A 54,750-nucleotide genomic window follows, 5' to 3' on the forward strand; every position below is an offset into this window, starting at 1 on the left:
ACAAAGTATTATAAACCCTGTTACAAACCCTGCCACACTGCTCCTGTGGCATGTGTGTGATTTTTCTAAAACAAGGTTACACGCAAACACACACACACACACACACACACACACACACACACACACACACACGATTTTGAACGTAATGCAAAAGTTCCAAAGAGATGATAGGAAGAAGTATCTATTCCCTGTACCTTGCTAAATTGGGGCTGACAGTTACAAATATTTTTGCCTTGTGAAAGAGATAACCCCATTGATTGGGACTGGACAAAACCCCGGAATATCTCAACTTGTTACCAGCAACGTAGATCAGCCCAGTGACTCAGCCAGAGGAACCTACATTAGAGAGAAAGGTTTGGATTTAAATTAATGATAAATGAAAGAAAGGTGAAATTATTGCTGAGGGAAGGGTAGCTAATAAATAGGTGATACAAAATGGAAAATCTAATATAATTTTAGTGCCTTAAGATAAGCATAGAGCAAGAAAACATTATTCTCTCTTAGCTTTGATTTGGAATCCCACTGGGTGAAGAACTCTGGTTGCCGAAATCATCTCTTCTGAATAACCAAGGAGCAAGCAGGACAACAGCCAACCCAATGAATATAATATACTTCTGAGAGTGGTCTGTTTCCTCAAAATGGATGAACAGATGGAAACTCTGAGTACAACTATATGGAACAATACTAATGTGGCTGTGTCTTTTAATTCCCATGTCACAGGATAGAGCTATTATTGAAGACTCAAGTTAAGAAGAAAACTCTGGGAATATATATCCAGTTTTCAGAGAACACTGATCAATCATAATCTAAATAAACAATTGCATGGTCATTAATTTTAATGATGAAGGTTTAAGGTACTGGGATACAACAGTAGAAGTTCATCTTCTGCATATACCATCTATCAAAATATTATGTGTAAAAACAACTCTTTGCCCTGTTATTATAGTTGGAAAGCTATAAAGAGGTGGAGAGACAATTGGGACACTTGGATCATTGACAAAAGAAAATAATTTAGTCTTAACTTTCCGTGCCCACATTCCTGAGAATGAAAAGCCAGAACTTCTACATGGATAGCTATGGGAAGCACCAGGCATAGCCAAAACAAAGCCTATTTAGCAGTGAGGACTACTCGCAAGAACTTAGCCTCAGAGAGTCATCATGGTTGGGTCTCAAGTTTATTTCCTAATTGTAAGAATGAAGTTATTATTCAATATACAACAGATCTGGTATATCAAACAGCTTTTGCCTGCTTTAAAAAAAGAGAGCCTTGGGATAATGAGGAGCTGGGCTAGGAGTAATTAATGAGGAAGAATTCACTTTTAATGAGGAAAGATATTTTGGAAGGAAAAAAAGAGATTCCTGGAGCAAATGGGGAACCTCCAAGGCATCCTCCTCCAGGAGGAAAGACACAGATGACAACTGGAATAGCAACACAGCACTGGGAAAGTGGCCTTGCAGTTTGAGTAGACACTAAGGCAACATGCCCAGAATCAGAGATGGGACTGAGCTTGCATATCAACACAGCTGGGTTCCTGGATATCTTAATTCAAATGGAATCTGAGCCATCCCAGGTCCAACAGCCAGGGATTCTCACAGCATGGGAGCCGTACAGGCTACACAGTCTATGGAAATTTGTAACTGGAGAATTCAAACCACTGATGTGCTCTTTAACAACTTTAGTGCCACAACTGAGTGCTAACTGTTCCTTTCTTATAATTCATGGATATTGGATAAACTTTAAACAGGACTAGAGGACTGCTCCCCATGGAGACTGGATGGACCCAATTGTGAGACAGGTCTCACTGGGAAACACTACGTATCAAATCATGTAACCAGAGAAAAGGAATTTGGCTGTGTTTTTAAGAGGTTTGGAATCCTGAAATAATAGAGACAGGGTCTCTAACCTATATTCCTATGAGAAAGGTAGATTTTGTTTGGAAGGACATAATAATAATATCTAATTATACTTGACTTATACTGTACCATGTATCCATGATTCTACAGTATGGTATAATACAGAAATCAGAAATAAATTTAAAATTGTAGAAGCTAATAAAATTTATGATATTACTGAGGTGGTTGATCAAATGTATTGTGAGATCAAACTAAAACCCCCTCATGATGTTATCCCTATGGACAAGAATTGGTTTGAAGAAGATTTAGATTTGATGAATGATAATTAGTATTTTCGTTCTCTCAATAGATGTATACCTTAAAGTGCAGACAGCCATTAAGTCAGGGAGACAAAAGAATTACAAGGTTAATCCAAAATATAAGAAAGTTTGTGCTATTCTGTACTAATATTATCAGGTCGTTCAGCTATCTACTTAAATTCATACCAACCCCTTATTAGTTATTACAGAGATTTGGAATTTGGTGCATTTTGATTGCCTATGTTCTTACGTGATGCTTTAAGGCAAGTAATTGCTGTCAAATCAAGAGGTATCATTATACCTTAAAAAGACCTTGATCATGGTAAAAGAGCTGAACTGTGCTGTGAGTGCTAATTCCAGAAGACCTGGAATAGACCTGCGTTGTTTTGCTAAATTACCTGCAAGGCACTGAGCCTCTGATCAAGACATGAAATGTGCTGATTAAGAGTATTGCTTTGTAACCATGGATCTTAGGAATTTTGGCCCAGTTTGTTCCAGCTTTCAGCATTGTTTGTCAATAACTGTGAGATTGATGATTTGCACCTGGTCTCTATGAGACCTCAGAGAGCTGGGCTGTTGGGGCCAATTATGTAGCAAGAATATATCTTTATGACCAGCAAAGTGTAAGAAACCCCAGCTGAGACTCCAATTTAGGGTCCCTGGTTTCAAGGTGTTCCATGCACCTGTCAGTGGGTCCTGGTCCTAGAGAAGAAGCACATATGTGTGGCCCTTACCAAGAGAAGACATCCGAACCTCGGGCCTGGCTTCTTCAGAACCCTTGTTATGAAGCAGACTTGGACTGTGCTGGTGCTGTATTGGATCTTTTTCCTGCAATATACCACAGCTTTATAAACATTGTCATTTTGGTTCCTGTGAGTCTTCCTTACCATGTCACCATTAGTGCAGTTAAATTCCAGATCCTTTAGGAAAAAAGCAGTAACTGACATAGTTTTTCACCCTCATCTCCTCCTCACACACACATGCGCATGCACAATTTTCCTCTTATAGAAAAGATAAAGTCCCAGTTATCATCTTGTATCTAGCCATTTAGACAGCTTCAAGTTTCCACTGCATGTCATTAGGCTGTCTGCTTTATGCTGGGTGAGAGATGTGAACTCTGGTCCTAGAAGAGTATTGATATTTTCTACGGGGGGTAAAAAAATAAAATCTCAGAAAGTGGAAGTGCAAGGGCTTTTGTAAGAAATGCAGTGGTCAAAGAAGAAAGACTTCAAGGATGAGACAGAAGAAAAAATGAAAATTAAGTCTGAGTGAGCATTCACGTGAGGCACTTCTGAAAGCTTATGTAGTGAGATCTCACTCCATGTGTATCCCAAGAGAGTGGAGTCGCAAGACAAAAGGCATAATATCCAACCCGCTCTCCTCACTACTGACCAGATTCTACTGAAGGTTTACAATGAAGAACTTCCTAAACCTGCTTCAGGGATCAGTATTATTCAAAACCAAACGAGAAGAGCCCAGAGCAGGTGAGGAGCAGCAGACAAGTTGACAGGTGTCTGAGTTTACGTTATTCCAGAAGTACATCCTGAGACAAAGATCTATACAGGTGGTTTATTTGAGAAATGATTCCAGGTGTACCTGGGAGAAGAGTGGGGATGTTGCAGCTATGAAACCTGACGTGTTTAAACAATAAAAAAAAACTTTAGCAGCTGCTCCTTTAGAAATGCAAAAAGAATTAAATGCGCAAACTAAAAAGCATACAGAAGATCTAAGGCAACTGAAAGAAGAAAAAAGGAGACAAAAGAACAATATGTGAAAAAGAATGAAAGAAGGAAAAAGCTGTAAAGAAAATGCTAAGTAATGTCAGGAAGAAAAGAATCTGGTCCTTCTACTTCCTCTTTATTTCTAAATGTAAAGCTGCTAGAAATCCTCTACATGGCAATGGTTTTAGTTTGTTTGTTGAAGGAGATGGAACATGTTATAGACCAGGATACAGAGTCCATCATCTAATGTGGTGAGGTTAAGGCTCTTGCTGTGTCACTCTCGACATTAGCAAAACGAATCTTTAACTCAATGCTCAATTGCCTTATATGTGCTGTTTTTCACAGTGACTGGATGACGCGAGGTGAAGTTTATTTCTGTTCTTAGCTATATAAGCATTGTTATGGATTAAGTTAAATGATCTAAACACTGCCAACAGGCCTTGGATCACTGGTCACAGTCTACTAAAAGAAAATTATTTTAAAACATTTAATAGCAAGTTTCCAATTGATACATAAAATCCTCTGGATGATAATCATGACTTTTTGAACAATTGAGTCTGATTATAGAAAAGTCGCTGCGAATAGGTTGATGGAGTTCTTTATATGTATTTATTTTTATTTACAGAATTTGAATTTTGAATGTATCATTATAAGTATTTAAAAAGAATAGTCAAACATACATCAGGTGTGATAAAAAAGTAAAGGGCCTGCCATGCAAGTTACAAAGACATTTGACACTTCAATAAATTTAAATAAATTAAAATAGAATACCCAGAATGAAATTCTGCTCTTGACACATAACCAAATCTATTTTTTTCTTTTCATCATCTAATTTTTATTTATTTGATATTTTTACCAAATCTATTTTCACATAAAGTACAAGAATGAAATGTTGCCCAACATGATCCATCATTATCTTTTTCCTGCATGTTAGCTACCTGGCAGCTCACTTCCATGAAGGAATATTTCCCCCAAACCTAAGGCCACCAGGCAAGATCTCCAAGACTGTCAGGTTGCTTTCACTTCTCATATCAAAAGTAAAAAAAAAAAAAAAGAGTGCAGATTACTACACACAATCCCTGGAATAAATTCATGTTTGCGCCTGTGCCAACCTGCCCAGTTCCTTATCACCATCTATCTCACCTACAGTAGTTGCAGTCATCTTGTTTACTTGCATACCTTATCTTAAACTATAGTCAAAGTCAGCAAAGTATTTATCAGCCTGTCTTTTCTTCCCCATAAACACTGAAAACTGTCTAGAGGCTCATTTACACAATCCCTGGAATAAATTCATGTTTGCGCCTGTGCCAACCTGCCCAGTTCCTTATCACCATCTATCTCACCTACAGTAGTTGCAGTCATCTTGTTTACTTGCATACCTTATCTTAAACTATAGTCAAAGTCAGCAAAGTATTTATCAGCCTGTCTTTTCTTCCCCATAAACACTGAAAACTGTCTAGAGGCTCATTTAGAGACTGAAATAAAGAAAGTACATAAAACAAGTGCTGCATTGCTTTTCTTCAGTAGCAAGGCCTTTAAAGATGACTAAGTATAAATACTGGTTATTTTTGAAAGGGACTTTATGATTGTGGAAGAATGTAAACATCCTAGTGCCTCTTGGTAGTAAGTTCATAATGAATGAAAGCAAAGAAGAGTAAAGGTGAAGGAGAGTGACAAATGAGGAAAATTATATATTTGTAAAGATCGTTAGCATAATTTTGCATGTAATGAATGGAAGAATAATCAAATCAACCCTATTTTAAGTTACATCTCTCTATGTAACGTGAATTTCGTCTCTATCAGATACATTTTTAAAAATCACAAGTACCATCTTTTACATAACTTTCAGTTTGTATACAGTTAAAATATATATATAGATGTCCATCAAGATTTTGTTAAAACCTATATGACCAGGTTAATAAAAGTTCTCTGTTATCATACATATTCATATTATTAAAATTTAATTTGCTAGTGTTCATTCATAAGCGATTACTTCACAAATATCAAAATGCTGCAAACTTTCTCTTATATTAGTTGATTTATTAAGTGTTCACACCATTTTTTTACAAACTAGATTATGATTGTTAATGTCTGGGTGACACAACCTAAGTAATTTTATTGAAACAAATGAAAAAATTACATATTATGATATAATCCTACAGTAGACCCATAACATCCTGGTTTATGTTGTAAACTGGTCTTCACTTATACTCACCTGCAATTTATAAATGCACATACTTATCTTTTGTTTTTAAAAAACAAAATAAAATTAGAATAATTCTCAGAATGATTTTTAAAAATAAATTTTGCATTGGGATGTAAATTTAATCATTTTTTCTCTTACATATGAAATTTAACACTAGATTTTTATATGAGCTAAACTTTTGAATTATTGCGAAGTTCATAATGTTTTAAAGATCAGATAATTTTTTTATGCTTTTTAGGGTTTTGGAGAATGACTTATAATTTAATCAAAATATATTTTAGAGAAAGTGTTCTACAAATAACTATTTTGGAACATATGAAACCAGAAGTTTTATATCTATATTTTATAAAACCATTGTCCAAAATGGTGATTCTCATATATTCTTCTTTATTCTTAATTTTTATAGAAATATAATTCAAACAGCATAAAATTCACCTTCTTTGAGTATACAATTCAATGGCTTTTAGTATATTCACAAAGTTGTACAATTGAATTCAAGAATATTTTCATCACCCCAAAAAGAAATCCCATACCTATTAACAGTCACTCTCCATTCCCTCACCATCAAAGCCCTCCCCCTAACTCCTGATAACCACAAATCTACTTTCTGTCTCTATAGTTTTGCTTATTCTTGGCATTTCATATAAGTAGAATCATACACTATGTGGTCTTTTGTGACTGGCTCCTTTCACATAGAATAATATTGTCAAGGTTCATCGTTCTATAGCATGAATCAGTACTTCATTCCTTTTTATGGCTGAGTAATATTCCATTGTACGGATTTGCCACATTTGTTTATCCATTCATTCTTTGGTGAGATTTGGGTTGTTTTCACTTTAGGGCTACTATGAATAATGTTGCTATAACATTTGTTTATAAGTTCTTGTGTGGACATGTATTTCCAATTATCTGGGTCAAATGGTAACTCTATTTTTGACTTTTTGAGGAACCGCCAAACTGTTTTCCAAAGAGGCTGCACCATTTCACATTCCCGTCAACAATGTAAAAGCATTCTAATTTCTCCACATCCTTGCCAATGTTAGTTATTTTCCATTTTTTTAAATTATTGTACTCATCTTAATGGGTGTGGAGTGCTATCTCACTGCAGTTTTGATTTACGTTTCCCTAATGCCTAATGGTGTAGAGCATCTTTTCATGTGCTTCTTGGCCACTTGTATAATTTCTTTGGAAACATGTCTATTCAAGAGTTTTGCATACTTTTCAATTGGATCGTTTGTTACTTATTTTCTTGAGTTGTAAGACTTCTTTCTATATTCTAGATACCAGACACTTTGCAAATATTTTCTTTTATTTTGTGTGTTATATTGTCACTTTCTTAATAGTGTCCTTTGAAACACAGAAGTTTTTTTTTTTTATTTTGATTTATTCCAATTTATCTATTTATTTTTCTTTACTTGCTTGTGCTTTTGGTGTTTTATCAAAGAAACCATTATTTAATCCAAGATCACGAAGACTTACTATTATATTTTATTCTATGAGTTGTATAGTTTTAGCTCTTGCATTTATGTCTTTGATCCATTTTGAGCTAATTTTTATATATGATGTGAGATGGGGTGCAACTTATTTGTTTTGTATGTAGATACCAAATTGACACTATTTGTTGGAAAAACTATTTTTAACCCGTTGAATTGTCTTGGCATCCTTGTAGGAAATCAATTTGACCATAAATGTATGTGTTTATTTATTGACTCTCAATTCAAATCCATTGATTTTTATGTCTATCCTTTGCCAGTATCACATTCTTCTTTATTTTTATTCAGTTTAAAACGATCTTTATATTTTAAACATCAAATAGAGTATACTTCAAGCTTGTAAAAGAATTTTAAAGTGACATGGGATCATTAGAGAAACCAATATTAAAGAGAAAAATTACCAACATTTACTATCAATATGATGTCACATTTTAACATTCATACAACGTAGATTCTTCGAAGCTCTTATGAAAACAAAAACATAATCACACAACGGCATAGTTGACAGCAGGTAGAACTGAATAGTGTGGTTTTCTACAGTCTTGGGCATAGAATCTTCTTCCAGTTCCACATGTAAGAAGCTGGGAAGCAGCCACACCAACCTAACAAGGTAAAAGCTGAACAGACCGAAAAATCAGCTCTTCTTGGATCCAGAAGAGAGGGAAGGACACAGGGCAAACCTCTGTCTCTAAGACTGGAGAGAAAAGCAAATACACTGAGTCGTGACTTACCAGAGCAGAGAGTCTGATGACAGAAAACGCCGCAGGCACTAGTGTCAGGGTAGGAAAACCTGAACTATGACTGATTCATTGCTGGAGAATCAGTGTAGACAACTCTGAAACTTAAAAATTCCAGGGGGATCCAGTCATAAGGAGGTCCCCAAAACATTGTGAGATTCATCGCCAAGGGCTTGACTAGCATCCTACAATAAATATCAGAAAAATTCCCTCACACTTCTGGCCGGGAAAGGGGAAAAAGATGCCAGAGCACTCCGTTCTTCTTAACAAGGCCTGTCCTGAAGGAAAATTAATTAACTAGAGCCTAACTTGCTGGGGTTTTATAAGAGCCTAACAGATTTGGGAAAGAGAAATGCTCGACTCTGGCTCACTCTAGCCATTCCATCCCACCTGAGGGGGGAGAAAAAAAGACTAAGAAACACTTGTGAAGTTCATAATCAGAGGCACAGGCTTCCTAAAAGATCAAGATCTAATCACAGGACTATAGAACGCCCCCCACCCCTACATCTTACCACCACATTACTAAAGGCCTATTTACAGCAATTCTTTTTACACAGTACATCATCTCTGGCTATCAGGGGAAAAATTATAAGGCATACCAAAAGATAAAAGACGATTAGAAGAGACAGAGCCAGCATCATAACCCAACATAGCAAGGATGTTGATATTATTGGGACTGGAATTTAAAACAACTAAGATGAATATGCTAAGAGCTCTAATGGATAAAGTAGACAACGTGTAAGAACAAATCAGCAAACACTAACTCGAAAAGATATCTACACCACCATATTCACTGCAGCATTATTTACAATACCTGAGCTATGGAAACAACCTAAGTGTCTATTAGCTTATGAGTGATAAAGAAAATGGAATACTATTCACCTATAAAAAAAAGAATGAAATCTTGCCAATTGTGACAACATGGGTGGACCTTGAGGGCATTATGCTAAGTGAAATAAATCAGACACAGAAAAAGAAATACCATATGATCTCACTTATAAGTGGAATCTAAGAAACAAACAGAAAACAACCAAGTTCATAGATACAGAGAAAAGATTAGTGCTTGCCAGAGGCAGGGGTTGGGGGATGAGCAAAATGGGTTAATGGAGTCAAAAGGTACGATCTTCCAATTATAAAATAAGTCTTGGGGACAGAATGTACAGCATGGTGACTATAGTTAATAAAACTGTATTGCATATTTGAAAGTTGCTAAGAAATTAAATCTTAAAAGTTCTCATTACAAGATAAAAAATTCTGTAACTATGTATGATAATGGATGTTAACTAGACTTACTATGGTGATCATTTAACAGTATATTACACAAATATCAAATTATTATGAGTACACCTGAAACTAATATAATGTTATATGTCAATTATACCTAAATTGAAAGAAAGAAACAAAGGAAGAAAACAAAGGGAGGAAGGAAGGAAACAAATGAGCAACGTAAGATTTACTATCTTAACCAATTTACTACCGTAACCATTTTTAAATGTACCAATCAATCTCCAAAACTCTTTTCATCTTGCAAAATTGAAACTTGTTACTAACAACTTCCCCTTCTCTCCTCCTCTCAGCCCATGGTAACTATTCTACTTTCTGTTTTTATGAATTTGACCGCTCTAGGTAGCTCACATAAGTGTAATTATACAATATTTGGGTTTCGTGTGTGTTCATGTGTAACTGGCTTATTTCACTTAGCATAATGATAACGTTCTCAAGGTTTATCCATGTTGTAAAATGTGTCAAAATTTCCTTCTTTTTATAGTTGAATAATATTCTTTTGTACCTATTTATCTGTCGATGAACACTTGAGTTGCTCCTGCCTTTGGCTATTGTGAATAATGCTACTAAGAACATGGATGTACAAATTTCTTCAAGACCCTGCTTTTCATTCTTTTGCGTGTATACCCAGAAGTGGAATTGCTGGATCATGTGGTGATTCTGTATTTAATTTTTTTTTGAGGAATCATACTGTTTTATATAGCAGCCATACTATTTTACATTCCCACCAACAGTGCACATAAGTTTCAATTTCTCCACACCCTTGCAAACGCTGCTATTTTCTGTTTGTTTGTTTTTTTATAGTAGTGATCTTGATGGTGTGAGGTGATATCTCATTGTGGTTTTGATTTGCATTTCCATGATGATTAATGATGTTGAGCACAAGAAGTTCATGTGCTTATTGGCCATTTGTATATCATCTTTTGATAAATATCTATTTAAGCGCCTTGTCCATTTTTAAATTGATTTTTTTGTTGTTGAATTTTAGAAGTTCTCTATAGGATATTCTGACTATTAACCTCTTATCAAATATATAATTGGCAAATACATTCTCACATTGCATAGGCTGCCTTTTCACTCTGTTGATTGTGTCCTTTGATGGAAAGTTTTTTATTTTGAAATTATCAAATTTATCTATTTTTACCTTCCTTGCCTGTGCTTTTGGTGTCATAGTCAATGAGTTCTATTACTTTTTAATATTTTATTAGAATGAGAAAAAGATAAAACAAAAAATGGGAAAGAAATACTGGATTTAAAAGAAGAAAAATTTTCCCTAAGAGGCAACATTGATGCCTAATTTATCCATCTATGGTCTTATTTCTCTTGGAGCTCTATACTCTTTCCGCTTTCTTCTCCATGATTATTCATAAATCCGGACCCAGGGAAAAGCCCCAAGACTGAAAACCTACCTCCATAAGCAGACGGCAGGGAAACACTGAAGAGACACAGCCACTCCAATCTGGCGATTAACAGAGTTTTTATAGAGAAACATACATAAGAGGCACATCTTGGGAGGCAGAAAGACAAAGTGGATATCCTCCATGCCTCTGGGCAGGCGCTAAAGAATTACATAGAACAGGGCAGGATGGACAGGGGTACTGACGCCTAACCCGCCCCAGATAAGGGAAAATATTTAATGTCTTACATGCTCGCCACGGCTGTGCGATGACCTGGTGCAGAAACCAGCATTCTGTGGGGCATAGGAGAGAGGTGGACCAGACAGTCTTTGAGGGGTATTGCAGGAAGCAATCCCTGTTCTGGCTGGATCTAGTATGTGGCTCCAGCAGCAGTCCCATCACAGAACAGTCACTCCTTCAGAAAGATGCAATTTAAACATCTAGTTCAAATGTCTAGCCGTTTTCCTTCTATATGTTCTAGAGTATTACCTTTGACAAATTGTTCAATTCTACCAACATCTCCTCTTTCATTTTTAAAACTAAATTACCCCTTGGCTTCAAGCTGTGCTGCTGTACTTGACTCTATAGTGGTGTTTTTCTTGAAAGGAGAAAAGGCTCCTCTGAGACTTCTCATCACACTCTCCCACACATCCCACCAGCTGAGAATCACAGCTGTCTACAAGCCAATATTCTTTCCACATTCCACTGCCGGTTTCCTGACTTTCCTGTTTGGGCTCCAAGAAGCAGCTGCATTTTGACTTGGGATCACCCTATCATGCTTATTTGGTCACTTCCTTTTGCTTTTCAAAGAAGTTTCTATGGGTTTTTGTCTCAGGAAATTCAATTTCTCTGTCTGACTCCTCCTTTGACATGCCTATGTAATAATCGTCTCAGGAAATTCAATTTCTCTGATGTCTGACTCCTCCTTTGACATGCCTATGTAATAAAGCCTCCGTAAAAACCCAAAAGGAAGAGGTTTGGAGAGCATCTGGGTTGGTGAATATGTGAATATGCATGCAGGGAGTGTGGCATGCCCACAGAGAGCACGGAAGCTCCATGCTCCTTCCCACATACTTTGCCCTATGCATCTCTTCCAAAAGGCTATTTCCTTTTTATAATAAACCAGTGATCTAGTAGGTAAAATGTTTCCCTGAGTTCTGTGAGTCATTGTAGCAAATCAATCAACTGGATGGGGTCGTGGAAACCTCTAACCTATAGTCACTTGGTCTGAAGCACAGGAGGTAATCTGTACTTGCCATTGGCATCTGAAGTGTGGGCAAGGAGCAATCTTGTAAGACTGAGCACTTGACCTGTGGGACCTAATGCTATCTCCAGGTAAACAGTGTCAGAACTGAAGAAAATTATAGGACATCGAGCTGGTTTCGCATAAACTCCTTAATGTGTGGAAAACCTATACATCTAGTGTCAGAAGTGTCATATTGTGAGAGTAGAGGTTTTGAGAATAGAGGGGACACACAGGAAGTGTTTTCCTTTATACATATTTACAGTTGAAAAAAATAAAAATACTTCATAACACATGAAAATTATATGAAATTCAAATTTCAGTATCCATAAGTTTTACTTGAACACAGCTATGCTATTATTAGTGTACATGTTGTCTATAACTGCTTTCACACTAAATTGAGTAGCTGTAAAAGGGATGGCTCACAAAGCATAAAATATATACTATTTGGCAATTTATAGAAAAAAGTTTGCCAACCCTTGCTCTATACTCCTTGACTAGATTCAGAGTTCTCTATTGCATCTCTGTAACTAAGCAGCCTTTCAGTATCAGCCCATATCTGCTTAGTTCTTTATAAGCTTTTCAAAACTCAATACAGAGGAATTCAATAACTTGCCCAAGCTTGCAAGGCTTGCAAAAAGCTGACAGAATTCAAACTTGACAGACTCCAGTGACCCAGCTCTAAGCTGCTATGCTACATTGCCTCCCTAGGGGAGACTAAGAACTTGGTAAGCTCAATGTCACTTAAAATTTTAGGTACTGTTAAAATCCACAGAAACAGCCTATCTTAAATAAGAGGTATCCCTGTAGGACAGTTCTCCCCTAAAGAGTGAGGAAAACATAATATTTATTTAATGACTTTATTGGATGCTTATCACATACTGGAAGCATCATGGAAGGCATCTCATTTAACCCCCATAATATTGCAGAGAGAGAGGAATCATAATTCACATTTTTACAAATTAGGAAACTACAAGTGAAAAAAAATGTTGTTTCCTGATAAATTCACAGACTTAATATACCAGTGGAGTGATAATGAAATGCTGAAATCTGCAGACTAGAAACTCAGATATGCAAAATTATAACCTTATTTCTGTGTCCAAATCAAAATCAAACTTGATAAAAAGCCCCCATATTTCCATTCCTAAAAGAGGGTAAAATGTGTCATTACAAGATCACTCAGTCACTTCAGGTATAAAGTGTAGTAACCAAAGGTGTTTGGATTCGTCATCAGTAAAATGCAAATTAAAACCACAAAGTGATGCCACTACACACCACACAGCACCATTAAAATGAGAGTCAGGTAATACCGAATGTGGACGTGCAGCCACTAGAGATCTGATTCACTACTGTCAAAAGTGTAAATTGGTATAACATGAAAAACTGCTTGTCAATATAAATGATGGGTACTGCAGCTCACAGGAAGTGACTTAAATTTTAAGGAACTTTGTGAGACAGTTGATTTCACATTGAAAGCTTGAAATTGGACAGAATGAGAGTACTTACACCACAGTAATTGGCAAACATTATAAATCAGCACCCACCCCAGAGCCAGTTGTTTAAAATTTACCAGCACTCCATTGGGCAATATACACTAAAGCTCCACATATATATCCTATGACTCAGCAAATCTATTTCTAGGTATGCATGCTTTAGATATGTGTATATATGCTAACCAAAAGCCATGTACAAAGATGTTCACAACAGCACTAATTGTAATAGCCTCAAACTGGAAAACCAAATATACATAAATAGATTTGGTAAATTGTCATGTTCGTTCAATGGAATACTATGCAGTGATAATAAAGAACTGCCACATGCAACCAACCAGATAAATCCCACAAAATGTTGGAACAAAAGAAGCCCAAACAAGCTACAAACTGGGAGAAGATATTTGCAAATCAAATACCAACAAAGAATCTGCATCCTGAATGCATTTCTTGGTTTTGATAAATGTATTATAGTTATGTAAGATGTTACTATTAGGGAAAGCTGAGTACTTTTATAACTTTTTGTGAGTCTATAATTAGTTAAAAACAAAAAAGATCAATTAAAAAATGTATTGGTACTTTTATCTACCAGACTTCCTACTTTTCCACATCTTTGATAGGTATTCTAAGTATATTCTAACACAATACTAATGGGGTATAACTAATAAACTTTTCCAGAGAGTGAAAACATTTAAACAAGAAATTCAATTTCTAGGATTTTTTTTCCTAGGAAAGTAACCAGAGATAATATATAAAAATCCACATTGCAATTTTTTCATAGTTGTTTATAATAGTGAAAAATTGGAAAAAAACTTATAAATTGAAAACAAGTGGGGACTAGTTAGTATATTATGATATACACAGCAGACAATATGATGTAGCCATAAGAAATTAAGCCATAGAATATTTATTGACATGAGAAAATGTTAACAATATACTTCTATATGAAATATTAAGGTACAAAACAGTATATACAGTTTAATAACATTTTTATGGAAAGAAAAATAGCATATGTACAAAATCATGCATAGAAAAAAATAGAATGATGTGCATACCAAATGGTTATCTCTAGATAGTGGAATTAGAGGTGATTATGCAATTTTTCTAATAAATTTCACCTTCCCTACAAACAGAATCTGCTTCATGCTAGTCTTTCTTGGTGGTGATTAGTTTAAAATAGTTCTCTTCAAATAGATTCTGTTTCATAATATATACCTCCAAATCATATTGCTATTGCCATTTATAAAGTAGATGCTACTTGCTCTTATATTCTGACATATGGAGAATATTTTTAACTAATACAATATACTATAAAATATGCCACAGCATAGATTTGTCTATAGAAAATTATTTGGAGAATTTGAAAATCCTCTAATTGAAAAACTTTAAATAGAAAAAAATATATTATCATTAGTTAAGAGTTCATAATGATCGAGTGTGAAATAACTTGGGTTCCAGAATTGGAGACTTTTAGATCTCTCTTTACTGACTTTGGGCAAAGGAGATTAGATTTTTCAGTTAGGAAAATATGGTTAATAATTTTGTAGAAAGCAATAATAAAATTGTTTTTAAAGAAAGGAAAATGAGATCCCACATATAAAGGTTTGCTATAAAGACCTGAAGAAATATGAGATAAAACAGCAAGAAAGAAATTCAAAGTTGGTGGTACAGAAAAATTAACTCATTTACTTTTCTGCAGCACCAAATTCTTACTGTTTTATAATTTCTACCACAGGTTTGATATGCCAAAATTGTCAAATTCTTTTAATGTTAATTAATGGTCTTTAACTTCAATTATTTCAAGTTAATATATAGGACATACTTAAATTTTTCATGGAATCTGAGGTAAGTGTTCTAAATACACATGTCATCCTCTGATGACCCTTGAAAACTGGCAACATTAAACACACTACAGATGTAATTCAGATTTTATTTCTCAGAATGCATCCTAGTGTAAAGCTATATACTAGATTCTTATTAAAAATAACCAAAAATGAATTTTTTAAAGGTAAAACATCAGAGAACAGAAAAAAAATATATCTATGTCCACTTTTCTCTGATGCTTCCCATGCTCCAGCACCATTCCAAGCTATCTCCTAATTTCTGGTTCCCCCTCTTTGGAAGGAAGTATTTAGTAAATCTATGGTCAATTAACATTAAGTAATTGTTTATAATCACATCTGAAAGGGAACAGTTAATAACTTGTTACATCTGAAAGGTAAATTTATTGTCTAGATGTCTAGATGTAAATCATACAACTTGCAGATGAAAGGAACATAAAACACTGATGAGAAGGAAGATTTGATAAGAATGGGGAAAAAGAAGAATTTTCTTTGTTTTTCCAATCAAAGGTTTGTTCATTCTCTCCAGTCATGGAATTGAAAAAGAAGACTGGAGTGCAGGTGGGAAATGTGCATCACATTTATATAACAACACAACATATTCTTGCCCTACTCCAGGGTCATTCTGCCACCTCTACCTCATTCTATAAATGCCCCATTAACCACAGCATAACTTTTAGAGAAGCTCTAATTCCTCAATGAAGATCACAAGAACAGTACTTCCAGGTTGTTAAAGAAACCAGGATATTACACCTACACATTTCAGGGGCAAGAGGAGACTATCGACACTCCACATTTATTGCTTTACAAAAAAGGTAGAGGCGAGAAAATAATTTTTTGAAATTTCACAATCACCAATCTGTGACAGAAACTGAGGCATAACACTTATGCTAACAAATATGATAGATGAGTTATTTCAGTACATCACTGCAAATGGATACTCCTGGATTTTCACTTAATCAATCCATTATTCAATGATGAACACCATAAAATGAAAGGTGACATACTTATGAACTAAAATCACAAGAAAAAACTCTCTAAGATCAATCTTCAGTGAGCTCCTATTCCAATAAGCCATAAAAAGTGGTAAAAGGCAATATTCATTTAACAAAATGAGAATCCCAATGACAAGAAATCAGATATTTATATTCCTCCAGAGACACTTTTTCCCCACCTAACAAAGGCACTTGACATGTATTGAAATGGACATTTAATTCAGATACTGCCCTAGGCAACTGTTACTTTCCTAAAATTAGGTGAAGTGGTGATTAAGTTCAAATTAATTCTTCCAAATCAGCCTGAAACACACACGAATATATCAAAAGTTCTCTATTTTTGGCAGATGATATAACCAAAGATAAAAAGATAATGTTGGTGTCCACAATGAATTGGCTGACTTGAGCAGTCCAGGATCCCCTCTCTGAACAATATATTCTTTGATGACTGTGGAATTTGTATGTAATTATAGGCAAATTAACCTTTCATATAGTTTCAGGTATTAATGTTCACTCCTCTTCTTGTCCTTTCTTACTTTTTTGTTCTTTCCCAAAGCCTTAGATGATTCCTCCTGAAAAAGACAAAAATCAATGTAGTATCTCCTCATTAATATGAAGATACAGGCTTAGGAATCTTAAATATAATCATACGAAATATGTGTAATAGTGAAAGTATAATTACTTCCATATATATCATCTTTGTTTTATAGGACACTTTCATTTCATAACTATTTAAATACTTACAAAACAATCAAAATAATCAAGGAAAACACTAAGTTATCTAATAAGTTTATGTTTGAATAATTTCAGTATTATTTAACCTACTGTTCACTTTCCAAAGTAGGCAGCAGAATTTAAACACGATAGATATGAACATACTTATAAAATATGAAACAAAAAACCCTCAAAGTATAAAGAAAGAAGGCATTTAAAAGCATTCCAGTGCTCTGACACTAATAGAAAATGTTAGAATTTTATAGATGTTCGAAAAACATCTAATTCACTGTAGCATTAGCTACAACCTCTCTGAACCTCAATTTTAGGGAGTGTAAACTAATTAGTCTTTAAGATTTTATAAAATTCTGTGAATCTGAAATTAAGGTTCAAGGAGATGAAGCTTCTCCCCAGGGTCAGAGAACTGGCCAGTTACACGGTTTTGACTAGTACATAAGCCTCCAGTTTCCTAGTCCAAAGATTTTTCTAATGTACCACAGAAATCCTGATTCATTCCTTATTTTGTCTTTTTTCCTTTATAAAATTTCATGGGCAGTGGTGAGAAACTCTCTAGATACAACATCGATAACCACTTACCTGTGAATTTGTGTAGTCCTTCTCCACTAGAATGTTTCTGGCACAGTTGTTGATATGTTTAAAGCGATCTGGTCCTAGAAGAATCCCTCCATACCAGCGTGATACTACCACCATGACATTTCTCACGTTCAAAATCTGTTATTTCCAGAAGCAGAATTAGAAACACATATAGACATGTACAAATGTGAGTTGTAAAGGAAAACAAAATAACCCACATATAAAATCGCACATAAAATTTTCCTCTGATTTTAATGGCAGAACCACATGAGTGAGCAGAGTGAGATTACTAACAATTCAGGGGAGAGAATGTTATAATGAGAAGGGAATTTGAAAAACAAACATTGCTCTGCAGTATCCTCAAATTCCAAACTTTGGGGCAACTGAGCAGAGTGAAGGGGAGATCATGCAGGTAGGGTTCCAGTTCTTTGTGACTTCACCCAGAAAAGATGTTTAGGCAGCCTTTTACTCCAAGGCCACACAACAACACAAAGCCTGCTTCTGAACAAACTACTAGAGAGAACTGGGGCTGCAAGAATAACGGCTGGTGCCTACCAGTAAGGTCTTCCGTAGTTTGACATTTGTCAAATGCTGCCCTTAACGTGAAGCCCACCAGTCTACAGGCCTGACTCACAGAGTTCCAATCAAGGGAATAGCCTGGTTAGAAACAAACCTCCACATACAATAGCAGAAGAAACTATAGCAACTACCTTAGGAAAATAAACAATCCATTCTTAAAACTAATGGACAATCAATGATCACCAGACATGAAGAAAATCCAGCAGCATGAAAGAGAAAGGACAAGATAAACAAACTAAAGTGGACCAAGAAAATTTCAAGAGAACATCTTTAAAAAAACTACCTCTAATTAGTATATTCTGAGAAATTTTAGAAAATACTGCATCTATAAAACCAGAACAGCACACTTTGAAAAAGGAAAAATAGAGTATAAAAAGAACTCTTGACAAATACACAGTTGCTAAAAAATTTTTAATTCAACAGAAATTTTGGAAGACAGTCAAAAAAAAGTCTCAGAACACAGACAATGAGATGGACAACTTAATAAAAAAGAAACATTCTGGATCTATCCAGAAGGTCTAATACCCAACTAATAGGAATTTCACAAAGGCAGAACAGAGAAAATGAAGGGGAGAAAATTGTCAAAAAACAAAAAGGAGTTTTTCCAGGGCTGAAGACAATCTTCTATTTTCTATGACTGAAAGAGCTTGAAAGCCCAACACTTATTAACCCTTTGCTTTCCATCCTTTGCTGAAAATTTTCTCAGTGTTCAAAAATTAACTACTAATTAAACCAAATATATCTCATGTTATATGGTCTGATTTACTTACTCCTAAATGAAGCTGTTTTGTTGAGAAATTTTATGGCTCATAGAACAGGATTAACGGAGTCTAAGTTACCCTTACCTCCATGAGATGGAGAAGACGCCCACCGGCTGCTGTTTCCCCATCATCTTCACAGTCCTGTAAGAAGGTCTGTTTATCCTCACAATATATTCTAGAAATACATAAAACAGGGTTATACACTTTGAAATCTCAAAATATTGTAATAAAAGTTTACTCCTTCATACTTGCTACAATCAATTTGCTTCCAAAATTGGCATGTTTGTTTAAAAAAAAAAAACCTTCTTGAACTATATATTAGATATATTTGCACTGATAATTTACTATCCACTATGGCTCACTTTTTATACTTGGGAATGCTAGGACTCAAGGGTGTCTGCTTTAAATCAGAATCACTGCAATTATGAGGTGAGTTTACACATCTGAAATTTCTCCACTTTATTTAGCCTTAAAGCTAAGAGGTTATAGAGGGGAATCACTAAAAAACATTTATTGAGAATATACCATATAGAAGCATTACACGTAATAGGCACTATGAAATGATACAGAAGAAATAACTGGCGTGCCCGTCTTCAAAGACCGTAAGCTCTAGTGAAAAAGACAAAAAGTATATAAAAAGATGGAGGTGAAAAAAACCAACAGAAGTTAATTTTTTATACTTTCTTCACATCTTATTCTAGCCATCAAGTATGTCTGTATCTTCCCCATTTTGAATAAGATTTATAAGATTTCTTTTTCTCTATAATTTACCCCTGGATAGTTATTAATTTCAGAGATAAAGCATGCCATTTTTACCCATTTAAATTACATACAAATTGAGCACCTGGAATAATAATGTAGGGCTTTGTAGAAGAATAAAGCTTGACAAATAGGTGTGAGCATAAAAAGAAACTAGTGCCAGTTTAAGGTATGCCATCTAGTGGATTTCTTAGGCTCCTACAAATGGTACCATCTAGGACTAAGCAAATGTAGCAAAGACATCTTTCTGGCTGTGGCCATTAAAAGCCAGATATTACCTTATCTATACACCTAAGTCAATTACATTAATTTTATTATAGCAATCATATTCATCTTTCCTTCCACCTATCTATACATTTATTCATTCAATAAATATTTACTGCCCACCTACTACAGGCTTTATTATAATTTAGAGTTGATCTTGTTTGAAGAAAGACAGTGTTATTAAACAAAATTTTACATGGCAAATTTAAGGCAAAAAGAAATCAGTGGCTCGTTGTTATTAGGCTTGTAATTATAATCTAACACCAAAATTTTATGGAAGAAATGACGAAAACTGTATAAATCAGTACTATTAGGTTTTAAAAAAATGAAACGCCATGGACATTTTCACTAACTCTTTCCTCACATGCCAGGAACATAATGATGTGGCACCTGACAGATGTGTACCAGTAGCCTGAACGGCACCCCACAACTCCAAAGCAGGAATACAGCCCCAGAATCAGGAAGTAACCTTAAAATGACCCTAAGCATTCAATATACACATCACAAAGTCTATGTATCAAAGAAAGGTCATTTTTTACTCCCAAGTGGAGGTCTTTCAGGCCTCCACTATGTGCCTTTTTAGTCTTATCTGACACACAACTCTGACAAACTTATCTCTTTCATTCCCAAGTATCAATTATATAAGGGGATAAGGCAGAGGAGCTGCTACATGTTATGCTGACATTTGTGAGAAGTGACTGGTGATCATCTATTAATATGCCAAACGATGAAAATACTCATGAGAACTTAAAGACCCAAAAATCTGTGGCCTGAAATAGACTACCTGGCACATTATTTAATTTTTTGATAATTTAAAATCAATAATATATTCAGCAATTGTTGAAGGTGCAGCCTTATAGCCATGTAGGAATAAAAAAAGAGATAAATGAAATTAGATTATCAAATTCAGCTCCACCACTTAAAAACTATGTGACCTTGAAAAAGTTAACCTTTCTACAGCGGCAGAGTTAACAAGCAGAATTAACTTTCGTAAAGTGTTTGGTACAACACAGGCACTCAGTAAACACGTGAGGTGAATGAATGGTAAGTATTAATTCTTACCATTCTACAGCACATTCTAATCACTGAGAACAAGCACAATCTAATTTTTATAGTGATGATCCTAACTCATAAGAAAACATCAAAATTCTTTACAGTGATACTAGGGACATATAACTAATAGTTTTTGTAAGTTTTAGCACTTAAAGAGATGTGACTTAGTAATATTAAAAACTCACATATCCAAAGTGATACATTTTTTTGAGTTTCAGATAGCCTAGATTTTACAAATAGTCTCAATCACATTTTAGGTTTGCAACAAATCCCTACATCTATATTCTGATTTATTTCAGTCCTAAAATATGTTCTTTTAACTCTGTACTAATTTTCATATTTAAAAATATACTCCTTCATCTCTTTACTAACAAATCAGCAAAGATTTGTATAAAACTTTAGTATTCAAAACTAAAATACATGTAGTAAAAGAAGCACTTTTAGTTCACTGTTAATATGAGTATAAATTGGTTTAAAACTTTGGAATTAGGCAATATGTATCAAGAGTTTCAAAAATATGATTTTGATAATTCTACTTCTAGAAATCTATTCTTTCTTCCTTTTTAATTATACTCCCATTTCATTTCGAAAAAGAATCTGAAGCAAATAGAACCTACCCCAAGGAAATAATCTAAAACATAAACAAAGATGTTCTTTATAATAGTAAAAAATATAAAAAGCAAAATGAAAAGGTAATAATTAAATAAATTGTGGTTTGGAGCCTCAAACAAATATTATAGAGCCATTAAAATAATGTTTATAAAGCAATTATAACATAGAAAAACGTTTTTGTTAAATTAAGAAAAAAAACAGAGGACACTAGAATAAAGCATTAAAAAAATAAACCTTGCATAGAAAAGACAAAATATATAAAAATATTATCGGTAACATTAAATGGTAGAAAATGGCTGATTTTCCCTTTGATTTTTCTTTTCTGTAGTTTCCAAATATTCTACACACGATTATTACTTTTATAATGGAAAAAATATGTAATGGTTATTTTTTATTTTTAAATAGCATGAGTTCAGTTTCTCTCATTTTTAACAAATTGCACATTCCTAAAATTGTGATGATCACTCACCTGTACGCATATATGTTGTGGGTGGCACTAGCTATTTTCTTATTCTCATACAATTTGGCAAGAACCATTTTCACCTTAAAAACAACATAATATAAATAAATTAATGTACACTTTTTATTTGTTCTGTATATAAATACTAGAAAAATATCTTAAAATATGTTGATATAAATACTGTGGTATTGAAATGGTTATTTAAAGAATCTTCTACACTCTAAAAAAGCCATTTCCAAAGTTTTTTCCTCATTTTAGGGGTAGAAACTGGTATTCTCAATTGTTACAAAAAGGCCAGACCTGGTATTTTTGAACACCAATTATCAACAAATATTTGAGCACTAACATGCCTAGGGTACTTGAACATGAAAATTTTTCCCTATGTAGAGAATTTTAAATGTAAATATGAGAATTTCTAAAAATTAGTTCTGGAAATTTACCAAATTTATGTATCCAGTATGATAGATACACAATAATGGTAGGTCCCATATGTTACAAAACCAAAACTCACTCTGGGAGTCATGTAAGGCTCATAGAAGAGGTAACAGGAGCCAAGTCTTAAAACATAAGTAGCAATTTTTATGCATCAGAGGGGAAGAAGGATATGGAGTAAGAAGAAGCCATTCCATTCACAAGAAATAGCATGTGCAGATGTATCAGATTTAGCAAATAAAAAAAAAGAATATTCGGTTAAGTTGGAATTTCAGATAAACCACAAATAACTTTTAACTATAAGTCGCACATAATAATGTTTATCTGAAATTCCAATTTAACTAGGTTTTCTATATTTTACCTGGCAATCTTGTCAGGGACATAAAAGAAGGTACAAGAAGTGACCAATAGTTTTATGTAACTGTAACAGAGTATGAATAAGATGTATCAGGAATGATAAAGTTAGGGTCATATCACAAACAACTTTGTATAATAAGCTTAGATTTTTCTTACAGACAATGGAAATCCCCAAAGATTGGCGGGGAGGAGTGGGAGAGTGACACATGGTCAGATCTTTTAGAAAGGTAATTGGCAAGTATAGAGGCAATATTGCAGATAGGGATGACTGAGTTGGAGTCAGGGAGACTGATCTGGATCAGAAATTGTGCAACCTTATGTTTATCATTTTTTAACCTTTCAGGTTCTCAGATTCCTGATCAATAAAATAGACATTAACCACTAAGATTTATTTCAGCTCTCATAAATTATGATCCTGTAAGTCTAAGTGACTATAATCAAAAACAGAAAGTGGATCCGGGATGAAGAGATTCAGAATAGAATATCTAAAAAGGACCTTGGCAGCAAATTATGAGCAAGTGCCATGGGCAAAACAGGGTTCCTGAGAGAAAAGTCCAGAAGCCTACATCAAAAGCTATCTTGACAACAAATCAATGCAGAAAAGAACTTCCTCTTTGATAGACTACCAGAGAGTGAAAGGGCAGCCTGCTAAAAGAATTGTATCCCTACAGGTCAATCTTTAGAAGAGCTTAGAGAATACAGCAGCTATAGAAACCAAAGGGAAGAAAATAACACTTACAATTTATGCTAAGGTAATGAGACTTTATTTTTTGTTAATTTGACTTTATAGGCAGTACTGAAACTGCCTCTTATGTCAATAAAGTTTAAACTAAGCCAGATTATTACACCAAAGAAAAAGAAAATGATTGTGTTGAAAAGAGAGTGAGAAAGACAAAGACCTAGAAATACAGTTTTTGAATGAAAAGTCTTCTATTTGACATCCTTGGGCAGGAATCAGGTCACCTAAAATCAGGAAGCAGCAAGGAAAAGGAATGCAGGTAGGGATGACTGGGCTCAGTCTGTCCACTTTCCCCTTAATTGGGCAACAATGGAACGGACTTGGTTTTCTAAAACTCCCATGCAATAGGAAAATAATTCTTTTTAACGAGCTATTAAACATCATAATTTTCTACAGCACCACAAATTTTTCTTGTTTGAAAATGCATTAGAGGGTTAGGCCCTAATTAGAGTTTAGATACAATTTTGAAAGCTGTGACAAACAGAAACAAAACAAACCTTCCATGATTCACAGTAATTTGAGGGTAGATAAATCAACAAATTATTTCTTATCTTTCACAAAAAAGAACTATTAATAATAGTAAATATAAGGATATTATTGCAAAACCATTTACTTAATTACTTTGGTAAAATAACGTCTAAGTGAGCTGGACACAGTAACTTTACCTGTTTGGGACAAACCACTGGAGCCAAGTGTGCCTGAAAAGTACTTCTTCGGTCTGTAATAGGAATTCCATGATCAATCGGAGGTAATTCTTCTATTTCTATAAATTTAAAGAATTATGTTACTTTTATTTTTAAAATTCATACATTCAAATGCTAAAAAACTGGCAATGATATGGGCGGGGGTGGAGGGAGAGAGTTGGGAAAGAAACATAAATTATATGGCACATCAACCCAAATGCCATTAATAGTTACCTATTAAAATTAAATTATAATTTTAAGTAAAAAGTTTTCAAATATATTGTACAGAACATAAATCTACTTGACTTACAAATGATTTTCATCTGCCAAGGTCACCCAGATGAAGTGGTGGGTTGGAATTGAAATCCTGGACTGTGGTAATAGTATAACTTAGTACAGTATTTAATTTTTAAGAGTATAAAGGGGTCCTGAGACCAAAAGGATTGTCAGCTGTAAATATACCATCATTTACTTATCCATTCTACTGTTAATAGACCTCTGGGTTTGGAAACATGACTTTATTTTGTATAGCTATCATCTAGTGTCTTCTGCTAATAACTGTTCCTACTTCATAGGATTGAATTAAATATATCAATAATATACCAAATTGGTATTCCATAGGGTATCATGATTTCCAGTTATTCTGCCTCTTAAACAAATTTAAGAACCACTAATTTATCCTTAACTCTGTTGAGAAACTTACCAACCATCCTGACTGCTACACAGCCCTCATTTAAGATGAAAAATTATTCAGGAAAAAAAATAATTAAATTTTTTTCCTATTTCTAATTCACTGATCTGTTGAATCTTACCAAGTCAGCCTGCCTTACAACTGATGAACTACTTCAACTAACACACGTAAAAATATTTCTGGGTATCTCTAAACTTGCCAAAAATCACTGCACTGGTTTTGTGGCAGGACTAGGACTAGAAACCAGGTTTATGCAGGATGTTTTACCTTCCCCAACAGTAACCTCTTCTTGAACAGACTGTGACCACTGTGCAAGTGCAGTACTAAGGTCAATATGAACTGGATGTTATTTATTATGACTGTGATTTTCACTCTTTTAGTGGATACTGTTTCCCAAAAGAAATCTTACCCCAAATCCACAAAGATATAAACAAATAAAATGGAAGCTACTTAGATTGAAGCAGCGGTAGGAGTCCTGGATCCTCTCCCCAACTCTTTCACTCCCTCTTCATCCCCTTCCACTAGCCCTGTGACACCATGCAAGAACTTTAAACCTTCATATTACTGTTTAAAAGCTACTGTATAATGGCACAGGAAACTCCTTACCTTCAAAGAGACTGAATGTTCCCTCTGGCCTATCATGTTTTTGTAAGAGACTTGAGGAAACTGATGATACCATTCAAAATTTTAAAATGCAAAATGGAACATACTTTCTGATAGAAATATAGAGCTGATTTATCATATCAACCTTTCAAAAGTTGAACACCACTTATTTATGGAAGAAATTTGCTCAAGCAAAAGCTAAAATCTTAAAGGTATTGTACTAGCCTTAATTCAATGGTTGTACTTTCAATTATGATATTTATTTTGTGAGCACAGACTAAAATTTAACTCTTGGGACATCTGAGAATTTTAAAACAGAAATATAAAAACAGGATGTGAAAACATTAAGACAGCTTTTCTTAGTTTCAATTTATCTCATCATTAATTCAAAACTCTAGAAAGTAGCAAAAAAATAAAAATAAATTTATAATTTTTTCTTCACTATGATAGACCCAGCAAAAATGAAAATGGCTAGCAGGCAGGAAAAAAAGAAAACTAATTCTCTGCAAATTCTTAACTATTTCCTGTCACGTAGGAGTTGACTAAATTTCTAAACCACTCCAAAAACAATTCATAATACTACCAGCCCACTTTCCTCAAAAGAAATTAGTAACATTATACCTCTTCGATTTTCACTGATATCGAAATCCAATGCTTTAACTGAATTTTCTAGTTGGCATGCTAAAATGATATCCTCTTCACACTGAACATCTTCCTCTTCAGTTTTCTTCTTTACATCCTGGCCTATGTAGATATAAGACATTATGAGTGATCTATGAGACACTTAATCATTAGTCTTGGTCTCTAAACGTTATTCTTCAAAAGAAGGAACCAGGGCTTCTACGAGAAGTGGTAGATTATAGGGTTGAAGCAAGGAAAATGCAAGATGAGCCTGAAATATTTGAGATTCCAGAAAGTAAAAAAATGTTCAAAAAAATATGGGAGCTTTTCAAAAGAACACAAGAGTCTACCTGGATATCCTAAAGGCCAAACCTGCAACAATTTGAACAACAAAATAATGGTAGCATGAAATTTTAACCCATGGAACAAAATAATATACATGAGTTCATACTAATATAAATAATCTATCAAATAAATTAATGGAGAAAAGAGATATGTCTTCTTCACAATAGAATTCCAATTAATAAATATTGTAATAAATATTGTTGACAAGATATACTAATGAATACTAAAATTAGTGAGTGAAAGTTTAAGGAGGAATAGGATATTAAGCATAGCCTCAAAGTATCTCCCTCCTTATAAATTAAAAAGGGAAAGATAATAACTGTGTTGGTTAATTTCATATGTCAATTTGACTAGGCCAAATTGTCCCAAATTGTCCCAGATATTTGGTCAAGTACTATTCTAGATGTTTCTGTAAAGGTATTTCTTGATGAAATTCACATTCAAATCAGTTGACTCTGAGTAAAGCATACTGCCCTCCATAATGTGACTGAGCTTCATCCAGTTAAGGTCTTAATAGAAAAAGGACTAACTTCCTCAGAGGAAGAAGGAATTCTACCAGCAGACAACTTTAAGATTTGAGCTGCAACATCGATTCTTCCCTAGGTCTTCAGCCGACTCAAGATTTTGGACTTGCCAGCCTCCACAATCTCGTAAGCCAATTCTTTAAACAAATCAATCACCCTCTCCCTCCTTCCTTTGCTTTCTCTCTCTCTTTCTCTCTCTCTCTCACCCACACACACACACAAAATACATACACATCCTGCTCGTTCTGTTTCTCTGGAGAACCTTGACTAATACAGTGTCTTTGCAGTGGAGATATCTAGCAGATACCACCTTAACCAAGGAATCAAGATAAACATCACCAATAATAAAGCATACTGATATCAGGAGCTCTTTTATATAATGCACTGTGAAGGAAACAATATCATTTTTGCGGTATTCTTGCCAAAATGCCTAATATTACTCCAATCATGAGAAAACAATGGACAAACCCAAATTGAGGGACATTCTACAAAACAATTGATCAGTTCTCTTCAAAAATGTCAAGTCATAAAAGGTAACAAAAATCAAAGAAAGACTGAGGAACTGTTTATAGCCTAGAAGAGAGTAAGGAGAAATAACAGCTAATACAACATTGACTCCTAGACAGGATCCTATAACAGCAGAATAGACTTTAATGGAAAAATTATAAAAATTAGAAATCTAAATAAGCTCTTTAGCTTAGTTAATATTACACCAATGTTAGTTTCCTGTTCTTGATAATTATACTATAGTTATGTAAGATGTTAATAGGGGAAGCAGGGATAGAGATGAAAGCTTTTTATACTATTTTAACTTTTTTGTGTCTAAAATTCAGAATTTTTAAAAATTGTAAATAGTTGTATTTAATTATTTCAAATTTTTCCTATAGTAGAAAAAAACAATATGAAATAATAAAGAATAAATATCTACTTAAGAATAACAGTAAAATCAAAGTAAATTATTTGTCAACTAGGTGCCTTAGAGAGGAAAATTCTCATGAGATACTCTGATCACTAGCTTCTAATTTATTAGTTCTTCAGAATTACTAATCCTTTCATTTTAATATGAAGTCTACCAAAAGTTTCTTATAAAAAATTTTTCAAACAAAATTTCTAAAAATTATAAATTGTAAATTTTACAAAACAAATAAATAACTCTAAAATTTGAAGACCAGTTAAACTAAATTTTGGATATAGGTGGGAAGGGAAAATATCATTTTTAAGATCAATACTTTTTAAAATGTATTCCTAAGAGATGATCCCAAAATTTAAATTTAGAGTCCCAAATTTTTACTGGCATACATTTAATTTTTGCAATTATCCCCGTAGTGTAGAATGGTGGATGGGCAAAAATCAATATTTTTTTCAATTACAGTTGACATTCAATACAATTCTGTTTTGAGACCACTTTTTTCATAAATGCCCTGAAATGCTGCAAAATCAGAACATGGATCATAAAAAGTTAAGGAAAATACTTCAAAGATTATCACGTGGACAGAGTATCTTCATTTATCTCTTTGATTTTAATGGAACCAGTAAAAACATTTGCTTCTACAGAAAAATAGTAAAATGCTTTGAAAAAATATATACTATCAACTTTAAATATATACTAACAGAGTCTTAAATAATTGGTTCTGTATAAATAACCGTCTAAAACATTAGTAAATAAACTACTGGGGTTTTTTTACTCCCTCTTTTCCCAAATTGAAAGCTATTCTATCAATAATAACAAAATTCTATCTGGAAATAAAATCAGGTTAAACGGTTATTTTCCTCTCTAAAAGGCTTTTGTGGTTAAATGGAACAAAGTATAGGAAACGTTAAAAATTTCCATGTTGTCATATTTAATGATTCAATAAAAGAATAATAATAAAGCCAAATATCAATTTTCAAATGTCCTGAAATTAGTGGTGATGGTTGTACAACTTTGGAATATATTAAAAAACCACTCAGTTATACATTTTAAAGGGCAAATAATTATGGTATGTGAATTACATCTCAGTTTTAAAAATCAATTTTCAAAGTCGAATTTTATATCCCAAATATCAGTGTGTTTTTCAAAGTTCTTTTTCTATAAACATGACACTTACTGGAAGCTAATATCTAACTGATGTAGTCCAATAATTCATGAAGACTGTTGCATGGTAATGTTGCATGCATATTACCTTAACAATAATCAAAGAAAGATTTTTTTTTGACCCAAGTTCTTTAACCATAAAATTCTATTTCTACAAGACTATAATATGAAACCAAAGAGGCTAAATCTTATACAAAGAAATAACCATAATTACATGAGTAAATGAACTTTCCAAAGAAATATAGGTTTTCATTAAAAATTTCAATTAGAATGTTCATGTGAAAATGTAATTACTTTAAGTTAAAAGAGCACTGATAATATTTTTCAATCCTACCTGGTTCAGTCATCTGAGATTTTTGTATAAGAACATCTCTTATTTTCTCCACCCATAGGTAAAGAATACTTTCACCAATATTCTGTCTAAACAAAATTCAGGGGGAAAATATTTGTTATTTAAAAAAATATCTTTCTCAAATTCAAGAAAAAACAGACATAATTACAATCTAAGTCATTCTATGCAATCCAGCCATGCCTTTAAAAAAATAATTTATAAAAACATGAGATTCACTAACATTTGTAGATGAGTATTTAATATAGATTATTTATATCAACATTAAAAATCCCAACTGGCTCCAAAAATAACACTGCTTACTTAAAATAAACAGAAGAGTTGCAATAAAAGAAGAGAAAGAAAATTTCTGAACTTGAATTAGATGAATTAGGTAGATGTAAATGTTAATATAGTTTCAGTATTGATGTCTGATGATGGCATGGTTTCCTAAATTTTTGAACAGTTTCAAACCACTTACTTGGTACAGTTATCATTTGGTATACTGATTTCAACAAAGAATACAAAGCATTTGAAGAACTCCCTCAGAAAGCCAATTTACAAGACTTAAAAAACAATCAATGTAACAATTTTATATTCACATTTTGTATTCTATTGCTCAAATTGATTCATTTTGGTTCCAAATAATGTCTGGCTGCCTCTGATAATTAAATCTATTTCAAAGGATCATTGAGAAAAAGAATATGTCATGGTTTATGTCTACAGAATTATGTTGAATAATGGCAACAGCAATAAAATAAAGGCCCAGGTGTTTACTCTTTAGAGAATGACACTAATTTTAGAAAAGTTTTAGTATATGTATTTAAAGAAATCACCACACTACTTCATAACAACACCTTATCTCCTTCCTCTGAAAGTTTCCCTTGAAACCCTTATCTCTCTTTATCACAACTCATAAGCACCCACTAGAGGAAATTTTCAAAATATGCATACAGAAGAAAACAGTTTTCAAATAATTCAGTACCTCAAATTCTCTCCATCTCACCCATAACTCCTTAGCAATCCTGTATTTTTTGGTAACCTGTCTTTTTAGAGGTAGCAAGAGTTCATTGAAAAGGTTTTTTTTTAAACTGAGAATGTTGGTCGAGTTTCTTTTAAACAATTCCCACTCCCATCCTCTTCTAAGTAATACTTAGAGATATAGAGGCAGAGAAAGGTACAAGGTATTGAGTATATACTAAGCCCAAAGTAAATTGTATGTGTCAACATAATTCATACTCATAATTGGCTAATGAAGTATTACTTCCCCATTGTACAAATGAGAAAAAGGATCTAGAGAGAGAGTTAACTTGTCTAAGAGAGTCTTATAAGCAGTAAGAATTCCATAGCCAGAATGTGAATGCAGACTTACTCCAAAGCTCAGGTTGCCCACTGCAGTTAGCTCTCCCATCAAGCAGCTGTGCCCTTAGGCAAGTAAGCCACTTTAACTCTGTCTCAGTTTCCTCATCTATAAAACAGATTTAGAGCATCTTATCTTACTTTACAAAAGTAGTTTATTTTTAAGTGAACTGTCTTAATTCACTCAACAAATCTTTAAGGGCCTAGAAACTGAGCACTACATGCAGTCCTGGGGGTATGGTAGTGAATGAGAAAACTGGGTCCCTTATCAGTGTAATCATTATCCTTACAAATATGTGGTTTTATAATCATTATCCTTACAAATTTATAGAGATGGCGTCTCCGTCTCCTAATCTCATTCTACTGAATTCTTCATATCATCATCACCAAAATTAGTAATACTAATACCTAGTATTTACTGAACACTTACTATATGCTACATAGAAGATATGTAGAAAATGCTTTGTTAATTACTTAATCCTTACAACCACCCTTTGAGACAGGAAAATCAGCCCTCTACGCATATACATTCACATTCAGATTTTGCTCGTGATGGGAGGGAACATTTTGGAAGAATTGTAACAGTAAGTAATATTTCCAAATAATAAAGAAGAAATTAAACCTTAACTCTAAATCTCCTCTCTTCTGGCCCAGGGCTTCCTGCAGAAAAATATCCAAAAGCTCTTCTGTCCAACTCAATGCTTCCTTCTTCTCTAGTATTTAACAAGACTTACTGAAATAAACCCAGTCAAGGAGGTTACAGTGGGTGTGAAAAGTTTCTTGAAAAAGATAAAAATTATTCTTTCCCTTGGACCCTCAAATTCTATCACTGATGGTAGTTTTTTTAATTTGTTGATATTACTACTGTATTTGTTTTCTCGAGATAATGGTTTGTTATCTTTTTAAGTATGCACTAGGATTTGGCGGTTTTCAAACTTTTGCCATTGCTTAACGAAATCTCTCTCAAAATCAGAAATAAATTAAAAGAGACAAGAGCCGGAAGTTCTCCCTCCTGTACCTCTTCTCTCATCCCCAAAGAGTTCTTGAGGAAATTAGCTAAATCCTAAGGGCTCTGGTACAAAATCTGAGAAGTACTCGTTATAGAGCAAAATCCCAAGTTTGTATTTACGAAGTTATGATAAAGTAGCTAAATATAAAAAGCCTGGAAAAACGTTTGTTTCAAATGGAATAAAAGAACAAGCTGGATTAAAAACTGATATTTTAGTTGGAATATTTTGTGAATAACTGTACTTAAATAACTACTATCCAATCCAGAATGATCATAACAAAGTTACTTAAAACTCTACCTTTACTTGTGACTTTAATATTTCTATCTTTAATTTTCCAATATTTTTATTTGTTGATTTAAGGGTAAAGCTACTCACTGAAATGCACTAAGTTGTGCAACCTTAGACATATCACTCCATCTGTCTGAATTCTCTTCTCATTTTCAAAATAATAAAATTAGATGAGACGATTCTTAATAAGAACAAAAATGAAAGCTGTTATACACTGCTGACTTATAGGAATTGTCATTTAATCCTCACAGTGATATTATCCTATTATCATCACTTTACAGGTGAGGAAACAGACTCAAAGAGGTCACACTATTTCAAAAACTGACTCCAGAGGCCTAAGACAAAAACTTCAGCTTAACTAAACTTCAGGCAGACAGAACTTCCTGACTCTAGGCTCTGACCTCCCTTTTCTTAGAGTATTTTCTTTAGAACACTTGTCATTATAAATGCTTTGCTCTTTTGGGTCTTCCTCAAGGACCTAGCAGCATCCCTTTTGAAATGTAGTCATCAAGGAAAACAGTGCCCTTATCTGCCAGTCTCTGTAAGAAGGCAGGAGCCTAACTTCAAATGAGCAGTTAGCAAACACAGAGGGCCTAATCAGAGAAATACATTGCAAACTCAGGAAATAACAATGTGCTAGACACGTCCCAATGATCAACCTCTTCCCAACATTCCCCAGGACTTTCCTACTCGTGCATACCAGCCCTTAAAAATCCTCCTGCCTTTTGTGTCAGGAAGTCGAGTTTAGACTGAGTTCTGGTCTCTTCCTGCTATTACAACAGTTCTGAATAGCCTTCTTTGCCTGTTTAACTTTACCCAATGCAATTTTTGCTTTGATACACCTCACTCTCCAACTTACACATCTAAGACTCCAGGATACATCAAAATATGAAGAGCTTTGGGAAATTAAAATAATCATTTTCTTAGATTTTAAATTAATGTTGAAATGGGCCATCATAAATTCAAATACTACAAAAAAATTCTAATCCCTTTCATTTTCTCTTAAACAATACTAACTTGTATGATGTTCTAAGCATTTTAAATCTGTTATTTACCTTTGGTTTTATTAAAATTATTTTCATATATTCAAAATATCCACATGCAAAATATTTAAAGATATTAGCAAATTAATCTACACCTAATCAACCACCAAATCTCAGTTTATATTCTTACGTCTCTCTTAAACTGACCATTTCTCTCCACCCACATTCTTATTGTCTTAATAAAGGCCTCCACCATCTCCCTCCTGAGTTTCTGATTGTTCTTCCTATGGTGTCCCTCCCTAAAAACTCTTCAAACTATCCTCTACACCGCTACATAAATCTGATTAAATCACCACCGCTACCCAACATCCACCTAAAACACCCAGAGCCTACGAGATAATGCCCAAACTCCTTATTCCAGCTTATAGGTCCTTTCTCCTTACAACTACCTCAAATTATATACCTGGTATCTTAAACTACTTGCTGAACTCTGAAGATGCTTCACACCTACGTGATTTCGCTTTTACGGTTCCTTCTATCAGAAAACCTTTCCCTTCTGATTACCTGGCAAACACTGTTCTCAAAAGTCACTTTAAAGTGAAATCCTCCTTTACAACCTCACCCACATGCACAGAGATCATTTGCTGCTAAAACCTCTAAAAAAAGCTATAACACTTGGTCCAAACCTCTCAGTAATTATGTTGATATATTGTATTGGTACACGTCTATCTTAATTTTTAAATACCAAATGCCTAACGGAGTGCCAGCGTATAGGAGATACGCAATAAATGTTTATGGAAAAACTACTAGTTTTCTGACTTCTTTATTACCCACGTAAGAAGAAACAAACTATAATTTGTCCTCTACCTTGGCAAAAATCAAATTTAGCATTCGAAATGATGCTAAATATGAAAATCTCGATAGTTACAATATTTAGAACATAATGAAATTATAAACATTGACAACTACATTCATACATTTATCTCAAATTTAATTTTCAAAGAACAATAATATTTTCACTTGCTGCCCCCTGCTGGAGTTTTGTGGAAAAGTATAATTAAAAGTTGTCACACAAACTTTTAAAAACAGAATGTGTATTTCTATTTAGACCACATGTGTGAAAATACTACCATTGGACTTGGGTGATTCAAGCACTTTATTAAAAAAGAAGACAGTATGAACCATATTCCATCTTTAGAACAACTTGCTTTGTAATTTCTGATACTTCCTAAATAGCTCAAGTGAACTAGTAAGGAGGAACAGTTAAGTTGTGTCCTATGGGAGTATATCTCTTAGTAAAATTGGGGCAAGGACTTTTTTGGAAAGAGAAAAGACAGATGGGACGCCATTTCAGAGTGCACGACATTGTACATAGGTAGGAGAAAAATTTTACTAATATGATTAACATGATGGAAGCCAAGTGTGGGAAGATTTTCAACCCTACTGACTTATAGAAGTCAAGTAAGAACTGAAAAATAACCAGAAGAAATACAATCACTACATCACTAGTGAATAAATTTGTAATATATTTACCTTATTCTACTTAAAGTGGGGAGATAAATTGGTAAATAAGCATAAATCCAGGATTACAGAAAGAAGTTTGTTGGGGCACAAAAGTAGAAGTGGCCAGTAAGGTTAGAGAAAGGTATCAGAAAACATTTAATTGAGGAAATAAATACATATATGCTGAGGATGATGGAATTACAAAATGGGAGTATTCCCTAATGGTATGTTCTTGGTTACTTCTGAAGTCAAGTGTAAACTTGGGAACTCAAGGAAGACCACACTTCCTCTAGGAAGGAAAGAACAGAACCAAACCATTTTTTAATTAAATATTTTAGGAGGAAAAGAAACCTGGCCCAGATCCAGAAATACAAAGAGGGTACTCTCAGTGTACCAAACGCATGGCCACTGAGAATATACGATACAATCCTTACCAATTCATGGTTACAGTAAAACTGATATTCCAAAACATGTTTTACTAAATTAATATATCTCATTAAAATTAATCCAAATCAGTCATATCTTCTCTGGACTACTGCATTAGCCTCATAACTGATGTCCCACATCTATTCTTGCTCCCTTCCAATCAATCTCCACAGAGAAACAGAATGGTGTTTTCAAAAAGAAAATCTTATCACAGCATCGCACCACTTAAAACCCTTCTCTGCTTCCCATGGGTGTTAGGATAAGGTCAAAAATCTTTTACAGGGCCTACAGGACTCTGCATGACTTTCCTACCTACCTCGCCAGGTCATTTTCCAACCATGCTGTGGCCTTTCACTGGAATTATTTTCACCTAAGTAACTCAGCTCTAAGTCAAACCTCCTAAACTACAATGGGTCTTATTTCAAACTCAGTTAGTACTACACATTTATATCTTTCTTTTACAGAACTTATACAGCTGCAGTTTTATATTCATTTTTATGATGTTATATCTCTCCTACCAGTAAATTCTAAATGCCACAAAAACAGGGACCATTTCTGTTTTTGCTAATTATGTGTATCCAGGATCTAGTATTGGGTGCGTGATATAGTATTATAACATTTGTTGAATGAATGGAACAGTGAAAAATACAGTATATCAACAGACTCTATCTAAGTCTTATGACCTAAGTCAAGAAAATCACCATTAAAAGTATACAGTAGTTTAATAAATAATTATGCTTAGAATTCTGTTACCAGTTTCATTCACCACAGCCTATGAAAATATCAAAACAAGAGCCATGTCTCTGAACTTACTTTCACAAGCTGGCTAAGTGTTTTTATAGCTACTAGTTCTATATATTACTATATGTTGTATCTAAGTAGAAGTCACATAAGTGTCTATATAAAATTATATAATCAATCTTTCAAGGACTCTTCAAGTGTATACTTTTTGTTAATGGAAAGGTGGCTTAACAAAAAGTTTGGAAAAGGCCCTATCACAGTACCAACAAAACTCCACAACGGGATCACTAGTAGAATTTTCTGAATCATCTGTTACTTACATATATATTTCCTCAAGGCTATTCGATAAATCTGCACGTTCTTGCCCTTTAAGCCAAGGAGCACTAAGATTAAATAAAACACAGAAAAGATTATTTGAGGATTCTATTTATATATTAAACAGAAATTACTGATTAAACCACAAGTCAGTTTTACTTAACTTTTAAAAATCATCTATTTTCATTAAAATGTTATTTTATATTGTTTAAATCTATACAGTTCAAAAATGCTTCCACTGGCATTAACTCGTTTAGTTCTCCCAGAAAACCATGATGAAGCCAATACCAATATTATTCAATTAAAATATGGTTTAAAAAATAACAGTGAGTTAATAGGATATTATAAAACAACACAGGTTTACATAAGTGGCAGGACAGGTTCCAGAATCTAAATTTCCAGATTTACAGTATTTGCCACACTATCAGAAAATACTAATTTTTTCTAATTGGTATCTCGAAACAACTCTAACAAGTAAGCTAGTTGCCACATGATTGTAAAAACAATATTAACTTTTTCTGAAAATGGCATTTTTGTTTACAAGCATTCTATAATTACATCATTTTCAATAAAAAAAATTAAAATTACAGAAAATTTTATTGCTATGGTTTTAAAACACTCATACTAAAAATCCCACTGGTAGGTAAAAATTTTAGCAATTGAGATTCCATGGAATTCTGTTCACACAGATTTATACAACTCAGGAGGTCAAGAAGATAAGGTTCATCAAAGGTCACTTGCAAACAGATCAGCACTCATTAAGATTAAGCTTTGGTGGCTGAGAAAATGGTTCCTCAACCATAATGGGCAGGAAGAAATACCAGAAGCACCATGGATAATTCCTGGAAGGCAGGCAGTCTTAGGCAGAGGCATGTCAAGAAACTGTGGCTATTTTACTCTATGAACCCCATGATTCTTTCATACTAAGTGATATACTTCAGTGTGTTTTTATATAATTTATTTAAATGCTCTATACCAAGCCCAAAGGGATTAATTTCTATATACATCTTTACAAGAAAGGTGTTTTATAGCAACAAAATGCACAGTATAAACAATCTTTGAAAAGCATGATCTTTTTATAAAAATATAAATGTAGAAATAGAGCTTACTTCAGTTGATAAATAGGTGGAGCTGTACCTGGGTATTCATTCGGTAGCATCACCTACGAAGCAGTTTAAAAACAAATTGGTTTATAATTCATGGCTCAAAATAACAATATTTTTAAAGCTAGTCGCTGGATAAATTTCTAACTTGCAAAACTAATAAACAAAACCATTGTTTTGTTAAATCTCGAGGGAGAATCCCCTCCTATTTATACTTCTGCCTTACATATGTTGCTGATGATGCCAATTTTTTAAGAAGGGTTCATTATTTGCAGAGAAAGTATAAAAGCAATGAAGTTAGGCAATAAGGGTGGAGAGGAAAAAGATTTTAAAAAAAGAAAAACTGAACAGCGGCATTATACCTTAACCCTAAATAAATACAGTGGCATTATAACATGTTTCAGGGATTTTTCTGAAAAAATACTAAGACAAAAATCGTATTAAATACTGTTAAATATATCATCAGCTAACACTTAGCAAACCATACAGATTTCTTTTCAAAATAGTATTATTAAAAAAACAAATACTGATGAAAACGCAATTTAGCATCTCTTATGTTCCAAGTATAGGTAGTCATTAAAGAATAAGCATTAAAACAGACAGCCATACTGGTCTTTTTATTTTTTTTAATCCTAACCACAACTGACTCCTAATTAATAAAGAAATGAGTAGCCACTCTATGAACTATCTAAATTACTATCTATTCTTCCTCTTAAATGTTATTTATTTTCCCAGGTTTAGACCCTCTCTTATTAAATGGACAAGATAATGAAAGGAAGCGAAACTCGAGTCTATCAATGGTACATTAAGAACATTTAAATAATTAAAATAAATGGAATAGGAAAGATTGAGACTATACATTAAAGCGTGACTTAAGTATGGACTGAGATTTAATTACCCATGTTTAGGCAATCAATCGTTGATAATAGCCAATAAAAAAGACAATTTAGAAAAAAATCATGCAAGAAAATCATTAGAGAAATACAATAGTCAATCATACAGTCAATGTTTTAACTGGTAAATGGCTGTAAAGAAGGGGAAAAGAATACCTGCAAGCAAACTGTCCACTTAGGGTCATCTATATCGTCGCTAATTCTAATACAAAATATTTTGGCACAGTCGTCAATGACACACCATTCCTCACCATATATAGCTGCCATTGCTTCAATTTCCTCATTCTGAAAGTTGATGGGGAGAAAAAGTCAGTGAATGTGCATATCCTAAAAACTTTAGGATAAAAAGTTTTCCTTACTCCTTTATAAGGCAATTTGCTTTTAACATTACTAGCCTGGATGAAGGACCCCTGAATGAACACTGCCAAACTTTCCTAGCAGCACGTCTACTCTGGGTGGTTGCCATACACTATCGCTATGGCTGGAACCAGCCGTGCTAAATAGACTGTGCTTTTGGCCACTACTGAGCTAAAATATGTATGTACTCCCATAACCTGTAGAGAGATTCACGAATGAATGGATAAAATATATTCTCTGCCCTACTTTCTCATTTTTAACAGGTAATCCCCACCCGCACTCTCTAGCCATATATTCCTACTGGGTATCTCCTTCCGTTGTTTTTGTTTTGGATTTGGGCACAAGGCTGAGTGATTTTTTTGGTAATCAAAACATTTCAAAATTATTCTTTTGGTTTGGGGTTAAGAAAGAAAAATAATTGGAGCTAAAAGTGAAACGAGAAACAAAGCATGCATTCAACTTTTGTACCAGCTCATTTTCTCCTCACAGCCCAGTAGGAAAAGCTTTAAGGGCACGCACGTGAGCCACGCACAGGGGAAAGCTCAATACCACGAGGACTAAGAACCGTGGGCCTTCAGGGAACTCCAGGGTCTGTGAAGTACCGCCCGTTTTTCAAAAGCAAAAACCGAGGTTAAGTGACTTGTCCAAGGCGATCCGGAGGCGACAGGACAGGGGACAAAACCCGGGTTTCTGGCTCCGGCCTGGAACTGCTCAATCACGTGCTAATGGTTTCACGATGACACCCTCTGAGACAGGCCCAGCCCGCCGACGACCGGGAGCGGCCGGCCTGAAAGTGCTCAGCCGAGAACGAGCGCCAAGAAAATAGTACGCGGCGGAGCAAACGGCGCGGCTAGCCGCACAGGCGGGACCGGGATCGGACCTGGGCGGAAGGCCCCTCAGCAGAGGAGGCCCGGGGCGGTGAGACGAGGCCGAGCCAAGCCTGGAGGTCGGCGCCACGCCGGGGCCTCACCTGCCTCTGGTCGCTCCCAGCGTCCCCCTCAGCCATGTGGCCCGGAGAGCGGCCCTGCTGCCGCCACCTGCCTAGGTCCGGAGGTCGGGGGCGGGGCGCTGCGACGGCGAGCGAAGCACAACCCGGAACCGCAACCCGGAACCGCAACCCGGGCCGTGCCGCGCAGCCCGCATCTGCTTCCGGGTTGCGGGCCAGGTGGTGAGAGGCGTTCGAGCAGCTGCGGCTCCCTACCTTGGTCTGGCGCGCGGCTTACTCCTCCCCCTCAGTGGGGCCCGGGGGAAGCTGTCCTTCCTGAGGGGCGGCCAAGATTTTCTTGGCTCCTTCTCCTAGAAACTCGGGGGAGCAGGGGGCTCCTGCTTGCCCACCGCCGCTTCTGCACCATCAGAACTCCCCAGGAGACGCTGGGGAGTCGGCTTTACCGCCGCCTCTCAGGAAGGGATTGGACCTCAGTCCACAGCCCCAAACTCCTTTGCACTTCAGGACAGGAGGGGGTTTTTTTTGTTGTTGTTGTTGTTTTACGTGTTTTAAAATATTCTGTCTGATTCGAGCAAGAATGGGCTTGACTTACCAAAATCTGGAGAGCAGGAGTGGGCTGGCGGCAATTTTGAAAGCGGTGGAGAAAAACTTACCCACCACTCACTGTTTTATTGTGACAGTTTTCTTCAGTGTTCTTGGACATTTTGTCTGGGAGCAACTTCCTACAGGACTCTATGCCGGTCAACATTAGGATCATGGTGTCATCCAAAAAATTTGAATGAGTTTGTATCATGTCTCTTCCATGCCCATGCGCACATTCCAATACATTGGTTATGAATTATATTGGTCACTTTATTGGAGACACCTTAGTCAAGCCACCAATTCTCTTACTTGGGAGGTATTCTATCCCCTTTTGTCTCACTTTTTTCACACATAAGCAAATAAAAACTCAAAATAGTACATTGTTCCTCCCGGTCTTCTTTAATCATAGGCAGGTTTTAATTTTTCTTTATTCTGCATTTAAGAAAAATTAAAGGATGCACTGCATAAGTACCTGTAAAGAATTCTGCCCGATTTACTTCGAGGGAATCCAGTATGAGTTTGTGAGATTATTAATTCAACAGACATTTATTAGGATCTTATTGTGCTAAGCTTTGGAGATACAGAACCATATGTCATGTATTGCCTTTAAGGAGCTAAAATGCGGGGAACAAAAGTAAATCAGCATTCACATGGACTAGAATCATGTCCTTGTACTGTGTTAGTAGCACAAAGAAGTCCCATCCATCCAAATTTTATTGGGCATCTTGTTCCAAAGAATGCTTGAGTTATAAAAGAACAGAGAGGTTAGCTAGTTGAAGAAGAGGAGACTTTGCTCCAGGAGAGAAAAATATTGGCAGAAAAATGGTGGCTTATTTAAGGAACTTCATGCAGTTCATTGCTTCTGACCTTACAGCTGTTAACTTCCTCTTGTCACATGGCTTGCATAGCCCCTTTAGGATTGTCTCCATAAATCTGCACATGTGCATTCATTTTGGTTTCAAGAGAGGATTTGGAGGGGTTTAGCCCTTTGTGATGTCAGTTATATCTCCTACATCCAGTTAATTCATTTGGACAGTGTATTTACTTCTGTCATCTTGAGCAAAAACAGTTTCAAGCCCTAACCAAGCTTCCAACCACGTTGGGCCCCAGGGTTCACCGTGCAGTCATTCCATTATTTCTCTTACAGGTGAAGAATTTGCCTGGAAGTGCTGAGGGGTTTGGCCACAGTTAATCTCCAAGTTGCATGGAAACTTCTTTAGTTATGTTAATCATAGCTAGCTGTCCATCCATTGTTCAAGAACTTTCCTTCCTTCATTCTGGCCTGTCACTGGTTTCTATATATGTCTTACACCTTCTGTTGCATAAAATAGTGGTTTTCACACTTCAAAAGCAACAGAATGCTTCTTCAATGAAAGCTGATATAAAAACAGATTAGGATGTTTTGACTAAAATACGGTGATGAGCCTTAAATCCCAACTACTCAGCACCTCTTCCTCCCAGTGGCCTTTCAAAGACTAAATTCAAATTTGAAAACTACCACACTAAAATGTAACAGAAAACAATGCACAGCAAAACTTAACCATCTGAACAAAGCACGGTATATCTAATTTATTACACAAAGCATCTCTTACCACATATCATATTATTAGAGAACAAAATTCAATGAAGTAAATTTGAAGGTCTAACTGCTTTATTAAATGATTCATTAATTGATCAGCATCTCATCTAACAACTAGAAGCATTCTCCAAAGGGTTGTACAAAATGGAAGGTTTTTATAGGCAGAAAGAGGGGGACTAAGAAGTTAGGAGTGGATTATTTCAGGCAGCGACACTTCCCTTGGGGAAGGGAAGGGGATCTAATCAGGCAAATTACCTCACTAGTGTCCATCAGAAAAATTCCAGACTGAATGGTTTAAAATTCCACTTGTGGGAGAGGCTGAAACTGCATTTAAGTTATATATTAAGTTTTGGTTTGGTGATATGGCCTAGCAAAAGTGACCCCATTTTCGTTCCATTGTTATTTTAAATAATAGCAACCAAGTCTATCTTACTTTCTGCAGTTGACACCAATGATTTTTTAGTAATTCATATTTCCTCTAGCTAGAGCCTTTTAATCTTTTGAGCTCAGATTCTAAACAGAAATGAATGTAGGGAAGAGGCAAGGGAACTAAAATGTCGAATCAAGCTATATTCAGAGACTGCAATATGCTGCTCGGCCCTCCAGCCAAACCATAAGAAAACCTGCAGAACAAAGGAAGATTTCTGTTAAGATTGCTAACAAACTAAAAAATCCTAGACTATGAAGAGAAACAAGAAAACCAAGTCTTTAAGTGCCCAAGTGGCCCCACTACACAATCATTCATTCCCTAAGGCTAAAACCATGGAGAACCTATGAATCAAAGGCTGGGAATTGCCAGCAGACTTTTCATGCTACATAGTCTTACCTCTTCACACTACGTACTATTATCCTTACTCACTATTTGCTCATATCATCAAAGGAAAATAGGTAAACAAAATCTTCAAATTGTAATTCACAGAAACTAAAGAATGATATATAAACTGAATTCCCCCAACACTTAGAATTCCTCTCAGTGTCTTTACTCTGTCTCTTCCACTGTCCCCATCTCTCTCTATTGTCTCTGTCCCTCTGAGTCTCTCTTAGGCTCTATTATTCTCTGCCTCTGAGAAGAGACCATGTTCTGTCTATGGAGCATTACCGTTCCTCTAATAAACTTTCCTTTTGACTAACTTTGGCAGGTGTTTTAATTCTTTCTTGTGCTCAGCCAAGAACCCTTTTCTCTCTCAGTGCAGGGCTTGAGTTCCCCCCACTTGGGGGAATTTACCCTGTTCTGAATCAAAATAACTCCGCCAAAGGGCACTGAACAAACCCTTCCTGTTTCTCTGACTACTTAAGCATGTGGCCAATACAGAGAACCCCAAATAAGACCGAAAACTAAGATATGCAAGAGTACTTTGGAAAGAAGGAAAGAAGTAATTACTAAAGTAACAAGTGTAGTAAGCAACCTACATTTTGCAGACTATATTGGAAGAAAGTAAAACTTCAGGCAATTCAGTTGAAAAAGACATTTTATGAACTTTGAGTAGTTGCCTAAGCAGAGGCTGACAATGGTCTGTAAATAGAAACATAGACTTGGATACAAGAGGGGTCCCTAAGCCAAACTCTGCTGATTCCCACATTCATTTACCCAAAGAGTTCCTGGATGTCTCCCTGAAACTCATTATGTTCAAAACTGAACTCAACATATTTTCCCTAAACCTGTTCGTCTTCTCATCTTTCTCATTTCAGAAATTGGCAACCCCTGCACTCCTGCATCAATAATTGCCCAGGCTTGAAACTTGGGACACATACTATGCTCCTCTTTTTCACTTCCTCCATACCCATACAGCAAGTTCTGATGATTCTGATTCCTTGTGTCAACATAAGAAGTGTCCAGACCTATAGAGAATTTTTATAAGAGTTTATTTGAGCCAAACTAATGACATTGTTGGAAAGCAAAATCTCAAATGTTCTGGGGACTGACAGTTTTGCAATTTCTTTTATACGTTTAGAATTAAGGAAGGAACATAAGGAAGATTATATGAAGATGGGAAAATGGAAAGCACAGGGTAGTTAATAAGATTAGGTTCTGTCTTAAGAGTGGTTAACATTTGAAGAGTCTAGAAAAGAGAATTATTTCTGGCATTTCAAAGATGTGTTAACCTAGATGCATAAGAACAATGGACAGAGCTTGCTTAAAAACCCTTTACCAAAGAAATTGTAGGCCTGGGACATCACTACCCACCATAAACTATTCAGTTAGGAATTTATAATCTGATCACTCTGTGAAGTTACTTTCAGTTAGATTTATTATAGAGCCCCTTTTTGTCCTCACTTAATATGCCTATATTCCTCATATCTTCCTTTATAGTCTTTCTGATTCCATCTGTGACCTCTTCAACTTATTCTTCCGTTGGGGAGGAAAATTTTCTCTTCTACCCTTTTAGGTTCTTCTGGCTAGTCTAAGAATTAAATTGACAAGAGACAGATTAACAAGAGAAAACCAAATTTAATTTGTGTATGGGGGGCTCCACAAAGACATGAAGCCCACAGGCAGTCAAGCAATTGAGGCTTATATATCATCCTAAGAAGAAAAGTGTAAGGGTTTAGGACATCAAAGGAAAGGAAGGCAATTCACATGGGGATAGAAAATCAAGTGTTTGCTAAGCAAATGTTTGCTACACCATAGAGAGATAATGGGACACAGAGAAGACTTTGATCTCCAAGCCCTGCCTACATCTAGCCAATATTCTTTGTAGATATCTCTGGTGATAGTGCTCTTCCAGGACCAGGCCCTTTATCTAAATTCTTTTAGGTAGTTAAAGGGAAGGTAAAACCTCTTCCTATAATCTTTGTTTTTTTAAAAAAAAAATCAGCTAAAATAATTATTAAGAGACACAGTTTGGGGTGGCAAAATTCCATGCCCTACACTTCTCACCTCTGCCAGAGTAAACGTTCATAACGTACAAGTCTGGTTGTGTCTTTTCTTCTTAAAATCCTTTATTTGCTCCTGAATGCTTAAACACTGTAATATACAAGTGTTTTATGTTCCTGCCACCTTTCTAATTTTATTTTCCACCGTTTCAGCCAGACCAGCCTACTTTATTTTACTTAAGCTTTCTTTCCGATGGAAGAATTCCATGGCTTTAGAAAAAAAGTATGAAGAGTACTATTTATACAATAGACAGTGTATAGGGAATTGAGTTAAAATATACAAAGAGGCCAGTGACTAGAGTGAAGGAAAAGAACAGATCTGTTCAATAATAGATGGACAGCTACATAGTATTAGGATGATAACTGCAGAAGTCTTCTGGTGACCTAGAGGAGATGCGTGTGGTCAGATCCCACAGAACTCATGAAAAATGTGATGACTGGCTGCACCAGAATTTCTAAGAAGGATGGACTTTATTATAGATACTTGGAAAGAGAGTCTTGAAACTTTTTGCTTAACATTAAGAGACATAAACTGTCTAAACTAGGTGTCCCCACCCCCCGGGCTGTGGACCAGTACCAGTCCATGGCCTGTTAGGGACAGGGCTGCACAGCAGGTGGTGAGCGGCAGACAAGGGAGCGAAGCTTCACCTGTATTTGCAGCCACTCCCCAGTGCTAGCATCACTGCCTCAGCTCCACCTCAGATCATTAGACATTAGATTCTCATAGGAGCACTGATCCCTGGTACCAAAAAGGTTGGGAACAACTGGTCTAAACCAAATAATTGGAGGGGAGAACGGAGCTATGATTAGATCATAAAGGTCCAAAGCCCTCTCTTTTTACCTAAAATGAATGCATATGTATGTATAGAAAGATCATTAAGGAATGTGCAAGCAGTGTGACAAGAGGGAGTCAACAGCTGTGATAGTAGAGGCCAGGGGGATGAGTTATTTGAATGGAAAAAAACCTAACATGGAAGTGTATACATCTTCTGACTGAAACAGAGGGTTCTGCATAGACCTACTTTGATGGTTTAAATAGGGCTATTCCAAATATTCTCTAGGGCTTTGCTACTACTCAAAGTGAGATCTGTGAGCCAACAACATCATATTATTGAGAGCTTGCTAGAAGTACAGAAACTTAGGCCCCACCCCAGACCTACTAAATCTGCATTTTAATAAGATTCCTGGGTGATTTGTATGCACAGTAAATTTTGAGAATCTTGTAGATGACCATGAGTGCCTCTCAGATCTTAAAGAACAGAGACAGGACAGTAATTACTAAAGCCTCTTGCAACTGTGCTCTGAGATCTGTTATTCCATTTGCACCAACATTATGCTTCCCATGGGCTGCCGTCAGCGAGGAGCATGGCTGTGTTACTCAAACAGGCCATTCCTAGAAGACAAGACACTCCTCAATGTGGAACTTGGGATCCAGGGGTCCCTGAAGGCCTTGCTGAACTTTTCTTAAAACAATTTTTCTCAGCCCTTTCTTCCCTCTCTTCATTCATTCAGGGTCACAGCATTAGACCAATAACTTTCTGAGGATCCTGTAGGTTCCCTCTCTATTTTCTGTCACAGGTGTTTGTCTCAATAAATTTCTTGCACGTGTGACCTCGTCTTGGCATGTGCCTCTCCAGGACCCAGACTAGCTTTAGGATACAGGTGAATTTTGCCCACACAGTATAGACTTGTAGTAATATTATCCGTGTCTAAAATATTTTCCTTAGGGAAATGTCCTTAAAATATATTTAAGAAACAAAACACGAACAATCTATGCACACTATTAATAATGAGTCTTTCCCTTGTTCTCTGTGTTTATCTTATGCTCCCAGTTAATGAAACCTAATGTGGCAGACTGCAGGCCAATGAATGCTGAGACTCTAAGTTCTCTTTGTGCAATTTATTTGTGCTCTAGCCAACAGTTTGACCAATTATGGGCAATAAAAGTGATAGAGGTATAAAGGAAGATTAAAATTCTGGACAATAAACTATAAGTTTTATGGCTAAACTGTCAAAAAATAGTCAAGGAAACAGAATAAAGATTAACAAGCCATTGGGGAAGGGAGGAAATCTTTGAGTATTTTAATGTCACCATAAATAACATGAGGCCTGGAAAGATTAGCTAGCAATTTAAAAACAATAGCCAGAAACAAATAATGGTGCCAGGCATTTCCTGACTTCAGGAAATTTGAAGGGAATGGAAGGGTGATATCTAATGTATAATGCCAGAGCTCACCTACAGTGGACTTGTGCAATAAGAACGTGTTACAGCACCAATCCAGTCAGAACTCCCATTTCAGAAATAGGAACCCCCATCTGCTAGCAAGGCGTGCAACCATTTCAATGACCTCTGTGGCAGTGTTTGATTTCCCAGGAACAATGTCCAAATGTGTATCTCTCAGAGTATAAAGTGGTCAAGGGGAGAAGGTGTTCTGTGGTCAATTCAGTTTACCATTACTGTGCTAAACACACTTCATCTGGTCATTTTATGGTGAAATTTTCAGAGCCCTTAATATTCAAATGTGCAATAGAAATCTCCAAGAGAAGACAATAATATGCAGCTTTTCAAAAAGTATTTGACTAAGGAATCTTCTCCCTTCCTCTCACTCCCTAAAATCTTGGAGCAGTAGAATTTCTAGAATACTCTTTGATAAGCACTACTCTATTTAGTATTGTTATACCTCATGTTCCCCTGGTGGTAGCAGTTCAGGGTCACTATTACAACTATTACTGGTCCAATATCAAGAAGGACCTAGGTCCCCACTTGGCATAAATATTAACTCTGATTTTTTTTTATTTTAGAGAAGCCTCTTCCCAATTAACATACTTCTAGAAGAGATAGTTACCAGTTCTATTCTTAAAACCTTAGGAAGAACTGACTTCTAGCCAACAGAGAACAGGATCCTGGATGGGAATGGGAGAGGGATAAGCCTTCCTCAGCATTATGCACACTTACACTGTGTTAAAGCAAGTACCTTCCACACTCTACTTCCTTACCTCTTTACATGACACCTCAAATTATTTTTGTTCTAAAAGTAGAATATTAGAATGGGATTAGCTCCACCTTTACCTCAAAAGCAGTGGTCGAGGGAGGTGATATATGTAAAATCAAAAATTGTTAGATAATAAATTATTTGCTTTTCCTGCTTGTTCCTCTCCTGATCTTAAAACGGCTCTTCATCAGAGACTTCCCTGACCACCTCTGACCACCTCTTCATCAGAGACTTCCCTGACCACCCTAACTAAAGCATTTTTTTCCTCTCCTTCTTGTCAGTGCATATTAATCAAAGACCACCAACAACACACTGTAATCCAACAACAGTGGGCACATTGATGTTGTTGGCAGCAAGTGAGCTTGCACATTGCACACGTTGGCAAAACACGGAACATCTTGGTAAGAAAGGCTTACGAGGGGCTTGCTAAGGGTTTGGGCTTGTGGTCAAGGAAGTGGGGTTTACTCTGGATTGGGAGCTGTCCAGAAATAGAAATAATTCTATGATTGTGTATCTTAATGAATTTTATCTTGGGGGCAAAAGGAACAGAGTTGGGCTAAAGCTGCAGTTCATAAAGGAGCAGCATTCACTCATGTTAGTTAGGAGAGGGGGGTATTTGACCATTTTAGTGTTTTGCACAGTGTACTTGGTTTTGTCTATGCTCAGACATGATTACAGAATAGTCATTTTTTTCCTCCATCACGGTCACAGGGTGACCTTATCTCATGTTGATGTTCCATGAAATTGTTATGTTTGACTACACCCTAGTTGTGAGTGCCAGGCCAGCTCCCAGGTAACAGAAGAAATTTGTCCCCCCACTTCACCACATCATCTTGTGTAATTATCTTCACAGTATGAATTAGTATCCAATAATTATTTAACTTACGTATTTTTAATTGTTTGATCTGTCTAAACACACACACACACACACACTCTTCCATGAAGTCTTCTGGTCATTGGTGTGCCTCCAACATCAAAGCAGCCTCAGCACATGGTAGAGACTTGATGAATATTAGTTGAATGGACGTGTTATTAGATGCTTGGGAAAAGGGCTCATCTGGAGGCAGGAGAGATATTCATGAAGAGAAGTAAGGAAGTGCTGAAGTATATGCCTGATGGTGTGGCCCTTTCAAATTATCTCTGGGGTTGCCATGCCATCCTGTGATAGGATATTTGATCTGGGAGGCTAGGGAACTACTAAGCCTAGAAAGAATGGCCTTTTGAATTCCAACGAAAGGGTCCTGTGAAACTATGAAATGTTAAAATCTGATTTCCTCTGTTCAGATACAAAAGATAATCTAGTCCTTGCCAATTTGGATTGTTTTTACCCTCAGGAGATAGACCCTGAAAAAACAAGGTCTTTCAATCACCTTCATACAATGGCTATCATAAAGCATCTTCTCAGAGCTTTTGTTTTAATGTCCAGACCTAAGATTCCCCTACATGTGAAAAGAACGTTAATGAATATAGATAACTCTTTTCCTCTCATTAAAATACTATGGCATATTTGGAAATCATTCTGAAGCTTTTAAACAAAGCATTCCAACTAAATATGCTTTCAACTGCACTTTAAGACTATTAGTGACCATTTTAAATAGTGTTCTTGAAAATATTCACTGAGCCATTTTCCCAAAGCTAGTAAAAATTTATATCTAGGAAGCAATAATGATGACATGTTTATATTTACTATTTGTTTATTTTACTACCATTGTTTGTTTTTAGTACCTTGTGGTACTTTTCTTAAAAAGCTACTGAAAAGTTACTAGTTTGGTTGAATTCAATAAATATCGAATGCCAGTTTTGTGCAAGGCAATATGCAATGCATTTCCAAGAAGGTTAAAAAAGTATAAAGAAAAAATTATAACTCTGCCTTTTTCCAACGAGACCTATTTTCAACTATGTGTAACACACTGAATAATCCTAGTTTGTGCTGAAGAGATTCAAAATTGTTAGCTTTAGCCAAGTGCTGTTTAACACCATCTTGTGAGATTGATAGGGTATACATTTAAGCTGCAATAAGTATATAGTTTCTTTGTGTATTTTGGAAGGGCACCAGAGCCAGGACGCTTAGGTATAAATATTGACTTTACCAATGACTAGTTGTGTGACTTAACAGCTCTGTGCCTCAGTTTCTTGTATGTAAATGGGGATGATAATAATAGTATCTATTTCATAGGATTATTGTGATAACAAAATGATCTAATCTATGTAAATGGCTTAGTATATTGCATGGCACACAGTAAACATTCAATAAATATTACTTTTATTATATTACATTATAATATGTTATGTTGCTATTATATGTTATTTTCATATTTTATCATAGAGTTTACAGAGCTGTATAATTAATAAACATTTTACAGTAAACATCTCCATAATGTTTCATACAGAACATACGTAGTTTCACTATCACTTAGTCAATAATTCTTACTGCTTGCTATGTGGAAGTTTCATAATGGTTACTGGAGATATGAATATTAGGATGATGTAGTTCCTACCACTGAGGAGTTTCCATCTAAAAATTCAGCAGCTGCTGTGTGGCGGGTTCAAATGTATATGTGAAATCAATTATTTTTATCTTTCCCATCTCCTGTGATAACCACCTATGTTGGTCAACTAAAGTAATTCTTGCCACCAACTGTGTAGCTCTATTAATTATGATCTTTGTACAATGCCAAACATTCTCTGTGCAAACTATTTATAAACCCATCTCTCCTTCTTACTACTGCTATTTTACAATTACCCACCACTTATTTCTAAGCACATCACCTGGTTTACGGGCATTTGGACCCCAGCAAGATAGCATAGAAGTTAAGGGCATGGGCTTTAAAAGGAGACTATTTGATTTATACCTTGACTCATGTACTAGCCGTGTGATATCGGACAAGTTATTTGGCTTCTCTAATTGTCCAAGTCTCTTTTTTATAAGTAAGTTTCCTTACTTATAAAATGGAGATGTTAATGTCTATTTTGAGAATTGTTAAAAAATAAAGGAGTGCCTAGCACATTTCTTGGCAGGTAGTAAGCTTTCAAGAAATGGTAGCTATGTTACTGAAAATACAGCTATAATATGTCCTTGGGTGCAGATAAATAGAGTTTTGTTCCCACCATGCAGTAGGTCTACAACAGAAAAAAGAAGAACAAAACTACTGAGAAAAAGAATAGAGTGGTTCAAACTACTTTATGGGGTATCTATAGCTATGGATAAAGACTAGAGTTATCATACATAACCATTTTCAGATTTAAGCTAATGAAAAGGAAGGATTCTCTCTTAGTATAGAATATGTGGACTTAAAACTTTCAGGAAGAGGTTCTAAAATGGGATACAGTGGTAACTTGTACCCCTTTGGTTGGAAAAATACCAATTGAATGACCAATTCAAAATACCAATTGAAAAATACCAATCAAATACCAATTGAATAGTGCATTGGTAATTAAAATAGAATGAATGTGAATTAGTCAGTGTGTCAGTGTTTCAATGGGAAACAAATGGTATACTCTAAGGATTTAACTAAATAGAGACCAAGGAAGAGACAATTTACAGAAAAATGGGCACAATTAAGGGACTCCATGAGGAATAGAAAAGTAGCCAGGGACTATTAACTGCAGGAAGCTGTTAAGACATCCAGAATTGAAGGAACAGTGTTTTTGCAAGATAGCAAGAGCTGGAGCCATAAAACAAGGAGTGCCCAGCAGAGACGCTGTGGCTATAGGAAAATGTAGCCACTGCCAGAATTTCTTGCCAAAGAGTCAGGGGTAAAGAAGTGAAAGATACCTCAACCTCCTTCTCTTCTTGTTTACACTCTCCTGCTGGTACCTCTCATTCTCTGAACCCAACTAGAAGGCAGATGGCAAGGAAGCTCAGGTGGTTCAATTCCCAGAGACCAGCCTCCCAGGCTACAGAGTAGAGAAGGCCAGAGAATGGATTGAGAAGGCAAATGAATAGCCCAGAGAAACAATCAGTCTGGATTTTGAAGCCAAGATGAGAACAAAAACAGATGGGAAGAGTGATATAAACCACTTTCAGTCCCATCTATAAAACCTCCAGTACAATCCTCTATGCTCTCTGTCCTTCTGCTGTGACTCTGGAGGCCATGCATTAACAGTGGTGATGTTCACAACAAAAGGAACCTGGATCTCTGAATGACTGTTCCAAGCAGAACCTCCATCCTGACCACATTGCACTATAGTATGAAGCCACTGAGGCTTCAGTATTGTTTCAGATGTCAGATGGCAATAGGGTGCTGAGGGGCTGGTAATTAATACTGATGACTCCCTAATGTGCCTCTCTCAACTTAGCTTCTGAGTACTTACTTTCGCTGTAAATACCTATAAGACATTTCACAAGTGGATGTTTATTTTTTATTAAATTTATTGGGGTGACATTGGTTAAGGAAATCATATAGGTTTCAAGTGTACAATTCAATAATATGTCATATGCGTATTGCACTGTGTGTTCACCACCCAAAGTTAAATTACCTTCTGTCATCATATATTTGACCCCCTCTACCCTTACCTAACTCCCCCTCCCCCTCTTTCCTCTAGTAACCACTAAACTATTGTCCATGTCAATGAGTATCTGCTCGTTTATCATGTTCTTTGTTGCTTTCGGCTTTGTATTCCACACATGAGTGAAATTGTATGGTTCTTGACTTTTTCTGTCTGACTTATTTCGCTTAGCATGATAATCTCAAGACCCATCCATGTTGTCACTAATGGTAGTATTCCATCTTTTCTTATGGCTGAGTAATAGTCCATTGTATATATGTACCACATCTTCTTTATTCAAGTAGATATTTTAGATGTCATCTTAAGCTCCATGTTTCGCAGCCAAATTCAAAACCTTCTCAAAACTATTTTTGTCTTCATATATACTCTGCTCTTCCAACTTCTTTATTCATTGAATTGGTTGTTACAGAATATTTAGACTTGAACTGTCATAATCTGGGCTGTATGTTAAAGATGTGAAAATAAATAGGACATGATCTCTGATTTCAAAAAGCCCATAGTCTGACTGAGGTAAACATGTAAACAAACAGAGTCATACACCACTTAACAATGGGGATACATTCTGAGAAGTACATCGTTAGGTGATTTTATAGTTGTGTGAACATCAGAGTGCACTTACACAAACCTAAATGGTACAGCCTACTACACACCTAGACTACTTGGGTTAGCATATTGCTCCTAGGCTAAAAGTCTGTCTGGCATGTTACTGTATAAAACAATATAAGATCAAATCAAGCACAACAAAAAAAGATGCAATCACGAGATATATGAGGCAACTGCCAGCCTAACATGGCGTACTGTTTTATAGCAAATAGAATGTATACATTTGAAAGTAATAAAAAATATTGAATAGTAAATACATAAACCAGTAACATAATGGTTTATTATTATGATCAAGTATTACATACTGTACATAATTACATGTGCTGTATTTTTATATGACTGGCAGCACAGTAGGTTTGTTTTTGTTTATATCAGCATCACCACAAACACATGAGTAATGCATTGTGCTACAACATTATGATGGCCATGATGTCACTAGGTGATTGGAATTTTTCAGCTTCATTATAATCTTATGGGGCACTATCTATATGCAGTCTATCATTGATTGAAACCTTGTTATGCATTGCACGACTGTAATTACTGAAAATGTGTTACGTGCCATGGTGTATGTCAGTTAGTTACTCCCTCTCCTTTATACCTCACAGTAAATGAGTCACAGGTACCTTAAATTCTTCCTTAGTAATATTCTCTTTTTCAGTTATGTTTGAGTGATAACCACAATCTCCTTGCTACCTCTTCCTTTACTCACTCTAGCTCTGGTTTCTTTTTTTCCTCATTTCTAGTTCTAGTATAGCCTTGTATACTATTGTTAAACTAATATACCTTAAATGTTACTTTGTACAGGAAAAGTTTAAAGTTTTCTTTTTCTCTACTGAGTCAAGTCTCAATTCTTCTGCTTGGCTTTCAGAGACCTTCATATCAGCCCCTCTAACACAGTTATTTAATAGTATCCTTCAGGACTCTCCATTGCAATTGCCAAACCCTGTCTATTGTTACCTCACCCTCCCTTCTATCCTCACTGTTCACCTTACTTCAGTCCCTCTCTTCTCACGGCTAGACAACTGCAGGAACTTCTTAGTTTATTTTCCTGACTCCAGACATTTCCCTTCTGCCCATCTCCTTCCTGCCAACAGAACTCTCTCCTTAAAGCATCGCTTTGATAATGTCTGTTCTCTGCTCAAAGCCTTTTCATCTTCTGTATTTCTTATCTCAGTAAGGCACCTCTATATGCCAATTGTCTATACCAGAAATTTGAGTGCTCTCTTTACTCTTCCTTGTCCCTCACCCGTCTCATGCAATCAATCACCAAGTTCTTTCTGTTCTGTCATCTAAATATTTCTTGACTCAGTTAACTAATAATTTTCCCCATCTTCAAAGTTCACACTACTTCTGTCTCTTGAGTGGACTACTGCAGCAGCCTCCTATTACTGCAGCAGCCTTCTAACGGGTGTTCTTGCTGCTAACATCACTATCTTTCAACCCATTCTCTAACTAGCCGCCAGACTTATCTCCTTCTATGATAAAAATCTAAAACCATGACTCTCCTGCTTAAAACTTTTTTGGGTTTTAATTCCATGGCTTTGAAGATGAATCTCAAACTCTATGACACAGTGTAAAGTTCCCTTCATGATATGACTTCTATTTACCTTTCCAGTATTATCATTTTTTTAGAGAGAGAAAGAGATTAATGACTTTATTCACAACCAAATTTTCAGAAAAATTATTTTCCTGAAACTCATTTATTTATTTATTTTAAATTTTTTATTTTTTAAATTTTAATTAGTTTCGAGTATACAGTACATTGGTTAGACATCTATATAGTTAGTAAAATGATCCCCCAATTGCTCCCTCCCTCCCCTGACCCTCGACCTAGCCATTGTATTAATGCTAACTGCATTCCTTATGCAGTGCTTCCCATCCCTGTGACCATCCATCAGCTACTAATTTGTACTTCTTTAACCCTTCACTCATT

At 35.5% G+C, this 54,750-nt stretch overlaps 1 protein-coding gene across 6 annotated transcripts; it reads right to left on the reverse strand.

Moving 5' to 3' along the window:
• Positions 1 to 14,608: 14,608 nt before the first annotated feature.
• Positions 14,609 to 39,844, reverse strand: IMPACT (impact RWD domain protein). Of its 6 annotated transcripts, none has more exons than XM_006920022.3 (11): positions 39,702 to 39,844; positions 38,531 to 38,659; positions 37,488 to 37,540; positions 36,384 to 36,446; positions 29,760 to 29,845; positions 26,483 to 26,605; positions 24,550 to 24,647; positions 22,366 to 22,439; positions 19,293 to 19,383; positions 17,872 to 18,006; positions 14,609 to 17,132 (listed from the first exon to the last, which is right to left on the reverse strand). In XM_006920022.3, the coding sequence occupies exons 1-11, from the start codon at positions 39,735 to 39,737 to the stop codon at positions 17,064 to 17,066; spliced, it is 957 nt and encodes a 318-aa protein (XP_006920084.1). In that variant the 5' UTR covers positions 39,738 to 39,844; the 3' UTR covers positions 14,609 to 17,063. The 6 variants fall into 6 exon arrangements, with proteins under 6 accessions (XP_006920084.1, XP_015451263.1, XP_015451259.1 ...); XM_015595777.2 differs by having other exon boundaries at positions 38,626 to 38,659; positions 39,702 to 39,842; XM_015595773.2 differs by lacking the exon at positions 39,702 to 39,844 and adding an exon at positions 39,264 to 39,678.
• Between the last annotated feature and the right edge of the window lie 14,906 nt (positions 39,845 to 54,750).

The sequence above is a fragment of the Pteropus alecto genome, unplaced genomic scaffold (genome assembly GCF_000325575.1).
Source record: "Pteropus alecto unplaced genomic scaffold, ASM32557v1 scaffold146, whole genome shotgun sequence".
Taxonomy (NCBI): domain Eukaryota; kingdom Metazoa; phylum Chordata; class Mammalia; order Chiroptera; family Pteropodidae; genus Pteropus; species Pteropus alecto.

What these genes read in the sequence shown, in the direction of transcription:
- IMPACT (XM_006920022.3), bottom strand. Translation starts at nt 39,737, where the DNA reads ATGGCTGAGGGGGACGCTGGGAGCGACCAGAGGCAG. An exon ending in AGCCTTGAGGAAATATATAT is followed by an intron (nt 29,846 to 36,383) that starts GTAAGTAACAGA and finishes AATTTTGTTTAG; the next exon opens with ACAGAATATTGGTGAAAGTA. An exon ending in ATCTCAGATGACTGAACCAG is followed by an intron (nt 26,606 to 29,759) that starts GTAGGATTGAAA and finishes ATATCTACATAG; the next exon opens with GCCAGGATGTAAAGAAGAAA.